This window comes from Cupressus sempervirens, chromosome 6 (genome assembly GCF_028749045.1).
Source record: "Cupressus sempervirens isolate cs-2001-9-10 chromosome 6, ASM2874904v1, whole genome shotgun sequence".
NCBI classification, from domain to species: domain Eukaryota; kingdom Viridiplantae; phylum Streptophyta; class Pinopsida; order Cupressales; family Cupressaceae; genus Cupressus; species Cupressus sempervirens.
The window spans coordinates 714,111,992-714,184,080 of NC_143123.1; the positions used below are offsets into that span (position 1 = coordinate 714,111,992).

Sequence of the window (72,089 nt, forward strand, 5' to 3'; positions counted from 1 at the left end):
AGTTTCAGCATCACCTGTGATGGCATTGCAAAATCAAAATGGAATAAGATGTCCAAAAAGTGAGAGATATTATTTTAGGTCTCCACAACATGATCCTATAGCACCTAAAATCACATCCATACCTCACACGAGCTCTAAGATATGCCCTGTCAAAGATCGCTGCCTGATGGCATTTAGTGACTCTTAGGGACATTTTAGTTCAGCATGCCTAAGAATGATTGAATGCTCAACAAGATGGAACAAGCTTGGGGCTATGGTTTACCCAACCACCCAAAGCTAATAGAATAGATAGTTTGATCCCACGACGAATGGTGAGGGAGATTTGGTAGTTGACAACTTGGTATTGGCCAACACTACAAGTTTCACCATCACTCGAGATGGTGTCACAAAATCAAAATGGAGTAAGATCTCCAAGAAGAGAGAGAGAGAGAGAGAGAGAGAGAGAGAGAGAGAGAGATTATTGTAGGTCTCTACAACATGGTACTATAGCACCTAGAATCACATCCATACCTTGCACAAGCTCTGAGATCTGCATCGTCAAAGATCGTTGCCCTATCGCATTTAGTGACTCTTAGGAACATTTCAGTTCAATGTGCTTGATAATGTTCAAGCATTCAACGGGATGGGACAAGCTTGGGGGTAGGGTTTACCTAGCCACTAGAAGCTAACAGAATAGACAGTTCAATCCCACGATGAACGGTGAGGGAGATTTGGTAGTTGGCAACTTTGTACTAGCCAACACTACAAGTTTCAACATCACACAAGATGGCGTCACAAAATCAAAACAAAATAAGATATCCAAAAAGTGAGAGATTTTATTGTAGCTCTCTACAACACATTCCTATAGCACTTAGAATTGCATCCATACCTTGCATGAGCTCCAAGATATGCCCCATCAAAGATCGCTACCCTATGGCATTTAGTGACTCTTAAGGACATTTTAGTTCAGCATTCCCAAAAATGTTTGAGTGCTCAATGGGATAGGATGATCTTGGGCCTAGGGTTTACTCAGCTACTTGGAGCTAATAGAAAAGATAGTTCAATCCCATTACTAACGATGAGGGAGATTTGGCAGTTGGCAACTTGGTACTAGCCAACACTACAAGTTTCAACATCACCTGAGATGGCATTGCAAAATCAAAATGAAGTAAGATCTCTAAAAAGTGAGAGAGGTTATTGTAGGTATCTACAATATGGTCCTATAGCACCTAGAATCACATCCATACCTAGTATGAGCTCTGAGATATGCCTCATCAAATATTGCTGGCCTATGACATTTGGTGACTCTTAGGGACGTTTTGGTTCGACGTGCCTGAGAATGTTTGAGCACTCAATGAGATGGGATGAGCTTGGAGTAAAGAGTTTACCCAACCACCTAGAGCTAATAGAATAGACAGTTTGATCCCATGACAAATGATGAGGGAGATTTGGCAGTTGGCAACTTTGTACTGGCCAACACTACAAGTTTCAGCATGACTCAAGATGGCGTCGCAAAATCCAAATAGAATAAGATCTCCAAAAAGTGAGAGAGGTTATTGTAGGTCTCCACAACATAGTTCTATAGCACTTAGAATTGCATCCATACCTTGCACAAGCTTCGAGATATGCCCTATCAAAGATCGCTGCACTATGTCATTTAGTGACTCTTAAGGATGTTTCAGTTCAACATGCTCGAGAATGTTCAAGTGCTCAATAGGACAAGACAAGCTTGAGGATAGGATTTACCCAACCACCAGAGCTAAATGGTGAGGGAGATTTGGCAATTGGCAACTTTGTACTGGCCAACACTACAAGTTTCAGCATCACCTAAGATGGCGTCGCAAAATCAAAATAGAGTAAGATCTCCAAAAAGAGAGAGAAGTTATTATAGGTCTCCACAACACAGTCCTATAGCACCCAAAATTGTATCCATATCTGACACAAGTTCTGAGATATGCCTTGTCAAAGATCACTTCCCTATGGCATTTAGTGACTATTAGGGATGTTTCGGTTTGTCAACAAGATAGGACAAGCTTGGGGCTAGGGTTTAACTAGCCACCCAAAGTTAATGGAATAGACAGTTTGATCCCATGATGAATGGTGAGGGGGATTTGGTAGTTGGCAACTTTGTACTGGCCAACACTACAAGTTTTAGCATCACCTGAGGTAGCATTGCAAAATCAAAATGGAATAAGAGCTCTAAAAAGTGAGAGAGGTTATTGTAGGTCTCCACAACATGGTCCTATAGCACCAAGAATTGCATCTATACCTTGTATGAGCTCCACGATATGCCCTGCCAAAGATCACTACCCTATGGCATTTAGTGACTCTTAGGGACATTTCAGTTTGGCATGCCTGAGAACATTTGAGCGCTCAATAGGATAGGATGAGCTTGGGGCTAGGGTTTACCTGACCATTCAGAGCTAATGGAATAGATAGTTCAATCCCATGATGAATAGTGAGGGAGATTTGGTGGTTGGCAACTTGGTACTGGCCAAGTTTCAGCATCACCCAAGATGGCATCGCAAACTCAAAATGGTGTAAGATCTCCAAAAAGTGAGAAAGGTTGTTGTAGGTCTCTACAACACTGTCCTATAGCACCTAGAATCACATCCATATCTTGCACAAGCTCTGAGATATGCCCCCATCAAAGATCAATTTCCCTATGGCATATAGTGACTCTTAGGGATGGTTTGGTTTAGCATGCCCGAGAACATTTAAGCACTCAACAGGATGGGATGAGCTTGGGGCTAGGGTTTACCTAGCCACTCAGAGCTAACATAATAGAAAGTTTGACCCCATGATGAACGGTGAGGGAGATTTGACAGTTGGCAACTTTGTATTGGCCAACACTACAAGTTTCAACATCATCCGAAATGGCATCGCAAAATCAAAAAGGAATAAGATCTCCAAAAAGAGAGAGAGCTTGTTGTAGGTCTCCATAACATAGTCCTATAGCACCAAAAATTGCATCCATACCTCGCACAATATCTTAGATATGCCCCATCAAAAATTGCTACCCTATGGCATTTAGTGACTCTTAAGGACATTTCAGTTTGTTGTGCCCAAGAACATTCAAGTGCTCAACGGGATGAAACAAGCTTGCGGATAGGGTTTACCCAACCACTTAGAGCTAACAGAATAGATGGTTTGATCCCGCAATGAATGATGAGAGAGATATGAGCAGGATATGTATGCCTAGGCCACTTTGTGCAAGATATGAGCAAAAGTTGCTAATTAGGCAAAATTGGGTCTTTTTCAGTTTTTGGTCAAGATAGCGTATGATTAGGTGTTTTTAGTTATTTTTTAATAGTTTGAAACATTTTCCAAGTCCTAGAAGTGAAATCCAGTGAACTTTGCATTAGTTGCACTTTTTGTGCAAAATTGCAAAAGTTGTAAAAGTTGCTTAAAAATGCAAATCTAACTAGAAACCTTCTAACCTTTGAAAAAATGTTTCCTATGCTCATATACCCGAGCATGTATAGTTACAAATTCCCAAAATTAAATTACAAAATTTGCTCAAGCAACTTTTTAAGCAACATTGCAACTTTTGAGCAATTTTTGCTCTTTACATATTTAGGTCAAATGGGTCCATCTAGGACTATTCTAGGACCCTAGTTAAGATTCCTAGGACCTATTAGGTAACCAAATACCTTAGTTTCCCATGAATATTGAAAGAAAATGAATAAGAAATTGGATACCAATAGTTGGCCTCACTCCCTATGCCTTCTCATTCCTATGGAGGAAAGCTTAATATACAGAGGAATTGCAGGTACATCTATTAAATATACAAAGGAAGATATAGAAAACCTACTTAATAGAGAGATTAATTTGAGAGAAAAGGACATTTCAGAAGAAAATGGTTATCTTAGTGCTATCCAAGGTATGCCAATTACTTAGGATGAAGAGACAAAACCTATAACTATTGGGAAAGAGTGCACATGTACACAAAAAAAAAAATTCTAGATAGAGAAGTAACAAGTGCTATAGAATTGTCCATGAAGCAATGTGAAGTGAAGACTCAAATTGGCTCATTAGTAGGCAAAGAATCTAGTCACACACTTCATTCCAGCACCACAGATGTTTCAATTAGAAATGCATATTCATCAATGGCCTTGCATTGACAAGACTTGGGAAGCTAGGATAACCAAGTTGGGCATGATTCCTCAAAGTTCTCATCAAAATATACTAATGATCTTAACAGAACAACAAAAAGCTCATTACCACCTTTAAATGGAGACTTCAGTTTAAATGGACACTTGTCACAAGCATCAATAATGAACTTATCATAGGTTATCACAACCCAAACAAGGCAGGAACCAAACATGAATGAAAAGAGAACAATGACCATGGAATGGAATACAAACATACCTTAGACCTATTAAGGTTTGTATACAACAGATAAAGTGATTCTATTGTGTCCAAACAACACTAATATATAGTTACAGCAGTTTGCCATTGAAAAGGCTAGTGGCCCTTCAAACTATAAATTGAATATAATATGGAAAAACCCCACATGAAGATATAGATTAAAGTGAGATTCAAACATCCTTTTAGGACATATAAAACATATGTAAACCTCACACACTAGAAGAGACTAGAAGCCACTGCTATAACAACATTTGGAAAGTGTTGATAGGCCTAATTAGGTTGTCGTTACACTATAGGTAACCTTTCACACATGCCAATCTAAAAAAAATTTATTAGAACATCTAGGGGCATGTGAAACAAGTCCAAATCCAAATTTATAGACCTTGTATCACTCTAGAGAAAGAGTTACAGTGACTATGGTGAAATGTTCAATGGTGCATGTATGGAGCCATATACCTAGGGTATGGTGGCAAAATTCATTCCTTGCTTGGCCATCTATAAAACCTGCAAAATCATGAAGTACACTAATAGGGCTTGCATTCCACTAAGGGGCATCAAATTCCCATGGTGGAAAGTGCCAAAACAACAAGGCCCTAGGTGAAACCCTTGGTTTAATTCTGATTTCTAGGCACCTTCAGCAGAACTTGAATAACTTGCAAACTACGAAGGATCAAAACATGAAACCAAGTGAAAATGAAAGGTAACTCACCCCTCTAACTCTTGGGTTCATTGGCACATGTCCCAACATCTATACCAGTCTATCCAACACTTTGAAACATAGAATTTTGTAGGAAAAATAGGTTATCTTTTGATTTCTTGCCAAAATAAGTACATCATACCTATCACCCACCTGTAAGGGATAAAATAGGTTGTCCCCAATGGTTATAAGGTTGGTTTGAACCAACACTTTTGGGGAGATTTTTTGAAAGTTTAACAACTTTTTAAGAAGTTGCTCAAAAGTTGTCAAGCAACTTTTTCAGCAACTATGAATTAAAGAAGACAATCAAACCAAACTTCCTACAAAAAAAAAGTTCTAAACAACCCAATCTACCATGGAAATTAGTACAATCTATAAAAACAATGTCAAAAACATCTTAAAACTCAGAAACTCAATAATTTTGCATTCAAATATCATGCTATAGCATGCTGATCGTACACAATGATATTAACTTCTCTCATTTTAGGGTTTGGAAAGTCTTTATATCTCCTCCTAGGTCTTTCCCCTTCATCCTTATGGTTTTCATTGGCCTCCTTCAAGTTTAAAAGGAAAATCCACAATTTCTTGCAAAATTAGCATTATGCAAAAATCACAAAATTGCAATATAGCAACTTTTGGATTTTTCTTGCTTGCTCTTCTTGACACTTCTAACTTGTTATTTAGGTTATCCCTTAGAAATTCCATGCTAGGGACCTTCCCTAAGCTAATGACTCATCCCTTAGGTTACTCATTGCCCTATGGCAATGTATGCCTTAATTTTTAGGCTAAAATAGTGACTCTTCTAAGGACATTAAATGACATCTAACACCCTAACTACCACACCTAGGTCCAATGATGCATATTCTACTTACAAGGCTTACTTGGAGCATAACACAACAAAAATGAAAAGGTGAGGGCCCTATGATTCAAGGTGTCCCTGCACCACTATGTCTCTCTCTCCCTCTCTCCTAATTCAATCTAATGAACCAACTAGATTTTCTCTACATTTTAATGTCTCAAGTATTGCCTTGTTGAACTCGCAAACCTTACAAAGAGTCTTATTATGTGGTTTTCCACCATATTTTATCAAGTGGACATTTGATGCAATAACAAGGTTCAAATAATGAAGAATCTTCCTCTCTATTTCCAATCCTCAAATAAGCACAAGTTAGGGTTCTTCATAGAATATCGTCTAAACCATGTGCCAGTTACAACCACAACACGGATATGGTACTTTAAACCTTCACAATCTATAACCGAGTGATCCAATTTTTTTGGCTTAAACACAATGACACAAATAATAATCTATCCCTTCTTCATTTTCTTCAGGTGCAATAATAGAAAAAACATGGCCTACAGTGATAAATGTACAAAATGCAATCATTAATTTAAAAAATACTTAGGTAAAAGTTATAAAGTTACATATTGAAATTACAAAGATATATAAATATATATTACTAAGTTGCACTAGATTAGACAAGCGGTCAAAGTTAATGGATGAATCCATCTCTACCATTTCCAGTGCTTGTGGGGGATGATAGGTGTCAATTGGGTCCAAAACCCATATATCTTATTTGTCCACCCATTCAGTCGACTCATAGACATTCCAATTTTCCTCTGCACATGATCGATAATAGCATGCCATTTTTCATGTATGGATACTCCATGAATTTGCATCAAAGCTTCTAAAAGAGTGCAACACACTTTATCCTATAAGTGTGCAAAAATCTTCATATGGTGCAATGTTAGTATTATCTATCAACCAAAAAAATCTACAAACTGTAGACTCACCTTTCTTACCTGGACCCATTATAGCATTACACCACTGGACGATGGATTTTGCATCTGTCAATATTGCTCCATCTTTGCACTTTAGTTCTTTATGAGTTAAGGTTGTTTTGATGCATGCATCTACACCATCATATTCTCCCTTTCCATGACCAGCCTCTATGAAATTCCACATATATTGAATTCTAGACAACCTGTGCATCCTAATCAACCAATAGAATAATTGTGCATTCTTGAATTGAGATGCACAATTTTCTGACCAAATAATGTGTTGACGATATGGTATGCCCTTATTAGCTAAATCTCTATAAAACAGTTGAAAACAACCATGTACAAACTCCATAGAATGTGATCAATCACCGTTGAAGTAAAAATGGTACTCCCTCAAAATCTTTCTGCCATCCTCTGTACTTGTAGGTGAATGCATGAGTGTTATGTGAACAAATATGGAAATGTATTTAGAAGTATAATACTTTGACTGCACCTCATTTTTTCGTTGTAGTGAGTACTTTTTTGCAAATTCTACAACTGAAACAATGGTATCTAGTAGAAACATATCCTTGCACAACTTGAATTGTAAATCCATCCATCGAGCTCTATGTGTATGTCTTGCATACTTGTAAATAATCTCTTCACAAAAAATCTTCATGAACTCATATACTGAAATTTTTCAATGACTAAATCATATCTTTTACCTTGTTTCCCATCTTTTAGAGCATATGTCAGTGTCTTATACTTTCTATAATCTACTATTTCATTTCCAATTGTATGTGTACTATCCATATGTTCACAAGATGATAAAAGTTGCAAAGAACCACAAAATAAGTATGTACCATCCAAGCATGATATCTTGTAAAATTATTGACAGTCCCCTATTTCACATAAAATTTTGGATATGAATTCCCTTGAAATCTTGGTGGCTCATTCATGTCACAATCGTGCAAAACAAACTTAGAATGCAAAAACACACATATATGCATAAAAACATCAAAATAGTTAGAAAATTCAATATGTATCCTACAAAAATAAGTTGTACATGTGTGATTTATCTTCACTTATAAAGATTTACCCATCTCAAAAAAATTTTGATTTATTCTAATTTGAGGATACATACCAATAAATTTTGCAAACAATTGTATCTGAGTTGAGTCCAAAAAATGTTTTGCATGTGAGTCACAATTTTGGCTACTAATCCTCCTTCTTGCAATATCTCTTTGATTAGGGGAAACACGTGTGTTATTTTTTCAAAAATCTTCAATCAATGATTTCAAAGCTTCACTAATTTTTTTATCCTTCCATTGTAGTCTACTGCTAAATGTCCATAGCTCATTTTTGTTGGATCGTCCAATCTCTCGCACCTTAGCATGGCTCTCCTTAGAGTACCTCTACCAATTTTCAATGTTTTGATTGTGTTTTTCATGAGTCAAGCTTTCTTCATTTGTATACTTACTATTGTCAATGTGAGTGCTCTCTCGTGATATTACTATCTTTGGTGTGTGATTTAAAACCCACTTTGTCATAAACATTCATTAGATTCTTTTGAATGCTTTTTTCATTTGAATCGTCCATCGTTCTTAGCCCAAGAATCTTCATGACTAAATTTCAAATTCCTCATCATTTCAACAAATAATTGGCATTGACCTATAATATTTAATTCTTCAAAGAATAATCTCCACATTTGATGAACTTTTCTTTGACAAGTATGATTGCTAATCTTGTTAGGCATTGATTTCAAAATGTTAATATCAATATCAATCAAATATTTTGGTCTTTTAAAAAAAATTCTAGAAGGTGTTATAATCTCTTCCATTCCCTCAACATTTTGAACATCAACATAAGGTTAAGTGTTTTGCGTACCTTGAATAGAAGATAATGTGATTTGGCAATAAGATGCAAAAGATGGAATATCATCTACTTGATATGTTGATGTTGTGCCTTCAAATGTGTACATTGTTGGATCTACAAATTAGTGTCTCTTCAACATGAGATGATGATATGACTCCAACATTCGAAGATGGTGTAGCTTCACAATCCAATTGTCTTCTTGAGCATAACTGTCTCATTTGTTCTCTTTGTATTTCCAATTCTTCCTCTTTGTTTCTTTGTATCGGTGGTTCTTGTTCCTCTTCAAAAGTCAATTCTTCATTATTGCTTTGCAATTTTCTTTGTTCATGTATTAGTTTCATTTTATCTCTTTTAATTGCCAAATCTCTCTCCCTCTCTTCTGTTGTTTGAGTTTTTGGTTTCTTCTTTGGCATGATGATGATTTCTATATGTCAAATTATTCAAACATCTAAATTACTTACAATTTTTAAATTACAAATCATTCAAATACATATAAAAATTACAATTATTTCAATGAATACACAATATATATTAAATAACTTGCCAAATTTCTAACCATTTTCAAATAACAATTTATTCAAACATACAAATTTCAATGAATTCATTATATATTAAACAACATGTCAAATTATAATCCAATTTGTCTCTATATAAAAACAAAGAATATTTAAAAAGGACCACACTAACCTTTTCTGTAGAAAGAATATTCAAAAAGCCTTCAAATAGTGTATCTAATGATTGAATTTGGTGTTTGCTAGCTTCAAATAGAATGAAAGAATGTTCAAAAAGCCTTCAAATGGTGTTTGCTAACTTCCAACAGCTTGAAACTTGTGTTTTCTATCAAAACAACAAAATACACAATAGACAAAAAGCAGAATATGGATCAGTAGGGACCCAAACTTGTGTTATGACCATTTTTTGGTGTTTTCATATAGTGCATACACATTATAGCACATATGCACTATAAAGCACGTACGCACTATTTGAAAAATAATCTTTCTCTATCCCACCATCCCCATCCCCTACTCTCTCTCCCTACTCTTTCTCTATCCCACCATCCCCATCCCCTACTCTCTCTTGCTCTCTCTCATCTCCCATCCCCTACTCTCTCTCGCTCTCTCTCTCCTCTCCCATCCCCTACTCTCTCTCTTGCTCTCCCTCTCCTTCTCCCTCTCCCACCACCTACTCTCTCTCACGCTCTTTCCCATCCCCTACTCTCTCTCACATTCTCTCCTCTCCCATCCCCTACTCTATCTCTCATTCTCTCTCTTCTCCCATCCCCTACTCTCTCTCTCGCTCTCTCCTCTCCCATCTTCTACTCTCTCTCACTCTCCCTCTCCCACCACATACTCTCTCTCCCATCCCCTACTCTCTCTCACCCTCTCTCCTCCCCCATCCCCTACTCTCTCTCTTACACACACTCCCATCCCCCCTCTTTCTCTCCCTCTCGCATCGCCTATTCTCTCTCTCCCATCCCCTACTCTCTCTCCCCTCTCCCATCCCCTACTCTCTCTCCTTTCTCTCTCCTCTCCCATCCCCTACTCTCTCGCTCTCTCTCATGTCCCATCCCCTACTCTCTCACTCTCTCTCCTCTCCCATCCCCTACTCTCTCTCTCGCTCTCTCACTCTCCCTCTCCTTCTCTCCCACCACCTCTCTCTCACTCTCTCTCTCCCATCCCCTACTCTCTCACACTCTCTCTCCTCTCCCATCCCCTACTCTCTCTCTCACTCTCTCTCCTCTCCCATCCCCTATTCTCTCACACTCTCCCTCTCCTACTCCCTCTCCCACCACCTACTCCTTTTCTCCCATCCCCTACTCTCTCTCACTCTCTCTCCTCTTTGATCCCCTACTCTCTCTTACACACACTCCCATCCCCCCTCTCTCTTACACACACTCCCATCCCCCCTCTCTCTCCCTCTCCCACCACCTACTCTCTCTCTCTCTCTCTCTCTCTCTCTCTCTCTCTCTCTCTCTCTCTCTCTCCCATCCCCTACTCTCTCTCTCTCTCTCGGGCTACTCTCTCCCCTCTCCCATCCCCTACTCTCTCTCACTCACACACTCTCATCCTCCTCTCTCTCTTTTACTCTCCCTCTCCCACTGCCTACTCTCTCTCTCCCATCCCCTACTCTCACTCTCTCTCTCTCTCTCCCATCTCGTTCTCTCTTCCACCCCCTACTCTCTCTCTCACACACTCACACTCTCTCCCATCCCCTACTCTCTCTCTCTTACACACACTCCCATCCTCCCCTCTCTCTCCCTCTCCCACTCCCTCTCCCACCACCTACTCTCTCTCCTATCCGCTACTCTCTCTCTTAGGCTACTCTCTCTCTCTCCCCTCTCCCCTCTCCCATCCCCTACTCTCTCTCTTTCACACACACACACTCCCATCCCCCCTCTCTCCTCTCCCATCCCTTACTCTCTAGATCTCTCACACACTCCCATCCCCCCTTCTCTCTCCCTCTCCCACTCCCTCTCCCACCACCTACTATCTCTCTCTCACTCTATCTCTCTCCCTCTCTACTCTTTCTCTCTCTCTCCCATCCCTTACTCTCACTCTCTCTCTCATCCCCTACTCTCTCTCTACCACCCCTACTCTCTCTCACACTCTCTCCCATCCCCTACTCTCTCTCTCTCTCTCTTACACACTCCCATCCCCCCTCTCTCTCTCTCCCTCTCCCACTGCCTCTCCCACTACCTACTCTCTCTCCCATCCCCTACTCTCTCTCTCTTAGGCTACTCTCTCTCTCCCCTCTCCCATCCCCTACTCTCTCTCTTTCACACACACTCTCCCAACCCCCCCTCTCTCTCTCTCCTCCCCCATCTCCTACTCTCTATATCTATCACACACACTCCCATCCCCCCTCTCCCACTCCCACTCCCACTCCCTCTCCCACCACCTACTATCTTTCTCTCTCTCTCTCTCCCTCTCTACTCTCTCTCTCTCCCATCCCCTACTCTCACTCTCTCTCCCATTCCCTATTCTCTCTCTACCACCCCTACTCTCTCTCGCACTCTCACAATCTCTCCCATCCCCTACTCTCTCTCTCTTACACACACTCCCACCCCCTTCTCTCTCTCCCTCTCCCACTCCCTCTCCCACCACCTACACTCTCTCCCATCTCCTACTCTCTCTTTCACACATACACACACCTATCCCCCCTCTCTTTGTCTCTCTCTCTCTCTCCTCTCCCATCCCCTACTCTCTCTCTCACTCACTCTCCCTCTCACACTCCCTCTCCCAACACATTCTCTCTCTCTCTCTCTCTCTCTATCCCTCTCTACTCTCTCTCTCTCTCCCATCCCATACTCTCACTCTTTCTCTCCCATCCTATACTCTCTCTTTGCCACCCCCTACTCTCTCTCACACTCTCAAACTCTCTCCCATCCCCTACTCTCTCTCTTAAACACTTTCCTATCCCCCCTCTCTCTCCCTCTCCCACTCCCTCTCCCACTGCCTACTCTCTCTCTCCCATCCCCTTCTCTCTCTCTCTCTCTCTCTCTCTCTCTCTCTCTCTCTCTCTCTCTCAGGCTACTCTCTCTCTCCCCTCTCCCATCCCCTACTCTCTCCCTTTTACACACACACTCTTGTTCCCCCCTCTCTCCTCTCCCATCCCCTACTCTCTCACACACTCACACACTCTCATCCTCTCCTCTCTCTCTCTCTCTCTCTCTCTCTCTCTCTCTCCCACTGCCTCCTCTCTCTCCTATCCCCTAATCTCTCTGCTACCCCCTACTCTCTCACACTCTCTCACATCCCCTACTCTTACTCTCTCTCTCTCATCCTATACTCTCTCTCTGCCACCCCCTACTCTCTCTCCCATCCCATAATCTCTCTCTTACACACACTCCATCCCCCCTCTCTCTGCCTGTCCCACTCCCTTTCTCACCACCTACTCTCTCTCTCTCACACTCTCTCTCCCATCCCCTACTCTCTCTCTCTCTCTCTCTCTCTCTCTCTCTCTCTCTCTCTCACACACACACACACACACTCCCATCCCCTACTTTATAGATCTCTCACACACACTCCCATCCCCCCCTCTCTCCCTCTCCCACTCCCTCTCCCACCACCTACTCTCTCTCTATTCTCTCTCTCTCTCTCTCCCTATCTACTTTCTCTCCCACCTCCTACTCCCACTCTCTCTCCCATTCCCTACTCTCTTTGCCACCCCTACTCTCTCACACACTCTCTCTCTTACACACACTCCCATTCCCCCCTCTCTCTCCCTCTCCTACTCCCTCTCCCATCACCTACTCTCTCTCTCCCCTCTCCCATGCCCTACTCTCTCTCTTTCACACACACACACACACACTCCCATCTCCCCTCTCTCTCCTCTTCCATCCCCTACTCTCTCTCACACATACACTCCCATCCTCCTCTCTCTCTCCCCCTCCCCCTCCCTCTCCCACTCCCTCTCCCACCACCTACTCTCTCTCTCTCTCTCTCTCTCTCTCTCTCTCTCTCTCCCACTCCCTCTCCCACCACCTACTCTCTCACTCTCTCTCCACCATCCCCTACTCTCAATCTCTCTCTCCCATCTGTACTCTCTCTTTGCCACCCCTACTCTCTCTCACACTTCCTCTCTCTCCCATCCCCTACTCTCTCTCCCCTCTCCCATCCCCTACTCTCTCTCTCTTCCACCCCTACTCTCTTTCACACTCTTACACTCTCTCCCATGCCCTACTCTCTCTCACTCACACACTCCCATTGTCCTCTCTCTCTCTTACTCCCTCTCTCTCCCTCTCTCTCTCTCTCTCTCCCACTCCCTACTCTCTCTCTCTCCCATCCCCTACTCAATCTCTCTCTCCCATCATATACTCTCTCTACCACCCCTACTCTCTCTCACACTTTCTCTCCCATCCCCTACTCTCTCTCCCCTCTCCCATGCCCTTCTCTCTCTCTCTCTCTCTCTCTCTCTCTCTCTCTCTCTCACACACACACACACACACACACACACACACACTCCCATCCTCTCTCTCTCTCTCTCTCTCTCTCTCTCTCTCTCCTTCCATCTCTATGCACTATTTAGGTCTTAATATCACATGCACACTAAAGCATGTACACACTAAAGTGCACATGCACTATTAAGACAAAAATTTTGAAAAGCTTTAAGTAGCGTGTGTGTGCTATAGTGCGCATGTGGTATAGAGCACACGTGCTATTTAAAGCTTTGCATTTTACCAAGCCAAAGGCTTGGTTTTGCCTTGGGGATCCAACCCAAAGGTTAGGAGTCTGTAAATTGATCTAAGACATGTTTTGCTACAAACATACAAAAAATGATTGATTTTTCTTCTGTGCTCTGCTTCAAGTTTCCTTGTGGTTAAGCATTGATAAAATTAGGTTACATGACATAGTAGGTCTCTATGTTAGCTATATAACCATATAATTTATTTTTTATTAGAAATATTTCAAGCCTTTCAACTATAATTTCTTTTGAATGTATGTCCATTTTTTGTCAAAAACCAACATGTACTAATTGGGCTATAGATTTTAGTTCATTCATCGAATGTTGCAACAACTTAGTTTTTTAGAAACTAGACTCCATTCTACACATGTTGAAAAAAAGAAAATTTGATTTTAGATTAGTTTTCAATCATTTCTAGGGGGAGCACAAAGATATTTCACATTTTTGGGATGTGTCTAATTAAAAAATTCATTAAAAAAAGTACACATTATAAAATTACTTGAAAATTTTGGGATAAACTACATAGTGTCAGGTAACTTTTGACCAGAGCGATTAAAGAATTTCAAAAAAAAAAGTTAAAATTTTAGGCGGCCACACTTTTTACTATGTTATGTTTTTTTTGGAATAAACAATACCACTTTCTATGGCCCCTTTTTTTGAGGACCTAAAACTAAACCACTTTGAAAAATATTAGTAGTTTAGAAACTAGATTAAAAGAACTGCTACTTTTTTTTTTGTCATATCTTAAAATTTTGAGTGTAGCTATCTTCAAATTCTTGTTGAAGTTCAAAAATTGCTGATTTTAGAAAAAAAAAGTGTCCACTTATACCCCCCTTTTAGCACCACAACTTGGTGCACTTACCCTTTTAAAATGGTTTAAATTATGGTGTCCGTCAAAATTTGGCCCAAAGAATCATGATGGTCATCAATGTGTTTGGTAAAATATGGCCCAAAGAACAATGATAACATATTTCAACACTTTTGGTGTTAGAAGATAGATCAACTATAAATAAGGTCATCACCTTTCATAACACAAGTTTACAAACATCTAATTTTATTCATGAATATAACAATTTACAATTGCATTTATAAATTTTTCATACCAAGTTTACCTCTGAAGTACACTATTTTCAACTTTGTAAGAGGCTTGGTGAAAATGTTAGGATTTTGCTCATTTGTGCTAATATAAATTAGCTTGATAACATTTCTTTCAACCATGTCTCTTATGTAATAACAAGGAGTCTCAATGTGCTTCAATTGATTGTGGAAAACAGGATTTGCAGAAAGTTTGATGCAGCTCTGTTTATCACAATGAATCATTGTAGGACTTGGTTGTTTTCCAAAGAGTCCAAATAATAGCTTTCTCAGCCATACTACTTCATGTGCTCCCATGGAGTCTGCCATGTATTCAGCTTTGGTGGAACTCAAGGCAACTATAGGTTGTTTTCTACTAAAGCAACACCTTGTAGTACTTTTTTGGTTTATAGAACAACCAGCCCAATCAGAATCAATGTATCCTTCAAGTTTGATCTCTACATTTTTGTACTTCAAACCAAGACCAATAGTGCCATGTAGATATCTCAAGATGTGTTTGGAAGCCATCAAATGAATCCTTTTTGGTTTGCACATAAAATGACTTAAAACATTTTTGGCATAGCATATATTAGGCCTAGTCTTTACAAGATATATAAGAGATCCAATGATCTTCTTGTAAAGAGTGGGAACAATAGCTTTGTAATTCATTACATTTTTTTTTGTGTAAATTAGTTTCTATTGAAGTTGTTAGAGGTTTGCTTTCCATCATTCCAAATCTAGTCAAGATGTCTTGAGTGTACTTCCCTTGATTGAGAAAAATATGATCTTTCTTTTGACAATATTCTAGGCCCAAGAAATAGTGTAGTAGGCCTAAATCCTTCATTTCAAATTCAACTATGAGATCTTGTTTGCATCTTTCAATCAAGTCATCATTACATATTATCAATAGATCATCAACATATAAAACAAGTATTAACATGTCATCATTAAAAAATTTGAAGTATACATTTGATCAAATTCATTCTTTGAGTATCCTAGTTTGGTGAGGCATCTATCTATCCTTTCGTACCAAGCTCAAGGTGCTTGTTTGAGGCCATAGAGAGATTTTTTGTGTTTATATACATATTTATCCTTATCTTTTATAGAAAAACCTTCAAGTTGTACACAATATACTTCTTCATTTATGACACTATTTAGTAATGCAGTCTTGACATCTATTTGATGTATCTTCCAGCCTTTGGATGCTACAATTACAATAATTGTTCTTATGGAAGTGTAGCAAGCAACTGGAGAAAAAGTTTACTCATAATTAGTAGCTGCCTTCTGAGAGAATCGTCAAGTAACAAACCTTGCTTTATACTTTTCAATACTTTTGTTAGGAGCATATTTGATTTTGCATAACCATTTTGATGAAACAACTAATTTGTCTTTAGGTCTAGGTACAATATCCAAAACATCATTTTGTAATATGGATTGATATTCCTCAACCATTACATCTTTCCAAGCTTGAAAAGTTAGGGCTTCTTCAACAATTAACAGTTTAGATTTAGTAAGGTCAACTACTAAAGCAGTGTAACAAGATTTGTTTCTAGTTTTCTTACTTTCCCTGGAAATTTCATCTGGCTCAACATTATTTTCTTCAATCATTTTCCTTGTCCATAATGGCATTTTCTTGATGTTTGTGATGTCTCTATTCTCTATATCTGGTGATGATTCATTTTCTTCTAATATGGTCTCCCTCTAAATTTCAGTTTGTAGATTTTCGTCTAAGTCTTTGATGGGCTCATTTTCTGTACTTGTAGATAGTTTTAAAACAATGCATTCTTCAAATATGACATCTCTGCTTACTTCAACTGATATTTTTCCAAGTACATAGACTATATACTTTTTGAAGTTTTCATTGTATCCAACAAATATCTCCTTCTTCCTAGATGGTTCTAACTTGGCTCTTTTTTCTTTAGGTATTGAATATAAACAATGCAACCAAAAATTCTGAGATGACTTAAGTTAGCCTTAGTTCCTATAAAAACTTCTTCAGGTGTTATGTTTTCTAGTATTTAGTGTCAACATCTATTTTGAATATATACAATAGTATTGGTAGCCTCTGCCCAATAAGAGAAGTGTAGGTTTTGATCATGGAGCATGGCTTTTGCTATTTAATGATAGTTCTATTTTCTCTTTCTACTACCCCATTTTGTTGAGATTATAAGGTACTCTATACTCCCTCTTAATCCCAATGGATGTGAAAAAGGCATTGAAATTTTTAGAAGTATATTCTCCCCATTGTTTGATCTTAGGGTTTTAATTCTTTTTGAAGTTTGGTTTTTCACAATTTCTTTGAATTCTTTAAATTTTGATAGAACCTCATTTGATTCTTTAAAAGAAAAATCCAAGTTTTCCTAGAGAAATTATCAATGAATATTATGTAGTAAGAGTAATCTCCTATAGGAATTTTGGAAGAAATTACTCATCCAACTACCAATATCCTCTAACTTTGTCAGCTTTTAGTTATGGTCATCGGCCACAGAGTCAATCATACTTCTCTTTTTATGATTAGAGGTTGACCTACGGAAGAATGTCATATTATTATCCCCCCAACTTCAGCCAAAGGACTCTTGCCCTTTGTTTCCGATAAATTTCCTCCTTGGCTAGGGTATCCTTACATAATCCCCTTCAATTTTCTTCTTCTATTATCATATCACACGAGGCTGATCCATCCCCCATCACTTTATGGAGTTTTTCCACTTTCCCTTTAACCTCATTTTTTATTTTAAAGATATCTCCAAATGTCTTCTTACTTGAGGGGCAAACATTTCTTATAACATTATCCAGTTTATCAATAAGCCTGAACATAGTTGTACCCTCATTCCTTATAATCCACCACTCCTCCACACATTTTTTAAAGTTTGGGTGGGAATGCCACATTATTTCATATTTAAATGGCCCTGGCCCCCCTAAAACCCACCTCCTTCTAGTTGAAAAGGATGAGGGTGTGATCTGAGATAGTCCTAGGAATACCCATGAGAGTAGAAGAAGCCAACCCCTTCCAGCTAGCTGGGACAAGGAGTCTATCCAGCTTGATTTGAATAAGGTCATCCCCTTTCCTATTATTTGACCATGTTAGCTTGACCCCCCTCAACTCCAAATCCATCAAGTCATTATTATTTATAAAATCTAACAAATGATTCATATTATCTATAAATTCAATTGCATCCTCAAACTTCTTCGAGAGTACAAGGGAGTATAGAAGTTACCCATACAAAAGGAGTTCCTAGTTTGCTTTAGGAAGTCTTCCAATGCCTCCTAGAGCTAACATTATCCATGTGTCAAATTTAGAGCATAAAATATAATGGCATTCCATACCTCCTCTTCTACCTTATACTTTGTAATGAGGTAGCACTTAGAATTGTGAATGAATCTACCTTTAACAACACCAGGGTTCCAAAAGGTGGCCACTCCTCTTGAAGCATCCTCTACTTTACTATAACAAAAATTGGCCCCCGATCAAATGGAACCAACAATCTTATCCATATTTTCCAAGGACATTTTAACTTCATGAATCATTAGGATATCTACCCTGGTATTAGATAATAACTATTTAAGTGCAAACTTCTTTTGAGGGCTATTTAACCCCCTCATATTCTAGGAGAGGGAAATCATTTCCTACCTTTGGTCATAGCCTCCAAGGTTGATTGCCTACCATTAGCCAACTCCCTTGTGATCTGCTTTGTCCTCCTATTTTGCTTCATCACCATCCCCACATCCAATTTTGTTGCCTTCCCCATATCTGGTTTCTTTGACACTTTGGTTTGTCTTCTTTATATTTGCCATATCCCTTTGTCCATGCCCAGGGCGGAGGTAGAAGCTAAGGTTTACACTCTAGCCATTCCCTCCAACTAGGAACTAAAGGGGGTTCTAACACTAGAACCCCAGTTAAGCATTTAGACACCTCTTTAATTATCATATCCATCCCATTATCTTTCTTGATCTCCTTACATACCTTCTCTAGTTCAACATTAACTTCCCCTTTCTCCATGGTCCTAAGGGTTCTTAGAAGATCTTCAAATGCCTTATAGGAAGGGAAAGGGGTACCCCTCATCTGCCTTGAAAATCTCTCTTTCGTCCACCTTACTAGTAGATCCTTCCACTTTGAGGGCCTTCACCTACAACACCAAGTCAGAGAATGCCTCCTCCAATGACCCATCCCTTTGAGTGCTTCCCAACATCCTACCAACCTCATCATTAGATATTACTATGACCTCCTAGTGAGTAGAACTCACCATTACCATCCCAAGAGCCCTCAGTTCTTCGTTATCATTAGGTGTGTCAACATCATCTTTCTCCCATATTTTCTCTTCACAATTATGAAGGTCTTCCCTTTTTTACAATCCACAATCACCTGTCCAAACATCAAGTAGTTCTGGCAGAAAAGGACAATATTTTCATATATTATAGGTTGGAGCTTCTTACCCCACTTGGAGCTCAACCTGATGGACGTAGGCAAAGTAGATCTGATCAACACATTCACATCAAATCTGGAGAACACCAGTCTAGACTTTTGTAAAGTGACCAAATCAGCAACAACACAATGACCAAAGGAATTCCCAATTGATTTGTGGATCCTTTCATCCCAAAACTTCAAGGTAAGGCCTACCAACCTAACCCACAAAGGGGCCAACCAACTCAATTCCTTTGTTGAATCAAACCTAGGATGCCATTTTACCATAGTAAGACCATGTTTCCCATAGTATCATGACCCCACTAGAACCATGGTCATATCTTCTACTATTGTAAACTTGAAGCAAAAGAGTCCACTAGGCATTGCTGAAACAACTACACTGCCCTTCACCTTCCACTTCTAGTTCACCCACTTCTGAACCATCTTAATCGATACGCGAAAAGCCACGGAAAGTCCCAACAAGCACAACCTAAGGCTTGTTGAAACACTATCAACCAAACTATTTGGGAAAATTATCCCTAGCCCCTCTTCTTGTCGAAGAAATTTTGGGGCTTCTTGAAGGTTTTATGTCAATTTATCCCCAAGGACCACATCCTTCCAACAAGAGACCACTAGGGACAGGCTTGCCCCAAACTTTCCCTTATGGTCCTTAAAGAATAGGCCTAGCACCAACGGGTCAACTCCACATAGAAAGGTCTATTGAGGTCAAGATCATTTGCAGGTCAAGAAAAATCACAAGGACCTAACCGACTAGAGGGGGCCCATCCTGACATACCAATTCAAAAAAAAAAGAGTGGGAAAGTTGTAGAGTCAAAATGTTGCCCTATTCGATGTTTCTATGGTATGTAGTTTGAAAGAAAATATTAATCATGTTAATGACAACCATCAACATCACTTTCTAACATAAGTTTCATGAACTTTTTGGCAGTTTTGATCAATTTAAGGAACTTTAGTTTGAGGTAGAGTTCATCTCTTTGAGACCTATTTTTTTCATCTATTAAAGATTTATTGATTGCATTCAAATTAATGGGATTTTTATTATAGGGTTGTGGTAAGAACAAAACAAATACTAAGGGTATATGTGTAGTGCCTGCCCCTAGTTCACATTTCTGTTATCATTGTCAAATTCTTTTAAGCTGATTTTATGCATTGATTAGTTTAGAGATACTGGATTTACAATATTATGATATTATTTCATGACTTGAATTAGTGATATAACAGTGATGATTACTTAGTTGATTTCATTTCACGTGTTGTTAATGATGTTTTGATGATTCCTAATTAGTAAATGCGATTTCTTTCATAAAAATGTTAACGTGATGTCTTTAATGATGATTATGTTTGTATTGATAGAGATGCATTATTATATGTACGCATTTGATCTTAGATTTGTGATTTTTATACTTAGCCCATACTTGCATGTGTATGGTGCGCGTGTTTGTTTTATCTTTCTATCTGACGTGTTTGATGTGGTTAAGGGAGGGAGTCGTAGTCACCTGCTAGTCAGGATCTACACGATGCACCACTCCTTGCCATTGCTTGTTTAGTTTAGATATATTATATACATATACATGCTCATCTTTTATGCAGGATGCAGGTACCGGGCATCAACTTCCCTAAATTGTCAAGATGAGTGTGCCCTATTACAAATACTCAAATGGTGAGAATGGGAAGATAATGATCAGGTCCTAGCCATAAGCCTATAATACTTGTCCTGCAAGGAGGACTTGTAACAGATTGTCTACCCTTTTTAAAACCCGTGAGTATTTTGTGTGTATGTTGTTTTATGAGTCTTTGATGAATTTCTATTAATTAAGTCTAATTAAAAGATTAAATTAATGATTTAATTTAATGAAAAATTATTATGACATTTTGAATATTTAATTAATTGAGAAATTAATTAAATAAAAAGAACGAAATTCGAAGATAAAAGTTTTAAGAATAAATTTAGAACGTGATAATATTTATTTAATTTAATAATAATATATTTAGAGTTTATTTTTAAGTAAATGCTAAATATTATTGTTATTTAAGTTAATAAATATTTATCAAATTAAACGTTCAAAAAATATATATTAAGAATTTAAAAGATATTTAATTATGAAAATGTTTTAAGTTCGCATGAATGAGTTTAAAATATAGGAAATTAATTAAAAGATAAAATATGTGAACTTAATAAAGATATTTTAAAGTGCACATGAGATTTAAAAAGTTAATAAATTAATTTAAAAGCAAAGTCAAGTGGAAAATTAAATAAAGTAATTTAATAATTCACTTAACGTACATGAAAGAAATAATAAAATAATATCTTAATTAAAAAGAAAATTAATTGTGCATGAAAGAGTTAATTAAATTAGATAATTATAATTTTAGATTGGTGGAGACAAAATCCCTAAAAGGTAATTAGATTCTATATTAGAGGGTTTTCAGGTCATTATTGCACACACAGGTTTGTAGAGAAAATCAGAGGGTTTGGAAAAAAAGGGAAGTTTTTCGTAGCTTGAAGGATTTCGCTTGCAGTAGGAATTTTTATCTAGCTACCAGAGTTTAGCATCAGATCCAGGTAGGATCTCGTAGTTTAAATGTATAGTAGTTTTCGCTTTTCAAACTTCTATCTGCTCCATGTCTTTTGCATGTGTTGTTTTTCTGGTATGCAAATATTTGTTTTTGATTGAGAAATATCTGTACATAGACTTAGATGGATACTTCGTTGAATATATTTTAGAAGATTGTATTTTAATATGAATAAGATTGAATAAGAAATCAAACAAATACGATAATCTATTGGATAATTGAAATCAGGCTTGAGATTTAAAAGATAATCGTTATCCTTTTTCAATAGATTTTAAGAACAAAAAAAATTAATTTGGGGAAAAGTTTGAAATAAAAAGAAAATTTTTAATTAGAAAATTGAATGGTTAAATTTGGTTTTCCTATCAATGTAATAATGTACATGTTATTAAAAAATATATGCATATATTTAAAAAGATTTTGGAAAGAAAAGTTTTATTAGTTTTGTTAAACTTTATATAAATTAAAATTTATAACACATAATTATAAAATTTTAAAAAGTATATATTATAAGTAAGTTTCTTTATAAAAAATATATATATAAAAATTAAATTTGTATGGGGTTTGTTCCCCCCCACCTGCGACGTACAGCCATCGGCAGTCTTTGCTGGCGCAAGTACTGCGCAGACGAGCTGCCACTAGTACATTTCAGACCATTTTTCGACCATTATTGGTTGAAAATTCGACCCAATTTTCAACCAAACTTCGACCAACTTCGACCAACCCATTGGTCGGAATTTTTCCGATCAAAATTTCGACCAACCCATTGGTCGGAATTTTTTCGGTCGAAATTTCGACCAACCTTCTGGTTCGTTGAAATTTCAACCAATACGTTGGTCGAAAAACCTCCATAGCCATGGTGCAAGTTCTGCCAGGAATTGGTTGAAATTTTGACCAATGAAGGTCAAAAATTTCGACCAATAAAGGTAGAAATTTTGACCAATGAAGGTCAAAAATTTCGACCAATGAAGGTCAAAAATTTCGACCAATAAAGGTAGAAATTTTGAACAATGAAGGTCAAAAATTTTGACCAATGAAGGTAGAAATTTCGACCAATGAAGGTCAAAAATTTTGAACAATGAAGGTAGAAATTTCGACCAATGAAGGTAGAAATTTCGACCAATGAAGGTAGAAATTTCTACCAACAGGTAGGTGTAAAATTTTTTTCAGGCATTCTATAAAACAGTCACATGCCTTGCATATGATATGACATTTTGCATGCATCTTGCAATCTCTCATCCCGCTGATGATGGATTATGGAGAGTGATCTGAAACCATGATGCTAAAAAACACACACAATCAAATCCAAAATGAACTTGCATTACAAATGGATTGTGGAAATCTGATATTGTTAATTTTGCATGCATGTCTACTAGGACAAATATATGTTTAAGTTGTGATTGTCCTGGTAGACATGCATGCAATTTTACCAATATCAAATTTCCACAATCCATTTGTAGTGCAAGTTCATTTTGGATTTGATTGTGTGTTTTTTAGCATCATGGTTTCAGATCACTCTACGTAATCCATCATTAGCCGGATGAGAGAGATTGCAGGATGCATGCAAAATGTCATATCATACGCAAGGCATGTGAACTGTTTTATAGAATGCCTGAAAAACACTGACAGTAACTAATATGAAAAATATATAATTAGTTATATGATTGAGACAAATCATGTACCAGTGAGTTGGTCAAAATTTCGACTAGATAAATTTTGACCAATGGGTTGGTCAAATTTGGTCTAAAATTTAATCAATGAAGGTCAAAAAATGAACCCAAATGCACTAGTGCAAGTATGCTCGCCAAGTTGACTCTTTGAGTTCGATCATCAAGTCACCCCACCAAAGTGCCTCATCAAGGTCAGTCTTTAGGTCCGCTCATCGAGCTTGCTCACCAAGTCAGCTCGCCATGTCATGTCTCTAAGTGGCCTCGCTAAGTCGGCTCGCCAACTTGCCCCACCAAGTTGCCACTTTAAGCCCACTCACCATGTTAGATCGCCAGGCCGACTCCCCAAGTCAGCTCGCCAAGCTAACAATTGAAGTACGCTCACCAAGTCTGCCCCCTAGGCCAACTCTCCAGGTCAGCTCACCAAGTCACCCCCACCCAGTCACCTCAACGAGTTGACTCATTAAGTCAGCTCACGAAGTCGACTCACCCTGTGGTTTTACCACCTTGCCCCACTCTGCTCCAATATGGTAGAAGCAGAATTATTTTCCTTGCTTTTGGTTCAAAAGTCATCTTTATATTGGATCATAGCAGGCCAAATCAAAATCTTGCATCAACAAAATATTTGTCTATTTAATCTATCTTCCCTTTAGGTTTTTCTTTATTTTATTTTGAGTTTTTGATTCTTGATTCCAAACCAAGGAGCTCGCCATCTCATTTCCAAAAAAAGGGTCTGCTAATGGCCAAGGCTCAAAATGTTTCAGTCGAGCTTTTCCTTTCAGTTTCCACATTTAAGACCTTGTAGCCTGAAGATACAAACTAGATTTCAGATCCAATGGAATTCAAAACTAGATTTTATAATAAAAAATTAGCTCCATTAGGTTTTCAAAACCAAAGCGTCACTTATTCAACCTCTGGGCTTCAAAGCATCCAAGACTCCCAAAAGTCAAGCTGAATATCCAAATTTACCTCATTTTTTTCTCTAAATTTGGATGGTATAAATAGCTCACTTAGAGTTGAGCTTCATGTTCTTCTTGAGTCCATTTTCATCATACAATTAGCTTATATTCTCCTCTAGGTTTCAAATTTTTCAATTGGGTCCAAATTTCCAATATGAATTAGATTCTAAGGAAGTCCACATCACTAGGATCACTTTATGTTCTTAATTAGACTCCAAGTTTCTGGCAACACAAAGCTAAGTTGAATAGCATTATAACATTCATTAGATTATCATGTTAACAATGCCACTTTAAGTGTTTTAAGATTCCAATCACTCAAATAATACCCATTTAAGTGTCTCAAGATTCTAATCACTCAAATGTTGTAATAAAGCTTGATTGAATAAACTGATTTCCTCCATCATCTCAAAATTTTTAAAAAACTAAATCCTTCAATAAAGCAACCTAAACCAAATTAAAAAATTTGCTCAGATATCTAACACAATGATCCATTACCAATGATGCTTGGTATGATATCTAACACAATGATGCCACAATTTCTCTGTAGAAGCATCTTGAAATATTCAGGACCAGGACCTAAACAATACAATGTTCAAATAAAAATATCTATTACATATCTTTATGCTGCAGAAAAAAGACATGAAAATAATTTTGGAAATATAAAATAAACTCTTACCTATTGCAGTTGCAACTAAAGCTTAATATATTTTGAAGAGGAATATGGAGATCCATTACCAATGATTCTTGGTATGATATCTAACACACTGATGCCACAATTGCTCTGCAGAAGCATCCTGAAATATTCAGGACCAAGACATAAACAATACAACATCGAAACAAAAATATCTATTACATAGCTTTATGCAGCATAAAAAAGACACGAAAATACTTTTGGCAATAGAAAATAACCTCTTACCTATTGCAGTTGCAACTAAAGCTTGATTCACGACATTGTGAAGAACTACAAGTATTGACTGGTCTTTGTGGCTTAGAATTTTTGTCAAGCAGGTTTTTTCCTCTCCCCACAGTTCTATTACAGGATAATGCCCATCAACAACAAAATTTGCAGCATCCTTCTGCCATTGACTATATGCCTCTCCATATCTTTTTTCCCCTTCAAGATTTAATAACCCCTGTGACACAATGAAAGACATGAAAGATTATGCATATATGCTTAAAATATAATCCTTAAAAGATAGTTCCATTATTTATTCAACCTTTCTGATATTCATAATGTTCATTTTCTACTACATAATTAATCTATATATTGTCAATGCTTATACTTACAACAAAATTTGTCAAACCTGTTATCATATAACAAAACAAATGTTCTAATCTGCTACACTGATTGAAAATATTTAAAAAATTTGTAAAGCATGTTCATCCAATACCCACAAATTCTTGCAAGGCCTCTGGAAGTGTGTTTTTGGTTGAAAACATTGTGTTTGACTTTAAGATTTTATATTATAAATATTCATCAAATTGCTATCCTACAAAAATATGGATGTTTCCTCGACATAATTCAACCACCAGACTGCTTTGCATTTGATGAGGAGCAAAGAACATCTACAAACCTGAAATGAATAAAGGTCAATTTCTCTCATGTCATATTCTGGCCATTTTCCAAGAGTCACAAATGATTTTCGTTATTCGCTTTGATTTGGCTAAAGGACTGACGTAAACATCAAGAAAACTTTTTGTGTCAATATTGTTTTAGTTCAGTTTCTAAACCATCGAATGATATATATAAGCTGCACTTATAAAGAAACAACAAGTGACAAAAACCCAGTGACAAAATTTGAAATTCACAACGTGTTGAATCTATCCACACATAAACATGTAATTTGTTTCTTACAGAATGTGAAAGATCAGAAAAGGAAGTTAAAAATTAGAAGAAGAAAAATAAGTAGCAATCTTTGAAACCCCTTGAAGACTTGATGATAGGCAACAATAATAATAAATAATAAAGCATAGTGAATTATAAGAAAATGATACATTGCTGCAGTCTATTGTAAGGAAGGTATAACGTCATGAGTTTGAGCACAATACAAATGTTTTCCTTGTATTGTAATTTTGAACTTTCTAGGGGTGGGTGTGAGAAGTGACTGCGATTGAGATGATGGAAGATACATTGCTTGAAGTTGTAATAGTTGAAGAGAAATTTCCATTAGCATCTATAAATACTAATGGTGAACACATGGACGAAGGAAAACTAAGTAGTGACTGCTATTGAGATGATGGAAGATGTTGCAAAGCACCATCAACATTTGGAATTTGAAAAGACTAATAGCACTATTGTTGCTCAGACAAAGATTGATGTTGATCATTAAATGAATGTTGCATCTTGTGCTGCAAAATTTGTTGTGGAGATGAGCTTTGTTGTAACTGTTGCTACAAAAGATGGCTTTGAGGTAATTGTTCTTGTAAATTCTGAGCCTGCTACTGAAGGATATTTTTTTGATGTTGAAAACCAACCTTGCTATTTGGGGACTTGCTCTACACTGAAACTGCTGAGACGGTTGTTGCTGCTGCTGAAACTGCAATAGGTGTTTTGAGGGATCAACACTCCTCATTTCCTGAATTGTTGCAGCAACCATTGCTTGGTAAACATTTAATTGCACCTCCAGTACAGAAGAATCAAATCTCTATTGCATCCAAGGATTCACACTCATTCCTAGAAAATTTAATGCCTGAAGAGTGTTCTCTCAGTTAGCTTTGGCATTGTTAGCAGGATGAACAAATTCATTGATCTTCAGTATAATTGCGGGCTATTCACCAGCTTCATGCATTAACTGCAAGTATATAAGGATAATGGTGGACAATAATTTCTGATTCTAGCAGATTCCAATCAATTGTTTGAAGCCCTGGGTCATTTTTCATGGAAATTATCATATGTGCAAATGTTAGGTTATAAACAAATTAAGAAAAATATCTCATCTAATGGGAAAAATCTAAGATCAGGTGACTTGAACATGTTCAAACTGATAGTTGGAACTGTACACAACATGAAATTGATTCGGTAGAAGAATCCTCCTCTGCATGGACAATGGTGGCATCATATAATATATATTCATTAGGTTTTATCTTTCTAGTGATATAAATTCATGGAAAATGTGGCGCCATTTGTACATAGTTAATATTGCTTTTATAGTTGGAACATTTGATTTTTGAATAAAACTGTCTAGCTTTTTTGAAAGATTTAAAACTGTATTATTCCTTGAGATCAGTTGTCTAAAATATAAAGAAGCCTGAATCACACACTAGGTCATTTTTACTGTAATAAAATTGTTTATTTCTTAGAGGTTTAATGTGTATTATTTCTTGGGGTCAGTTTCCTAAAATACAAAGAAGCGTGGATCACATGCAAATATGGGCATATTTTGGAGAATCTTGCGACTAAGAAAATCTGTGAGCTTGTGAATATGTTAAAAAGAAAAAGAAAACTACACAAAAGATTCAACTTATTCTCAAGATTTATTAGCAGGAACCTCCTTGTATGATTTTTGGTAACGTCTATCCATGTTTAGAAATGTGTGGTGCCATTGATAAATTTAAATATGAATATTGGGGTACTGTTTACTGGCCTGATGTGGAAGATTTATCAAGCCATGATTCACCTAATGTGAGCATGTAGAAAATATCTAGGTTGATGGTCCAATTTAATTGCATCGCTGTGAACAATGTGAGGATTAATAGGACTGTTTGAGAGATTAATCATAGCTTGGATGCTTCAACTGTAAAAAAAATTTAGGTTGTGGTCAAATTTAATTACATTTCTCTGAATAATGTGAGGATTGATAGGTTTTATCTGAGAGATGTATCATATCTTGGAAGCTCCAATCTTTAAAAGTTCCAAGAAATATGTAAAGAATGTGAAAATGAGAGTGTATGTGGCAAAATTGTGTGTTGGAGACAAATTAAATTATCCTATTGTGAAAAGAAGATGAAACTGGTACACATTTCAAGAAGACAGAGCAGTATGGCTTTACATAATATGTTTTCATAGAATACTAGTTGTTTAGGAAATAGTGCAATTTTTACCTGGAACAACCAAATCATCTAAATCCAAATTATCAGAATAGTCTAGCTCAAGGCCATCCGTGAGAGGATAAGAGCCATCAGAATCATTTCCATCTTGCTCAACAAGCTGGACTTGACCAGGGGGGGTGCACAAGGTGTTGAGAGGGAGAGACCACAGGAAAAACATTATTGGGGTTAGATGGCTGCTCAGAAGGATTGGAAATAACTGCAGGGGTTCTAGGAGAAGGCTCTGGATCCTCCTAAGCAGCAAATAATTGCTGGACTTCTTAAACCTAAAATTCCTTCTGGTGCCTAGTCTGGGAGCATTACAATCTACAATCTTGTTTCCTATCTTGTTGCAACAGAAGCACCTAAATGGGAGGCCTTCATAGTTGAGATATTGAGTCCAAGTACCTCAAGAAGAGTGGATCAAAACAAATGTTGAGCTGGCTTAGAAATGTTAAAAATAGCAACAAATCTAGTGTATATATTTTTGGGAGTTGCAGAAGAAGGATCCAGTTACAGGAAGGACCCTGTGATGAGCTCTACTGGCTCAACCTTATCCCTTGCTAAAAAGTGATCTTGTTAATTCTGGACTCAAGGAATATCATCAAACACTTTTCAGATGATCTTTAATATTGTAGGGTGCATGTTTCAGTCTCATTGTTCTTGCTTGGACTGATATCGAATATGCTTTAAGTACTTGCAAGTGATTAGTAAGATGTCTAAGCAACTAACTAATTTGCAAAAGCAATTCAGTTTTTATTTTCAGATGCATATATAGGACCTACACATGAAAATCTATGTTACCAATTCTGGTTCTGGTTCTGATGCTGGTGCGAGGTTCTGATGCGTGGATGCATGATTTTTTATTTATTTACAGATTTTGGATGTGTTTGGATATATTTATTTTTATTTTTTTAAAATATATATGGTCAGTAGCTGGACTAGCATGCCTACCTGGCTTTAATATGGGTGAGAATTCAGATTCCATAGCAATATTGAAAGCATCTGGACTAAGTTATTAGCTCATTTATATGTGAAGTGCTTAATGTTAGTTCCTCTAATATACCTAGAATTTTGCCTGTGATCAAAAGTGTTAAAGCATCCTGTATAAGTAGAATTTTTACATCTTTACTCAAGATCCAAGAAGGAAACCATTTCCTGCAAAAGAATTAGTTTTTCATATTATAGATATTATGATTTATCTTATTTTTGTAACCTCAATATGACAACACATAAACCCAACTATAACTTGTTAAATATGTTGGTAACTTGTTAAATCGGAACTCTTATTGGATCAAGATATTGTTTTTTAATGCTTATTGGATCAAGAGGGCATCAGTGCAAATGTGTGCCTACAGTAGCTAGACAATATCACAAACACTTGCCATGCAACTCTTAAGAGCTGGAAAAAATTTAATTTCATATACAAAATATATGCAAGTTCTTTTATGCACAAACATACTTGAAAGACAAGGTGTTCTTTTTTTTTGAAATTTGGAAATGCACATTTACCCAAGAATATGACAGCTGAAAGTGATCAATCAGCTCATCACTGGTTGCTCCACAACTAATCCCTACACCATTACAGCCGTATGTAGTGGTTATAAGAAAGAAATCAAATGCCAGATGATTTGGCCTATACACCCAACGCCAAAGCTGTAGCTGTTCACATGAAGCTTCAGATTGATAATATCTTAAAATCAGTCTTCAATAATGCTGCAAATTGCTGCTACTAGTCAGTCATTGCTAGAACTGCAATCACCACTTCTTTTGAAGCTCAAACCCTCTGGAAACTCTTTGATTCTTCACCAAATAACACAACTCGGACCTCTGTCTGAAGCCCACAAGCAAGCAATAATTCAACTGATCTTATAGTCTCAAAATTGTATGAGTACAGGAAAATTAATGTACTCCAATGCTAGAATTCACAGAAACCCTAGATTTCATGGTTCAAAGCCAATTGTCAATAGCATAATCTATTCAATTTCCTTCCTTTGGCTTTTATGGTTCCTCAATATGGTTTGTTCAGAAAGCTTCCACAATTAGTCACATTAATGACTTTATAAAATTTCTTTAAATTAACTTGATAAAAGAATTCTTACTTTGCCCACTAATTTCAATTAATCATTGAACATTGCAAATGTAGCCTATTTTGAGAGATTTTTAATTTGGTGTCTTTTTTGTGTTCTAAAATATGAATAACACGACATGAGTATTATTTTAGGGATAGTTTTACTAAGTGTGTTTGTATTCTTCCACAATCTGCCTATGATATAAATCTTCCAAAATTTATATGAGATGAACCATCTAAACTAGTCAAAGTTTGTAGCGTAAGCTTTCGGGTTTAAATCATACTTAAACCACATTTATATGTTGAAAAAACTCATTTAACACAAAAGTAAATGACTTTGACCTCAAGCATCAGGACTTTTTATACTTATGAATTGGAAGTAAACATCAAGATTTTTAAAATTTATCAAATGAAGTGTACATTATTTTGGGATTAAATTTTGTGCTAGACTTTAGTATCAATAATTTAAATTGTGCTTTGTGATCATTAGGATGAAAAGAGATAGTGAAATAATGTGATCTACTGAATCTTTTCATTTAGTGGCTTTAGGCTGAAAAGAGCTAGTAAAATAATGTGATCTATTGACTCATTTTATTTAGTGGATCTTTTAATCCTAGATCAAGAAGTATAATCTAAAATATTGATGCTAAAATCTCACAAACAATTGAATTCAGAAACAACATTCACTTCAACAAACATAATGTTTAAATTGAATTTGAATGTTTAGAATCTAACATGGATTGTGATCAATTCATCAATGTTGTTTATAGGTTGTAATGTAGGTGTGGAGAATACGGGAGTGTAGTTGTAAGGCCAATAGAAGGGCACGAGGAAGATGCTTGCATAGTTATGGCCCTTATCCGCTTGCCATGCATAGATATGAGCATTAGCCCAATAATGGAGGCTCTGTATTTTGATAAGAGTTTTCTTGTATATAGCTCCACTGATTTTCAGGAATATTTCTCTTGGGTGATTCACCAAAGGTTTACATTTGTTAGATCCTCTTCAATGCTATAACATTGATTAAGCTCAATTATTATCTTCTCTTTTGGATGGTAAAAAGTTGTGCATGGTGGAAGGATCAATGATGAGACATGATTTGATTGCTTTTATCTTTTATAGCCAATACATTTCATAAGTAAAAGTTTTTGCTTCATATCTAGAAGATAGGATGCAAGACTAAAGAGCTCTTCATCAATGAGGTAAAATTCCACCTATCCTAAAACAATATAGGCTTCAATTCTAGAAGGTCAAAGGCCAGAACACCTTCAGTGAAGAGAATGCATTGCTAAATGAAGGAAATGAAAAGATACCTTGTCAGATTTATCTAGAAACTAATCCCATATTAGAAAACGCTCAGTCAAGGCCATAGCATCTTTAAAAAGTCACTACAAACTTAACCTAAAAAGTCCAACTTTTTCCGCGAGAAATTTCTGGTTCTGACCTTTGATTTGTTGCATGAGATATAGGTTTTTCGAAAGAGTCCACCATTCAAGAGCTCTATTGTATATCTCATTTTTCAAGAGCCACTTTTGTTTCAATAGGATCTAATGACAATCGAAGGTAGTCGTGGAATCATGGTGGAAGTTAGCAGGGGAAAAAAGGTAGTCGACAATCAGATATGTCCAGTTTAATTTCAAAATGGTGATGGAACATATATTGGATTCATGTGGTTCATGATTATTAATACTTCTTTGACATTTTCAATGCTTCCACCCCATGAAGTAGTCAGGAATGATGGAATTAGGCCTACCCTGAATAAGTATTTAATTGAATTATAGTAGAAGCAATTTTATCTCTATCATAAACAAACCCTAATAACCCACTTTGATAAAATGAAAGCAATAAGCACAAACTATACATTACCTTATAATTCTTGATTATTCTGAGTTCATTTCTCACTGTCATGGGTGAATGGAAAATCTGAGCAATAAACACCATCACTAAATAAGAAATCCTTATCACCATTGCTATCGTTGATTCGCCTTTTATGACTTTCACAATTCTCCCTAGTGCAAAAATTGATCTCTTATAAAATGTGTACATTGATATGCCAATCTTCTATTTGGTTATGCAATTGATATTTGTGCCCGCATAAAACATGTAAAATAGGGATGAAAGATTGATATATTAATCATTCTATCATTTTTAACTCTAAAGATCATTCAACCTAGTATACAATATGTATATCAAAGGGGTGTATAAAATGTATTTTAAAAAAAAAAAAATTAGAATTAACGTTTTTAATTAGCTTATTTAAAGAAATCTATGGATTTGATTCTATCATATGATTTATGAATTATAATTTATAGATATATTCAACTTTTAACATTAAAAATTTATTAATGATTATCTATATTATTTTTATGATCTTATTAGAATATTAGAATGATATATACTAAATGATACCAAGCATTTTAACTCTCTTAGCATTAGATCTTTAAAATGTATTTACAATATCATTTTTATTAAATTTTTGCATCACCATCGACCAAACAAGGAGGGGTTGTCAAACTATTCGTGCAGCTCATCTACTTTGCATTGTGTGGGCTATAGCTCCAATTCTACCTCACATGGCCAAGGATGCATGGCAGCATATGCCATTTACACATTTCAAGGAAGATGGCTCAGCATCATAGTTTATTTTTGAAGCACAATGGCCAAGGATTAATGATGAATGGCTAATGCTGATGAAACCTAATGTTGAGTACTGGGAAAAAGTCCTTGAGATGAGAACAGAAGTAAACAAAGTCTTGGAGATGGCCAGAGGTGCAAGGCTAATAGGTGCAAGTTTAGATGCTAAGGTTTATTTATGTAGCTCTAATGTAAACCTACTTCGAAGATTCCATGAGATGTCTATGCGAGGTGATGACACAGACAAGTTACATAGGATTTTTATAACTTCTCAGGTTGAAGTTCTAGCTTCAATGGAACACGCATCTAGTACTGGTGTAGCTTACACTAGAATCTATTCTTCACCAAGAGTTGGTGAATTGTGGATTGGGGTATCTCATGCAGATGGTGCCAAATGCAAAAGATGTTGGATCTACTCTCAAGTAGTTGGCTCATTTGTGGATCATCCCACACTTTGTGAGCGATGTTACAAAGTGATCTCAATTATTGATTCAGCAAGTCCTAAAGTAGCTATGGTAGCCTAACAGTAATTTTATTATCTCAATCATTCATCTTTTGAAAATCTAAATCTTGCAACCATTAGTTTTAATAGCTCTATTTTCATTTTTAGATGTACTAGCTTTTTATAACATTCATTTTTTCTATACAATCTGCAGCGCCTTGCAACCTTCATGTGCTAATCTTGTAGTCTTTTGGCCTTTTTTCTTCTTCAAAAAGGTCTAAAAGACTCCACTCTATTGTTGACTAGGTGGATTCAAATTGATTGGGTTTCTTGATATAGAGAATCCAGAGGGAGGAGCTCAAATTCACCACTTTTGGTTGATACCCACATGCTGATCTGATCTATTCAAAGTGTACAGAGTTGAGAAAACTAAAACTTTGTAGGTAGTCATCAAGATTTATAAGTAGATTTCATGTTTTGTAGAGTTGAGATGTTTGTATTTGTAGGGGTTGGGTTCGGGTTTAAGTGTTGATTAGATATGAGCCTGACTTTGGGGTTAGTGGAATTGGTTTTGATATTAATTTGTAGGATCAGAAACATGGGCATGGAATTATGTAGAAGAAAGATTCAAACTTGTATAATTTTGTGTTTGGGAATTGATTTTAGTTTTTCATCTTTAGGCCACATGGTTGTGTTTCTTTCAAGCATCTAGTGCCTATGAGCAGCCAATTTTTGTATAACACATGTTCTAGGGTCTTCATGTTGGCTTGGAAGAGGCTTGTCCTTCTGGGGACTGCTTTAGAACTATAAGCTTATCATGCAATCAAGCTATGTTTGCTTGATGTATCATTCTTTTGTCTTTCTAAAAAGATTGTAGTAGTTTCTTTCCTCTTCCAAGAAGAAAACGTATAGCAGAGTGTAGAGTTTGCTATTGCTATATATATGTATTATGTTACAACATCCTGGTGTGTCTGGTGGTCTACTAGTATGTGAGCTACCTAACTCTTGTAGTAGAGCTGGGTGTAGGCACCACCAAACATAGTAGACCCTAATATGACATTTTTACTATCCATGATAACTTCAATTGGTATATATATTTAGATAATTCCTCAAAATATTGAGGATTTTGGATCATATTTCATGATATTTAGAATATATTTCAATATCTTTTGGATTATATTTCATGATACTTTTGATATCTTGAATTATATTTCAGGATATTTTGTATCATGCTCCATCAGACCAAGATAAGCAAGATGAATTTATATTGTTCATTTCAAAATAGTTCTGAGAAAAGAAAAAAAATTCATTGTAGGACTTTTGAAAAAAGAACACTAAGTAGTTTGAGAAGATGATATATATATGTTCTTCTGCCGTTTGAATGGACTTATTGATTCTTCTCTTTTCCTTCTTGGTATTGCTAATTGTTATGACTCTTGGAGGAAAAATAAAGTGTATGATTGATGCACATATGTATGTTTTCTTGTGCTACAAGGATGGGTTTATCAACAATGGGCAATCTTCATGCGTACCACTAGGGTTCAGGTTTCATCCAATGAATGAAGAACTTTTACACTATTATTTGAAGAAAAATGTGTCCTATGAGATCATTGACCTTGATGTTGATCTTAACAAGCTTGAACCTTGGGACCTCCATGGTATGGATTGATTTCTTCTTAATAGAATTTTCTTTAAGACTTGTTATCTTTGTGACTTTTTCCCCTAATTGTTATTTTGAAATGAACCAGAGAGATGCAAGATAGGTTCTTCTCCACAAAATGAGTGGTACTTTTTCAGTCATAAAGACAAGAAGTACCCAACAGGCACCTGCACAAATAGAGCAACAACTATAGGGTTTTGGAAGGCAACTGGCCATGATAAGGCCATTTATATGAACTTCAAGAGGATTGGAATGAGAAAGACCTTAGTCTTCTACACTAGGAGAGCCCCTCATGGCCAGAAAGCAGAATGGATTATGCATGAATATCGCCTTGAAGATAATGAGAATACCCAAATAAATGTATGTTCTACTGTTCTCTTCCCTTCATTTATGAAGCTTCTCTAGCTACATACTAAAAAAGATATCGTTTTCTGAAGTAGCTTAGCATAGTATGATCTACACTCGGTTATCACTTCAATCAACACTTTTCTTATGATTATAGATTCACATTGACTCAAAATTTATGAGGAAGAATTTACACTATGTCTTCTTGATTATTGATTCTTATCAGGAATGATTTACATGCACTACCTCACTTCTCATTGATTATTCATTTACATTAATATCTGATAAGAAATGATTTACATTATCTAACTTCTATCATTATCATTATTGATTCACCATACACAATTCTTATGAGGAATTATTTATACTATTTCTTCTTGATTAATGATTCATATCTTATTGGGAAAGATTTCTTATGGCCATTCTAGTAGCTTATATGATTTATGATATCTTATATTTTATGAGAGATATGATTTAGATTACATTTCTTATGGTTACTATTGATTCGTATTAATGATTTAACATATTTTATGAGAAATGATTTGCATTTTTTCATGACTATTGATTCATAAAATGTATTTTTTTAAACTAATTTACCCCAGCTTGTTATTGATCATTTTGTATGAAAAATGGTTTACATCACCTCATTTCTTATTGTTATTGATTCACACTGACTCATTCTATGAGAAGTGATTTAAGCTATAATGATTTCCATTTATCATATTTTGTGAGAATCATAGTTTACATTATTTCGTATTACTTATGATTATTAATATACACGAACTGAATGATTTACACTTTATTTGTTATGATTATTGATTGGTACTCATAAGAAATGATTTAGTCAATACTAACTCGTGTCTTATGATTTTCCAAAAATGCAATACGTAAAACAGATTTCAATGGAATCAAAATGAAAAATTGGAGCAGCCTTTAAACCCTCTAAAACCCCCATTAAAACTCGGGCATATCATTGAACCAACAACCCTTCTGAAGTCCAAATTTTCCTGGGGTATGAAATAACTCCAACAATTTTAGAAGCCAAATGTCCATTCAATCAATCTTGATCAAACCTTTAAACACCCATTCCCTCCACAAATCACAACAAGAACAATTTACTAAGAGGCATTTCTTTGCAAAGTCAAAAGCATTTATACAAATGGAAAACCTTAACCCCCATCGATTTCAAGCCCCATAATCAAAAATCCAAATCCCCAACCCAAAATGAAAAGAAGAAGGAAGAAAACACCTAAAAAATTTCCTAAACTAGTAACATAACTAAAAGATTAGAATCAGCAAAGTTTCCCAGTTAAAAGGTTCACCAAAATGTATAACAGAACTCACCTGAAGCAAACCATTAAGAGCCAATTCAAGAGCACGTGAACCAAAAATAGAGAAGTTGTGGGATGAGAAATAGTTGCAAACAAGAACACGGGGGATATTTTTACTCTTCACGATGGTCTCGCCTTATGCCGATGGAGATTTGCATATTGGGCATGCCTTGAACAAGATATTGAAAGATTTTATCAAAAAAATGCTCCCGCTCCTGCTCCTTGATGCCTATGCTCCTGCACGCTCCATGAAAATGAAACCCTTTTACTTGCACGCACAATGAAACAATGAAGAAACCTTTTAATTTTTTTCATATGTTAAGCTCGTGTTGGTCGAAATTTCAACCAACACGGGCATGGGTTTTTTAAAAAAATATTTTTCATTGCATATTCCGACCAATTTGACCCCATTTTAATAGATGGTCAAAAATTTTGGTCTTAAAATGGGGTCAAATGTACTAGTGTGATTTTGAAATGATGATATCAAAAATTGAGAGCTTACATTCTGATAATAAATCCATAGTGTGGGATTTGAAATGTCATGGGATCTTAAAATGAGAATGATAGACTTAGATATTGTAAAGATTTGGTAAGTAATTTAATCACTAGATTCATATTGGAATGTTTTGTGAAACAAAAATTGTTGGTAGCCTCAGAATGCTATGGGAATGATGAAAAGCAGTTTTCAGCTGGAAATCTGTTTGTAGCAGTGAGTGATGCAATTTGGGACAATGAAGCAGCTTGTGGGAGACAGTACAATGTCAGATGTCTCAGTGGTACAAATCAAATCTCACAAAATCCATGCTTAGACAACACCAATTCCACTGTTGTCAAGATACTCCATTACTGCTCTTCTAACTGCAATGGAACACTCCAACTCTCTGCTGATGCCTTCAGAGATATTGCTACTTCCACAATAGGGACAATCAATATTGAATATGATCAGTAAGTTTATATTTAACTTTTAATTTGGTCATTCTTCTTTAAAATAAGATGTGGGCCTATTTATTATTGACTAGTCTCCTCCCAATTCACCCAAATTAGAGTTGGGGGTTGGGTTATAGACATTTCAAACCTATAAAACAATAAAAGAAAACACTAATCTCCGACCTAGAATTCTCTCAAGTTGTTAAAATTGGTAGCTTTCAATGATTATTGACTTTGATGTGTTCTATTGTAGAGTATAATAACATCAAGTTCTATTACACAAGTGTTAGGAAACTCTTCTGTTTAAGGTTGCCATGAATTGGGGAATTAAAGGTCAGAAACATTGTGTAAAGAGAATTATTGTATAAGCATCTTATTTATTCCATTTTATGTATCACACAACTTCTGTAATAACATTAATATTGATTGTAGCCCATTCCAACATTATCACATTCATTGTGATTGTCTATTGTAAATGTTCCTTATCATTATATGTGGAATAGTGTAAACTGATTGTTGATATATATTTGATTAATCTTAATTTCCTCTAAAAAAATTATTTTGGAAGATGAAATAATAAAAGAATGGAAGATCCCATAGGTGTGATAGTGGAATCAAATTTAAAATCCTACAAAGAGGGAGTGGAGATACAAATTCCCATCTCCAAATAATTTGTCAGAACCAAACCCAATTGTGTGGAATTGATAATTTGTTCTTGGGAATTCCTAGTTCAAGTGATAAGTCATGGCCTTCTATAGATAGTTTTCTTTGTTAGATCCAAAACAATTTGGGTAACATCGTCAAGTTTATGGTATTCCTGACTGTTTTAAGAAGGATACAACTAGTAGAAATTATTGAGGGTTGCCATGGATGATGGATGGCACTGGAATTTATCTAAGAGATTGGGAACCAAATATCTAATAAAACATACAATTTTCAACCTCGATATGGATATTCGAATTGAAATTAGCCCCATCTAGATGCATGAAGTCAGCAATATAATACCACAGTGTAGTAAGGGGAACATTGATGTAGAGAAATCTCAAGGAAAAATAATGGAGATGCTTACAGAAATTTTCATGGGAGGGTAAACTTTATAATGTTACATCATTAGTCATAATCTTGACAATTAGTGACAATTAGTGATATAGTGAAAGGAATAATTGGATGATGGAACATAAAGTGACCTTTCAGATGAACGATCTATTCAAATGGATGACCTTTGTCTAAATTGATAAGAAATGAATGGCCTATTATAAATTGATAAGGAGCATGTAATGTCTTGACTTTTATACCACTCAATTACTGAATAATAAATGAAGGTAAACTGTTTTTCCATTTCACAAATATGATAAGCACGTCACTGTTCATATTTGCACATAATGTATTGAAACTAAGCAACACTATGATCCAGCTATTGTGACACCTCTCTCAGGCAGCCGACAAAAATTAATCTATTAAGTTATAACTATTTTTTTCCTTAAAAGTTTATACAACGCTATGGTACACAATGCGGAAGCAATATGAAAGATACACATTAAGCAATGCAAATATAGTTTTGATTACTGAAAGCTTCCTTACTGTTCTGGCGGAGGTTGCATTGAAGTTGTCAAAGATTGTTGGCACTGGCAGTAAAACGATGTTGGCACATAATATTCAAACCCTTCCTCTGCTAGCACCACAAAATGCAGTAAACGATAAATATTAACCGCACATCCACAACCTTTCTTCCGGTCACACGACAAGATTGAAATTAGGGCACGACAAAGAGCTTTTTTTGGATTTTGACATAGTGTAAGTTCATGTTGGTCGAAATTTTGACCAACACGGGCTTCTAGTTTAAAAAATTATATACGTTGCCTTGCATAAAACGACCAATTTGACCCCATTCTATTAGATGGTCGAAAATTTTGGTCTAAAAATGGGATCAAATGTACTAGTGTGCCGTAGGCCCTGTGTCAGCAGGCCTGCCGCATGGCAACGAAGCCTATAAAGGCTTGCGCTTGCTTTATAGCAATGCGCCTTTTTTTGCATATAGAAAATTAAAAAGGTATTTAAATTTATTTTTTTTTTAAAAAGTTTTTATTAAGTTTTAAAATTAAATTAAATTTATATTATTAATTATTAATAATTTATATTTTTAATTATCAATAATTTTATTAATAATTTTATATTATTATTTATTAAAATTTATTATTAAATTAATAATTATATAAATTCTTAATAATTGAAATATGGTTTAATAAAATTAATAATTGACTTAATTAAATTTGATTTAATTAAGAATTATTAATATCGAGAGTTATTTAATGAATGTGTAAACTTATCTATTGTTGTTAATGATCATGATTCGATTAAAATTAGTTAAGTGTTACTTTTATAACTTGAAGAAATAAATGAGTATACTCAGACTATTCTTTTAGGAAAAGTGATCATAACTTTATATATATTTGAGTCGAATAATCGAATGGGTTATTGGGTGGAATAAACTGAGAATCTTATAACTTGAAACAAACGTTGAACTGAAACTATAATCTTACATTTAACTCAACTATATGTTTTCGAAACAAACCAAATTATGAAAGTGTGATGTTTCTTGTACTATCTATGCTTTTGGATTTTAGAGTCGATTAGGTGTTGATCAGTTTAGGATGTACACTAGGGGTTTTTGTGAGATTTATTTTATACCATTTATGTGGTTGGATGTCATGATGTGTTTCATGATTCAAATTGAGATTATATTTATGAGATTTACTTGTGGAGCATTTATGTGTTCTTGGATGGAAGAACCATCTTATTATCAGGTTGCCTGTTAAGGAACCGAGTTTGATCTTTATGAGTATTGTGGTATGGGACACAACTCTGTTTTTATGTGCTTAGGAGAGGTTGTTTAGGTACACGACTTTGGGAGTGGCTTGTAGTAGGGGTCCGAGACCCAAAGTGGTCAGTGCTAGGGTAACCTAATGCAAGTTATGTAATAAGTGATAATCTAGTAATTAAAACTTTTGTGGGGGAAACCCACTTAAAAGATAAGTTAGAGATATTTGAACCAAACATGCCTTGAGTGCTTGTATAGACTAAGGATGGAAATGGGATGATTGCCTCATCTTCTTGAGAGGGCTTTCTGGTTTCCACATGTGTGATGTTGAGGGTCCGGGGTTCAGAGTAACCAATCCAGGGTAACTCAACGCTTGAGGGTCTGAGGTCTATTTAGAGACCAGTCTAGGGTAACTCAAGCAGCCATGTGATGACACTCCCTAGTATGTAGCTTGAGTCTCCTCTGTAGATTTTTGTGTACCTTTGGTGTTGTACTTATTGTTGGATGTGGTGTACTTATTGTCGATGTGTTTATTATGTTTATTTACTTTCATTGATGATGATTGACGATTCATGGATGATGTAATTTTGACATGTGGTTTTTGACTTGAGGTGATTATCTTTCATTGACTTTATCTTATGATCTTGGTATTTGGTTTATACTTGGTTCATGTATGATGGTTGGTTATGTGGAGTTGGTATTGGAATCAGTATTCTTTCTCTTTGGATTATTTTATCTTCTTGAGTAGCGTGTGTTACCTTTGAGATAGTTGTGGCTATTAGGAATTCCTTGCCTAGGAATGTTTTATGTTTGATTAGCCGTATGTGGATTGTTCATTATCTTCCCTGCATGGTGGGAGTGGAAGCCTGACTAGGTAACCACGTGGTCAGGAGGTAGTGTCTTCTTATCATTTGGGTTCCCCTCACATTGTCAGCTGTTGGATGTTCGTTGCAGAAGATGTACCTTTATCATTCTTATTTCTTATCTTAGAGACTTCTTTTCAGATGATGTATATATGTTATCATGTATTCTGATGTATTGTATCTATTTTCACATACCTTGTGACATGTGCAGTGGATGTTTTTTAGTGGATGTACTTTCATTGTATTAGATATACTTATGCTTTGCTTATGCGATTATGTATTTGTTATTTCTTTATGATCATGAGACATTGTACTTGAGACTTAAACTAATTAATTTAAAATTATTAAATGTGACCCAACGTAAAGGAACCCTTGAGGAATTGAAATTGTATCTATAATTGCTAATGTGTATTTGATGTGTATGTTCATGTTGCTTCCACATTAATGTTATCTTGATGTTGTTTAAACTTAAAAAAAAAAAAATAGTTCAATAAACATTGTATCATGTTAGGTTTATTTCTCTTGGGTTCCCGAGCGGGGCGTTACATCAAACCTAACATGTTACAATATTTACTGAACTATTTTTTTTTTAAAGTTTAAAAAACATCAAGATAACATTAATACGGAAGCAACATGAACATACACATCAAACACACATAATCAATTATAGATATAGTTTCAATTCCTCAAGGGTTCCTTTACATTGAGTCACATTTAATAATTTTAAATTAATTAATTTAAGTTTCAAGTACATTGTCTCATGATCATAATAAATAACATATACATAATCTCATAAGCGAAGCATAAGTATAACTAATACAATGAAAGTACATCCACTGCACATGTCGCAGGGTATGTGAAAATAGATACAATACATTAGAATACATGATAACATATATACATCATCTGAAAAGAAGTCTCTGAGATAAGAAATAAGAATGATAAAGGTACATCTCCTGCAATGAACATCCAACATCTGGCAATGTGAGGGGAAAACCCAAATGGTAAGAAGACACTACCTCCTGACTGCATGGTTACCTAGTCAGGCTTCCACTACCACCATGCAGGGAAGATAATGAACGATCCACATACATCTATCAAACATAAAACATTCCTAGGCATGGAATTCCTAATAGCCAAAACTACCTCAAAGGTAACACAGGCTACTCAAGAAGATAAAATAATCCAAAAGTAAGAACACTCCATCCAATACCGACACCACATAACCAAACATCATACACGAACCAAGTATAAACCAAATATCAAGATCATAAGATAAAGCCAACGAAAGATATCCTCCTCAACTCAAGAATCACATATTAAAAGTACAACATCCATGAATCACCAATCATCATCAATGAAAGTAAATATCTACAATAAACACATCGAACAATATGTACACCACCAGAGGTACACAAAATCTACAGAGAAGACTCAGGCTATATACTAGGGAGTGTCATCACATGGCTGCTTGAGTTACCCTAGACTGATCTCTTAATAGACCCCAGACCCTCAAGCGTTGAGTTACCCTAGACTAGTTACTCTGAACCCTGGACCCTCAACGTGACACATGTGGAAACCAAAAAGCCCTCTCAAGAAGACGAGGCACTCATCTCGTTCCCATCCTTAGTCTATACAAGCACTCAAGGCATGGGTACTAGATCAAATATCTCTAACTTATCTTTTTAGTGTGTTCCCCCCCCATAAATTTTAATTACTAGATTATCACTTATTACATAACTTGCATTAGGTTACCCTGACACTGACCACTTTGGGTCTCGGACCCCTATGCAAGCCACTCCCAAATTCATGTACGTAGACAACCTCTCCTAAGCACATAAATCCACAGTTGTGTCCCATACCACAACACTCATAAAGATCAAACTTGATTCCTTGATAGGCAACCTGATAATAAGATGGTTCTCCCATCCAAGAACACATAAAAGCTCCACAAGATAAACCTCATAAATATAATCTCCAATATGAATCACAAAACACATCATAACATCCAGCCACAAAATAGTATCAAGAAACTCCATAAAACGTCTGGTGTACGTCCTAGACTGGTTAAGATCTAAACAACCCCAAAATCCAAAAAAGCATAGACAGTACAAGCAAACAGTACAGTTCATAGTTTGGATTTTATTTTGAAAATACACAATAGAGTTACAAACAAAGTTTCAGTTTACATTTTCATGTATGATTTAAGTGTAGAAGATTCTCAGTTTATTCCATCCAATAACCCGTTTGTTTATTTGACTCTAAAATATAACATTATTCTCATGATAAAAGTCACTTTTCCTAAAAGAATAGTCAGAGTATATCCATTTATTTCTTTAAGTTATAAACATAACACTTTACTAATTTTAATTGAATCATTATAATTTCATCGATATTAATGATCTTTAACAACAATAGATAAATTTACATATTCATTAAATAACTCTTGTTATTAATAATTCTTAGTTAAATCCAATCTAAATAAGTTAATTAATAATCTTTTTAAAACATATTTCATTCTTTAATAATTAATTTAGCTATTAATAAAAATTAATAATAATATAATTTTAAAATTTAATAGTTAAAGTTTCATATAATTTAAATTTAATAATTTAAAAGTTTAATACTATTAAAATTTAATAAAACTAAATTATAATAAAATACAATTTAAAATAAAAATTATATATATATATATATATTAAAAATGTTTTAAGCCCGCTGGCTTTTAAAACTGGCTACGGCCCTTTAAAACCTGCGGCAACTCTGTCGTAGCAAGCTGCTACCGCAGCAGTAGTACTATGTACTGTTGTTGTTGCAGTAGTCACTGCTGTGACAATGGTTGACTACCGTATGAGGAGGACAAGGGGGTAGGGGGTGGGTAAAACCCACCCCTCCCCATTTTAATATAATTTTTTTTTTGAAAAATGTTATACCATAAATCCCCACTTTTCAATTAGATTTAATTTTTAAAAAGAACTTATTTATTATGTAATTTTTTAAAACAACTTTTCAACAATGTATAAAATAATTTTTTTTAAAAATAATTTAAATTTTACATAATTTTTAAATAAACAAGACCTTAAACAATATTTTTAGATATATATATATATATATATATATATATATATATAAATGATTGAAATTTTTGTCTAATAGGAAAAATAAGTTGAACTAATCGGATTTTCAATCTAGGATTTCATTTCCAAAAAAATTAAACCCTTCCAAATTTAAATTTCTCAATTCCATTTTAATGTAAACCCAAATCTCGATTTAATACTAATTCTTTCAAATGTAGAACGAGGTTTTCTAAATAATTGTTTTATTTTGGATTCACAGATGAAATCGAATAGCAAAAGATCTAGAATGAAGGGTGGCAAGATTCATACAACAAAATTTGATAAACAATTTTCAACAAGCACGAAGAAGACAGAGATCCAAAAGTATTTCTACAATGGTTCACAAACCCTACCTTGATTTGATGCTAACAATCTGGTGAAACCCTTGCTAATCCAAGCCCTTCCAAGCTTCCAAAGATCTCTTTGTTCCCTTTCCAAAAGTGTGTTCCCTGAAACCTGTGTGTACAATAATGACCTGAAAACCCTCTAATATAAAATCTAATTACCTTTTAGGGTTTCTATCACCACCATTTCTAAATAATTATTTAATTTAATTAATTCTTTCATACAAAATTAATTTTCTTTTTAATTAAGATATTATTTTATTATTCCCTTCATGCACGTTAAGTCAATTATTAAATTACTTTATTTATTTTTTCACTTGACTTCGCTTTTAAATTAATTTATTATAGGGTTGTGGTAAGAACAAAACAAATACTAAGGGTATATGCCTAATACTCTCTAAGATTTGAGGTCAATTTCATCCATTTTATCCTACATTCTACTCCACCATGGATGATTTGGCTCTTTTAGAAGTATTCAACCACATAGACGTTATCAAAAGTAAAAACCCAAAATTTTCCACATTCTAGGTGTTTTTTATTTTTGTATGTATATGACTACAATGTACCACATGAATGTCCATGCATCATGTAAATGTCCACAATCTTGAAGGCTCTTTGTCATCAAGTCTTTCTACTTTCACAACTAAAATATTTCTTCTCCTTATCTATAATATGATATTTCCATTGGGTTAACTAGTTGGAGATATATGAATGTGATGTAGGAACATCTTGGATGTAAGGGCAATCTTGCATCACTCAAAAATATTTATATTTATATTTTTGTCTTTTAAATAAGTGTTATTTCAGCGAAAAGTTTATGATTGTGGAAGCTTGATATTTTTAGTAAGTTGGTCATGTGAGCTCAGGGTATTCTAATTTCATAGGTGGAGGTTCATCTTAGATATATCAACCTCCTAGACGAGTTCCGTTATCATTTCATAAATAATAGTGAAGTTATTGTAGATTTTTGGTATATTAAAAATTTTAGGCTCAATGATGAAGGCCTAAATGGCTCCAAAATGAGGTCAAACCTTAGCTAAAGGATGCTTGCTCCATTAATTATTGTAGAATATGAGATGAACTTTTTGTAAAAGGGTTATAAAAGCCAATTGAGTAACAATTTATGAGTTATGGTCTCTAGAGGTTGGGCAATTCGAAAATGTAATGTGTAATTTTTCTTGAGTTGATTCTATTTAATAAAGTGTAATAAAATAAAATAATGTGAGCTTGCTCTACGTTAAGAGATAGGGCTAAGTGTCTAGAACCTTCCTAGGTGGTGGAAGATGCCATATGAGGAAGACTTGTAGGTTGTCTAGGGTAATTTTGGGTGGTGGTTTACAACTGTCTTGCTAAATATTGTAAGGAAGGCACCCATGTGGTTTTACATATTGTATTTTTGAATTATGTAATTCTACACTTGCAAAGATAATAAGAAGCCCATATTTTGTTCTCACAAATTATCGTTATTCTCTATTTTTTGTTGTGTGTTTGTGGTATTAAGGGGCACACCCTTCATCAGCATGTATATTGTGAACTTGGCTCTTGAGGGAACACAATATTTCTTTGATACGGTCAAACTTACACTATTATAGGAAGTTCTCCCCAATCAAGCCAACCCCCAATCTAGTGCTAACACAAATTTCAAATTGGTTTGGTGTTGTGATTTATGTGAAAATGTTAATCATGATTCAATAATGTGTAGAATTCAATATTTCTTACTGTTAGGAATGTTGTTAATTAGGTTTAGGATCAAATAAAGCTATTGTTTAATTATTTTATGGTTATGGATCAATTGGAGTTATTATTCATTTATATAAATGTAATTTTATCAAGGAAAATAGAAGGCATTATTATTTTAAATTCGTGAACCTTTTGAACTCTAATATAATTTTAATGTAATTTTTTTAAAATAATAGATTTATATTATAGTAGATTTCTTAAGTATTGTAATTGCCACAAATATATTTTTTTCTACTTCATTTAAAAAACATAATCAATACATGTTACAAAATAGATTTTACACCACATATAGAAAAACATATATGTGTTTTGGATTGAAATAAGTGGAGATAACACCAACACATTACAATTTAAATCATAAATAATAATAAATGAATTATAATTCAAAAAAAAAATTTGAAAGCAGAGCGAAAAAAGATTTTTTTCAAAAAATGCAATTTTTTGATACGCAGGTAGGCAAGCAAGGAAAAGAAATGCTTATGGTAAAAGGCTAAGGGCTACCCATGCAAACCATCCATTCTGGCAAAATCCAAAGAGCCCAATCATGTAGAAATGGTTGATCGATTCAAAGTTTGCAGGAAAGTCTTTGGTCTAAACAATGAATTTTTTCACCCCATTAGCTCAGCCACACACTGAGAGTTCTGAAAAATCCTACATTAAGTTGCCCTAAGAAAAACTCATCTTTAGAGTCATTAGCATCTAAAAAAACTGGATTAGAGGTTTAGTTAATAGTATTAAATCTAATATCTAGTTTATTCTTTCTAATGTTTATGGACCAGTAAATAACATAGACAAAAAATCTGTTTGGAAAGAAATTAGTCAATATATGGGAAACTTTTAGAACATCCCAATAATTCTAGGAGGAGATTTTAACACAATCCTAAAGATGAATGAAAAAATTGGAGGTGTTGCTTGGGTCTCCCAATCCATGAAGGATTTCAATGAATGGTACTTAGATAATAACTTTGTTAATATCCCTTGTTGCAATGGGATATATACTTGGAACAACAAGCGAAAGGATTTTGCATACATTGCCAAAAAATTAGATAGATTTCTTATCAAAAGGGATCTGGAAATAAATAATCTTAAAATTAAGACCTCTATATTGCCAATTGTTGGTTCATATCACTTCCCTATTAGACTAGAACTTATTGAACCCCACAAACGCACCAGAGGTGCTTTTAAGTGTGAAAAAATGTGGTTTTTGGATTCTAATTTCTTAGACAATATTAAAATGTGGTGGGCTCAAGGGGACTTTGAAGGATCTAAAATGTTTATCTTTGTCTCAAAAATGAAGATGCTCAAAGAAAAGATCCTCAAATGGAACAAAGAGCATTTTAAGAATATCTTCAAAGAAAAATTAAAAATTGAAGACGGATTAAAGGAACTAAATTTAGAAATCATCAAACACGGTATGAATAATGATAGTTATGAGTTAAAAAGGAGCTATTGGCTATACAAGAAGATATTCTATCCAAGGAAGAAATCTTCTGGAGACAAAAGTCTAGAGAAAGGTGGCTCAAAGAGGGGGACTAGAATACAAAATATTTTCATAATGCAACACTTCACAATGGGTTAAGAATTCCATTATTAGGATTAGAAATCATGAAGGAATAGTAACTGACGAACCTTCAAAAATTGCAAAAATCTTTGTCAAGCACTTTTAACATCTTTTAAACAAGAAGGAAGGGTCAAATAGAATAGAACAAGATAAACTGCTTGGGGTAATACCCAAATTGGTTTCTCTAGAAGATAATAAAGCCTTAAATGAACCAATCACTTTTGAAGAAGTAAAAAGTGTAGTATTTAATATGAATCTAGAGAAATCCCTGGGCCCAAATGGTTTTCAGGCCTTTTTTTACGAAAAATGTTGGGACATTCTGGGTAGAGATCTCTAGGAGGCAATAGAAGCCTTGAGGAAGGGTGGTTCCCTTTTGCCAAAAATTAATCATTCTTTCTTCACTTTAATTCCTAAAAAACCAGAACTAGAAAGTCCAAGTGATTTTAGGCCCATTGCATTATGTAATACCATTTATAAAATCTTCTCCAAAATTCTAGTCAATAGATTGAAATTAGTTCTACCCAAGATTATCTCTGAAGAGAAAATGGGCTTTGTGTCAGGTAGATCCATTTTAGATGGAATTCTCATCATATAGGAGGCTATACATTCAGCTCTTAAGAATAAGGAAGCTTGTATGTTCATGAATCTAGACATTCAAAAAGCTTATGATATGGTAGATTGGTGTTTCCTCTGCAAAACATTAGAAGCTTTCAACTTTTCATGGCAATGGATTAATCTTATTTATAAAAGCATATCCACTACTAAGATCTTCATCCTCATCAATGGGTCACCTGAAGGTTTTTTCAAAATTTCTAGAGGAATAAGACAAGGGGACCCATTATCCCCTTTTCTCTTCATTATTATGGTTGAAGCATTTGGTAGAGCCATTTCAAAAACTCACTTGAATAATGAGATTAAAGGGGTAACAGTTACTAGGAATATCCCTAAAATCACTTACCAACAATACGTAGATGATACAATCTTACTAGGCGAAAGTTCTATAAAGGAGGCAACCAACTTTAAACTAATCATTGACAGTTATATGAAAGCATCTAGGCAAAAAGCTAATGAAGCCAAATTGGAAATATATTTTATCAACACAGATGCAAAAATGGAAAACCAAATTTGTCATCTTATGGGGTATAAAAAAGGCTCATTTTCATGCAAGTACCTTAGCATAGAATTAGAAACATGCATGAAATTGGGGAAGGTTTGGCATAGCACTTTGGAAAAAATGGAATCCAGAATTGGTAGCTGGAAAGACAAATGGCTTACAAAATCATGAAAGAGTATCAAGATTAGATTGGTCTTATCTATAATCCTGACCTATCCACTATCCTGTCTACCCCTTCCAAAAAAGTGTTTTCACAAATTCGAAGCCAAACTTAGAGATTTCTTATGGAATGACTATGAGGAGTCTAAAAAATTGGCACTCATTAAATGAGATAATGTTTGTAAATGGAAGGAGCTTGGGGGTTTAGGTATCAAGAACCTTTCATGGAAGAATGAGGCATTAGGGGCTAAGTTGGTTTGGCATCTATACTCAGAGAGAGATCATAAGTGGGCCAAAATCTTATTCAATAAGTATCTTAGGATAGAAGATCCCAGCTTGATATTTAGAATGAAGTCCCTCCTAAAGGGTTTAGAATTTTGGAATTTCATGGCTAAGTGTTGTCACTTAGTTAGTAGATATCTAACCTAGGAGGTTGGTATGGTAACAAAGCCCTTTTTTGGGAAGACTCATGGTATAAATTCCCACCTATAGATAGTAGCTCCTTTCCCATTGGCCTTAAAGTCAAACTCACTAATTGTTGGGGTAGGAAAGTTATCGACTAAAATACTAAGTCATCTTTGGACAATCAGTCTTCATGGGATTGGAAATCTCCAGAGGGTGTAGGCTTGAACCCTGAAGAGGTCAAGGCTTATTATTAGATCATCTCTTCCAAAACTATCAAACAATTGGAGAGGTAATATAAGTTGATTTGGGCTGCATCTAATGACCGTAAATATAGTGTTAAAAAGGGATATAAAGCTATCATTAACTCTAAAAGTTGGGAGGAAGTGGAGTTTCCACTTCATCTATGTTGGGATGCATCTTGCTTACCTAAAGCAAGCTTTTTCTTATGGTTAGCTTTTCAAAAAAGGATTCTGATGATGGACAGGCTCAAGAGAATTGGTGTAGAAGGCCTATCAAAATGATGGTGAAGATGTAGACCACCTCCTTTTTAATTGTCCTTATTCACATAAATGTTGGGAATGTCTTGTTCATAAACTCGGTTGGCATTCTCCATTTCCCAATAATCTCAAAGACTTCCTTATTGGATGGCCAAATCACATCTGCAATGGAGTCTACAACAAAATATGGAACAGTAGTCCTTCCATCATCATGTGGGAAATTTGGAAAGAAATAAATAGGAGGATCTTCCATGACATTGAGATGGAGGTAGAAGAGTTGTTTCTCAAAATAGAAGTGAGCCTTGTGGAAAATGTCAACTCCTATCTTAGGAAAGTGAGTATGGAAGAAGGATCTTTTTCCTCTTGGAATGGTGCAATTAAGAAGCTCTAGCCCAATTGATCCATACCCCACTTGTCTATCAGAAGAAGAATAAGGAGGCTAGGAGAAATTGTAAATGGACTTATCCTCCAGAGGGCTGGGCAAAGCTTAATTTTGACAAAGTTGCGAGAGGCAATCCATGGGTGGCTAGAATTGGATGTATCATTAATGACAATTTGAGTAAATGGCTAGCTAAAAGGGCCAAGTCTATTAAACCTACAAAAAATAATCTACTTGAATTTGTAGCCCTAGAAGGTGGTCTAAAAATATATCTTTAGTTAGGCATAACTAAGCTTGTTATAGTGGGGGACTCACAGATTGTTTTAAATGCAATTAGGAAGCAATCTACACCTAATTGGATCCTCAATTCTAGAATTCAAGAAGTAATCCTATTTCTTGAAAAATTTGAAGACTTAAGGATCAGTCATATTTATAGAGAGGGTAACTCTAAGGTAGACTCATTAGCCAATGTTAGGGCTGATGGTGATAATATTTACAATATTAGACCCTAAGTCCCTTTTATTCTTCATCACTCTTATTTTTGTATATTATTAAGTGTGGTTAGGAGGGTTCTTAGTATTCATTGTTTCTCCCTTGGCATCAGGTATCCTTAGGTACTCTTCCCTCTATCTTATTCATTTGTGTGGCATAGATAAGTTGGCAGGCTCATAGGTTTCCTTAGAGAGCAAGTTAATCTTCCATCATTAGGGGTTCATTAGTACTATCATGGATTTCAAATGTGAACAAGGAATCATGTTTAATTTAGTACTTATTAGATCATGTGTTATTAACTCTTGAGTTGTTGTCAGTATGGCGTCACATGATGAGGTGGTAAGAGTTTGGCCTTATCATGGTTTTTATATGTTTGAGTGTATCTGTTTTTGGTTCATGGTCTTTTTTCCTTTTGCATCCTCTCTCAAGGTAGGGTTTGTTTCAAAGCCACATGGATACAAATATTTGTGTGTTCCACACTTCCGAAGTGAAAACTATGGCTTTCATTGGGAATGTAAAGCCTAAAAGGTGGAACAACATCCTCAGAGTAGTGGATGGGATGACAAACATCGTTGTCAATCGAGCTATAGGAGAAGGTGTGTTCAAATACAACTACTCGTGGAGAACAAATAGTGATGTTATTGGAATTTTCATAGGCTACATGGCTAGAATTAGTTTCAAAAAGTGGGATATGATCTGGTTGTGCCTGAATCTCTTCCAACCAACCTAGTGCAAAGGAATTAAGGAGGCCATTATGGGCCTTGATGAGGATTTATACCTTCCTCTCCTAGAAATGTACATGAAATACTCTTCGGGGAGCTTGATTATTGCCAATATCCCTAGGTGCCTAGTCCTAATCATTAGAGACAGGGAGGCTTTCAACTTGGCCTGGACCAAAATGGAGTCCTACTTCCATTTCTTAATGGGTTGGAGGAAGATTGTGTTGGCGATAAGGTAGGGGTGGCTTGTTAACTACCTCAGAATTCATAAGGCATATGTTCACCCTGGAGTATTGTTTGAGAATCTTGACAACTTAGACTTCTATACCCCCACTTTAGAGAAGACTTTCAAGGAGAAAATTACTTTCAAATTCCCTCCTTTCTTCAAGGTGGACAACCCGAATGATGTAGCTGAAGTGATCATGGTCTATCAGAAGAAGTAAAGGCTTGTTCAGGAGGTTGGCTTCACGTGTTTTTTTGCTTTTTTTGTCATCTTAGTCCTTTTAGATTATTCAGTGGGGTAGAAAGTTTTTTTGTATGGGCTCTCTCTAATATTTACTTAGTTAAAACTGGGGTTGGTTTAATATAGGTAACGGTTAGGTACTTCCCTTTTAAAGGCTATGCATCCTGGATATAATGTTTTGTATCTGATGTACTGTAAGTTCAAGATGGTTGTTTGAAAACTCTAGATTGGTATTTTTGTACTCTGTATATATTAAAACAATATTAAAGTTAAATATAATCTGATTAGGTCCTTGGTTCAACTTTGTAGCTTGCTAATGCTCTTTTTTTTGCTACTTCTCAATTTATTGATTATGGTTGGGGCTACGAGTCCTACCATAAGCATGACAATTTCAATTACCTTTGACATAGTAGTTAAGAAGTTTTAAATTTTGCAATTTCTACATTAAATTGGGGTTTTATAGGTAATTATCTTAAAAATTTCATTTTCCATTGGGTGCATGCTGTATCCTCACATATAAATTTGCATTTAGTCTCTATCTATTTTCTCAGGTTTGGCTTCCATATTATCTGTGGTTAACAATAACATGCTTTAAAATGGTGATGTAATTTTTTTCTTGGAAATCTGGTTCGAGATTAGACTCTAAGTGTTGCTTGTCACTTTTTTGAGGATTAATAATGCTTTCAAATAATTTGAAGGTTCTATTCTGGAATGGTAAGGACTTACAGACTATTAGAGAGTGTCTCTGCCCTACCTAGTTTTGTCCAGAATCATTAAGTAATTCAGAGATTAGATCATGGTTTTCGCATCCATTTTTATCATTCTTTAAGGATGGTTCCTTGTGATGGAGTTTGAAATTTTCTTTCAACTTCACTTTTTGTATTCATTTGAGGACCTTGTGGAAAAATCTTTAATAGATAGTTGACGATTTGTGGATTGATGTTCACAACCCTTTTGTAGATTTCCAAGATTTCTAACTATCTAGGTTTATTAACATGTTAATTACTTGTATCAATTTCTTAATATATTATTACTTAGATAGTAATCTAGTTCCTCATGGAAACTATGGATGGCTAACATTTATTACATTGGTTTTAATGTTCTCTAACATTGTTGATTATTAAGTCTAGTAGGAGGATTTATAAATTGATGCAGGAGGTGGTGGCTCTTTGGCAATTGTCTACCTTGGACTAGGCATATTCTGATAAGAGTATTTTGAAATGTATCTAATCCTATTATTATGACAAGGGGTATGCCCCCTCATGTGTTGTAATCTCCAATGTGTTCATTGGATTTGATCTGACTGGGGTATGCCCCTTTTAAGTTGTAAGAATAGGACTTTTGGTCTCGAGCTAGACTGGAGGTTTTCTTCTTCATTCTTTCCTACCAGTACCCGTTTGAACAGAGTAAAGTAATTTATTTATTTAATAAAATTTATCAAGGCCTTGGCCTTTTATCGATAAAAAAAAAAAATTATAATTCACCCATAAACCAGAACAAAGTGGTGTGGATCAAACCATAGAGTGCATCAAAATATGAAAGTTTACAAATGATTAACTCTATAACCATTCAAATAGTTTTGATGTTTGTTATTTGTTTTTTCCTTTTGTCACTATAAGAACCAAATTATCAAACATTTTCATGTACACAAAACAACCAAAAAATTCCAAAAAATCTAAAGTTTGAAAAGTCGAGACAAATGATGAATTGCAAATTTATTCCATTTACATTAAAGTTGGAAAAATACACATAATGACATTTAGTTGAATTGAATCTAATATCACAAATAATCATTACATAAGTACCATAAATTCTCCATTTAACTGATATTACATTTTTGACCACATGTAAGTATCAAAATAAATAATTTTATAAAGTCAACACATCAAACAGGTGTCAACAGTATGCCAACCTGCACATTGAACATAAAGAATCGCATGTACGTCAAATGAGATAAACATGTATGATAAGATTAAAAAAACATAAAATAATATGCCATCAAACCTGTGAGCCCATCCACATGTAGTTGTGTCTCCAAGCCATCAGAACATTATCCATCTGCTATCATGAGATAGAAGAGTGGTCCAGGTGCTTTTACCACCCAACCATGGAGTGGTTAGCTCCCTGAGGTTCTCCAATTAAGAAGAACTACCGAAACCTGCCATGAGAAGGGTAGCAACTTGTTGAAGTGTGCTCCTCTTAATACCATAAACACATAATAGAAATAAAGAAACAATAATAAATACGAGAACAAAATATGGACTTCTTATTTGCACTACAAATTAGGAATTATAGAATTCACAAGTACAATATGCTAACCCACATGGGTGCCTTCATTACAGCAATCTACAAGACTAAGTTGCAAACTACCACCTAGAGCTGTCATAGACAATGTTCAAGCCTTTCTTAAATAGGCCATTTTATGCTGCCTAGGAAGGTTCTAGACATTGAAACTTGATGCCTAGGGCCAAAAGACCCTAACAATACATATATAGTCAGCTAAATACATCTTTGACAATTATTTTAGATATTTTGGGTAGCCCAACTTTGAAAGGCCATAACTCATGAATCGTTGCTTTGATTGGCTATTATAACCACTTTTTGGAAACACCAACTCCTGATCTACAAAATCAAAATGACACAAGCACCCTTTTGTTGAGTTTTCCAACCTCATCCAGGCACTCTAAGGCCTCTAACGGTGAGCCTGAAGATGTTTCTACAAATATTTCCACCAAAAATCTGCAATAGCTATTGAAGTTGATGAAAGATCAACCTCATAGCTCCCAAGAATCACCTGCATGCAAACACTTGTTACAGAAGAAAGAAGCAAAAAGCTATAGATGTAGGAATTGCTAGATCCATAGATGAGACATTCTTGATGAGCAAAAAAGAGATTACTATAATAAAAATTAAATTATTTTATAATGAGAGATCATCCTTATAAAGGAGATTGAAACCCTAAAAAGGTCTAACCTAGGTTGCATCAAAATAATTAATAAAATAAATTAATCATTATATGCCTAAAGTTTAGCTTAAGAAACTAGAGTTAATTAGGAAATATCTAATTACTCTAACATCCCCCCTTAAGATAAACTTAAGGAGTAGCTAAAAACTTAGAAACTACTATTGAAAGTAGATATGGGTTCTAACAAACAATGCCTGATGAGGTACCCAAGCATAACCAAATCTCTAAAAAGAGGAGAAATAGAGAAAACCACATGGGAAAAACCCTACTCCAAAAAGAGATGGAAAACATGCTGAAAGAAACAAGTGAACAACTAAAGAAGCCTCCAAACTAGGGAATGTCCCAGAAGATAGGAACAAAGACAATCATGTATAACACCACTAAAGGATGTAGAAGTTACAAAGCTTTATCAAAACTAACCTCTGATCTATAGAACCTCCATTGAAATAGAACCTAACCATGTAGAGAAGACTCTAATCTACATCAAATCAAGAGGCACATAAAGGCAAACAACTAAACTCAAAGATACATATGGCATGAAACACCAAACCCTGAAGAGCTAATCAATCAAACCAAGGAAGCATGAGAAACAATAGAAGAACCCCCTCTAATGTAGACAAGGGTGAGGTGACAGGCAATTGGAAAAGTGGGCCAAAAGAACTACATGTCAAGGAACCATGATCAAGATGCCAAAAAGAGTACATATGTGTGTACTGAGGTGACCAATCTTAGACACGTCATGAGGCTAATGTCATAGAAGGGACACTCACTAGACAAAGGAAGATAACAAACAAAGGCAAAACATCAACACCCCCATGGCACTTTATTAGAGTAGTACATGTACAATAAGGTACAAGATATGGTGAATCCCAAGAATATAGTAATTTGCATGAGTGTCCTCAGATGACACTACTTGAATCAAGAGGCAAAACAAGGCAAACAACTAAAACAAAAATACAGACGCAATATGGCACTTTATCTCAGTGTGTTTGCAAGAGTTCTTACAAATGATGTCTAAATAGACCAGAAGAGACATAAGAATAATATAAAAGATAGTAGAAGTCATGAAAAATCATCTGAAGCAACAAAATTGATCCCCAGACCTGAAACAACCAAGATATCTACCAAAATGCAAAAATGTAGAATACTGAATAGAATGTGCCTAGAGCATAATCTGGAAAAACAACTAGCATCATTGGAAAGAGCTCAAAAAGAGATTTCTAATGATATAAAGAATTCCCAAATTGGAGATTAGATGCTCAGGTTATGTCCCCTAGAGTGCAAAATAGAAATCCAAAGTTTGATAGAAAAAAAGTCATTAAAATAGCATCAAAACTAAAAACTAATTGTACCACTATGAGGGGCTCAAAACCAACTTTGTGGCAATATCTTGTTTGCAAAAAATGGAGTCTATATACCTGAGATATGAGAAAAAAAAGTGAAGGTAGGTCGAAACAGAGGCTGAGGAGGTGACAGGAAGTGGTGATGCAATGCTGATGTGGCACTGATGTCAGTAAGTGATGAGCCCAAATTTGATGGTCAAACAACCATTAGGGCAAAAGAAAAATTGAAAATGGCCCTTGTTGAAGAAAAAGTCCAACCACTAGAAATAAGAGCTTGAAAAAGAGTTCTAGTGGCCATTAAATCACACGATGAGTCTAAACCACCATAAAAAGCCAATCATAGAATGATGGAAAAACAAAGCCCCAGCACAGTCAACTCCAATAACAAAGCATCAAGAAAGTAAAAAACAAAGGTGTAGGATTCTTACTTCAACATAGAAACTCCTCAAAATCTCTAGCACCATAATGCGATGCCATAGTGGCAATTCAAAAACTTGTAATTTTAACTAGAATGTTGTAGCCTGTAGTGAAGTCATCAACGAAAATGCTTGGTCAATTTCTTCATGGACATGAACCACATGCTGATGGAGACACCATTCATAAACTTGTAGAGATCTTAGCCACTCCTCAAACAAGAAGCCCCCCATTCCATTTGATCTCCAAGGTGGGCCAGAAATCATGTTATCGATGGGAAGGAGAGGGGTCATGACCATGGGGTTTTGGACGATGACAGCTTGGAGAGGCCACATGGAAGCAAAAATTTCAAAATTAATGACACACAAAGAGCCACAAAAAGCATGGAAACTTGTGAAGACTCCAAAAAACTATAGGATTAACCCAAAAATGTAGTTGGAACCAAACACATGGAACTTCATGAACACAAAGGTTGGGGAAAACAAACATCCCACAAAATCCACATGGGATCCCACTAAAAACAAATCTGAATGTGTGCTTCTCAATGTGTAAATCATGCCATTCAAGAGAAATTTCCACCAAAACATGATCCATTAGCCATGAGTGAATGCTTGCAAGCCCAAAAAACTCCACACCATAGTCCCAATCAGCCAAATCATAGGTACATTGGTTGAAACTTCCAATAAACTCCACTAGAAAAAACATTGAGAGTCCAAGAACGTGCATCACACACCCAAAAGAATGATGTGCGCCAATGTAGGGAGAGTGAGCACCAATAAAAAAGGCATGCAGATCCCAATGAGAAGCAAACTTTTGATTTTAATAAAAATCAAATAGTCCTATGAAATTGTAAGTGTTAATGAGGCACTTCAAAACCCAAGGCGGGTGCCTAAATTGAAGCACAAGCCATTGAAAATCATGGTAGGGCCAGTAGTGCTAGTGGACTTAAAACGTGGGTTCCAAGCAAAAAACAATTAGCTTCCAAATTTCCTATTGGTCAAAAAGTCAATCATGAATCAAATGCACTACTAATCGTGGGGCACAATTTTTGCAAAGAACTAAAAAATTGTTGCCTCAATTTACGTGTTGGGCAAAAAGTCGTGCGTACAAAATTTTTTTGCCTCAAATTTCAATAGCATTCAAATTGGACTATTTGATATGGAAATAGAGGTTTTTGGGCATTCTGAGCTCAACGGTGATGACTGTTTTTGCTCAAAGTGCTTTAAAAATTAGTGACCCCACAAATCCAATAAAAAATCTACTTAAAGCTCAAATCTAAAAATCGATGCCAAATCTCTTATGAATAGAATAGGGGCATGAAGATCTGGAGCTCTGCTACCATGTTGAAGTTGATGAAAGATCAACCTCACAGCTCCCAAGAATCTCTTACATGCAAACACCTATTATAGAAGAGAGAAGCAAAAAGCTATGGAGGCAGTAATTGCTAGATCCATAGATGAGACATTCTTGATGAGCAAAAAGGAGATTGTTATAATCAAAACTGAATTATTTTACAATGAGAGATCATCCTTATAAAGGAGATTGAAACCCTAAAAAGGTCTAACCTAGGTTGCATCAAAATAATTAATAAAAGAAATTAATTATTGTATGCCTAAAGTTTAGCTTGAGCAACTAGAGTTAATTAGGAAATATCAAATTACTCTAACAATAACTTCTTTGATACTTAAGTTGGAGCAATGGGATTTTTATGGTAGGCTTATAAGTCTAAAATGAACTTTTATATAGAAAATGAGAACATTTTGAGTTTGTATGACAAACTTACTAAAAATAGCAAGTTCCCATAAATAGTAACCACACTGTCTACTAGTCCTTATTAAAATAGAAAAGATTAAAAATAAAATATTTTTGGGTGATGTAGAATTGCTCTTACACCCAGGATGCTCCTGCATCACAACTCGATACAATTGGATCAGAAAGATTTGGTGTAGCCAAGTGCCTAATTCTTCTTTACACATATTCCTAGTAGAAAATATACACACGGATGTGGAAGAGGGAAAACAAATAATTTATCCATGCATTTCAAACATATGCATTTTTTTTCCTAAACTTGGCCAAGCTTTAAGAACCATCATAATCATAAAATAATGGTAGGCAATTTATAAGGAATAACAATGCAAATTTTCCTTTAATTACCCTCCTCTTTGATTCCACATTCAACACCCTTCCCAAGAGTAAAATTTTTTACTTCCAAATACAAATTTATAAGAAAATAGGTAAACAAGTATACAAGATCATTAAGAGAGAGAGTTAAAAATTGACTATTTTAAAATTTACTAAAATTTTAACACTAAAAAAAATAAATAAAAATTCAAACTCATGATCACATTAGAGGAAAACAATTTTTCCTAGGATGTCAAAAATTTGGGTAAAACCACAAATTATATTTTTATGCTTTCCACTCTAGGTTAATGGAAAATATTGAAAAGTTTTCTAATTTAAGTGAAGTAATTATTTTAATGATGATCCTAAATCATGATTTACAGTCAGAACAACTACTACTATCAACACATGAAGACAATTTCAAACAAAATTTACTTCACACTAATTGATTTCATTAAAAAAATTCTCAAAAAAATATAAAATAGATAATAATATATACATATCCATCTTTGCACAATGTTCTCCAACAAGACCAATTTTCCTAAACTGATTACCTAGAGTTGTAGCTTATTATCTTTGAACCTCTATGCTTTTAAAAGAAATGCATGAGAGAATTATAACTAATTTTTTAAATTATTATTATTATTATTTTTTACTCTTTTAATGCGCTGGGTAAACTTTTTAACGTGACCGGTAGCGCTGGCGCGACACACCCACCGATACCACAGGGACAGGGGAGACTAGAACCCGTGACCAACCCCCTGCAACAGGGAAGATTTAGCCAACTGAGCTAGAACCCCTGCCCTAATTTTTTTAATTATTAATTCCCCTGCTAATACAAAATAGTAACTATAAACCCAGAGATGTGAATGGCAAAATTCAGAATCTCCACTAACAAAAGAAGGTCAACTATAAATAAAAAAACATTTTTAATTTCTTATTCTTTCAACCACAAATCGATAAGTCCATATTTCTGTTAAACAACATGTAGAAAAAATGCTAAGTTCGGATTTGGTAGAGAAGTCTCCATATTTGTATGGTGACATCGATTTCTCAGAATGAATTGATGGATGTTTCCAACTCGTTCCCAATGGATGCATTTTGCAAGGATGACACATTTTAAAAATAATAAAATAAAGATTTCCAATAGAACTTGGCACTGTGAAAAATCACAGATAAGTGAGAGTAAGAAAGGTAGATATAAGATTCATTTGTTAAATTTGCAATAACCTATGATCTTGAGGCATGATTTTCATCTCATAACTAAAGCCTTGAAACAATATGTAGTTAAATAGTGATGGAATCTATTTATCCTTACTTCCCAACTCCCATACCATATTAAAAAAAAATGTTTCAAAGAGATTGATTAACATGTTTTTTCTTATAAAATTTTCTAACCCCATGCAAAAATGATTCAACAACACTATAAAAAACTAAACAAAAATACATAACTTCTACATAAGATAATTATCGATAGCTCTGAAAGAAAACCTGATTTGTGAATCTGTGTTGTAGAAGTTCTCCTGTGTGGCTTCCCTCTATTCAAATGTCTTGAAAATTGGAAATTTTTTACAACCACATAGGGGTCTCTTCTTGTTGACTCTCCTCCTCCTATCAATACTACTACCCTTCTTCCTGCCTTTGAACAACCCTTTCTCCCCCAATTCTAGTTGCCACCTCTTTCAAAATGAACTAAGAAATTCCAACCTACCAAATTTTCTCCCAACTTAAATCGCTCTCTTTTTTATCATTTTCAAAAAAAAATTGTTTTCCTCTTTGTTTATTCCCTCCCTTTTCATGTGTTTCTTTTCCTCTTTCCATTACGTGGTTCTCTCTCTTTAGCACTTTCATTATGAAGATTTAATGAAAGTCTCTTGCATTAATTTCCACTACCCATTGAATAAGGAATTTGACTTCTAGTTGGCATAAAGAAGTTGTAAAAACTTTGAGTTCAATTCATTTCAACATTATCTAATTCATGACTACTTCAAGATTTCAAATTTTAAAACACCTTTATTCATGACACTTTTATCCATCCTTTTTTTTTATTCTTAAAATAATTACTAAATGTAACTAACTTTGAAATAAAAAAAGAATAGATTTAATACAAAATAAAATAATTGCATCTGTGTGTGTGCCTGCATAACTACACTATACCATTCAAACACACCCTAACAAGGAGCTAAACTCCTCTACCTCAACCACCCTTCCACCTTTTAGTATTTGCACACTCACAACCTAAAACATGCCAACACATCAATACTATCAACCATATTAATAAGATTACATCATAGAACAAAACAAGACATCTCAAGTTGTAATTCATGATTTCCTCAACATTTATATAATATGAATTTTAAGCATTCAACTACCATATACAAATGAATTCAAAGCATAATCTTAAATCATCCACTTTACATAATTAAATAAAAACATAACAACTTGTAAATATAACCATACACTATCTATCACTAAATCAATACTACACATTATCAAGAAAATGTTAAGCTTAGTTTTAAACATCATAATTATTCCAAACATGTATAATAGCTAGAATAATGTCATCATAGTCAATCAACACTCATAATCAAACAAGGTCTTCATCATATAAAATAAAGAAACCAAAACTACAAGTTATATTGTTAGAACACATATGAACCAAGAACATATCAACTATAGTTTTAAGTCAAACACATGATAATGACTTAATGTCTGCAAAGGTAAAATTCTCCAGTTGAGGTCAACCAACCTAATCGACTAAGTCAAAAACTATCAACATCATCCTACATAGTAGGAGTCACACAAAGTGGGTCATGACAGTCACTTAAGTTTTTTAATTTTTATTTAATTTCTATAAAGACTAAATCTAAGTTTAACAATTTACTATTTATTTTTCTAGAAAACAAATATTTTTTAATTACATTATAAAAAATATGTGATACTCTTAAATTTAAAAGAAATTTCTTCCAAGAGATCATTCAATTATAAAGGGAGAGTTAATATTCATTTGTCATCATGAGATTCAAAGTTAAGAAAGTCTATTTTTACATTTAATTATTTCATTTACATGTATTAATTATTAATAATCTCAATTACTACACCTTAAAAATAAATTGTAATGAAACTTATTTAATTTTATTACAATTGCAAAAGAACTCAAATAACATAAATATATTCTTGTATATTTCTTAGTAAACACCTTTTTAATACTTATTCCATATTAAAAAAATGAAAATGAAAATAAACATTGTGAAAAGGAATGAAAGTAACTAGAAATTACTAAGAATGGCATAACTCTACATCTCTTTCCCTTTATTTTAAAAAAAAAAATGTTTTATCTTTATTATACTGATTCTCTTAATTAGAGAAAACTTTCTAAAGACAATTTGAAATAGCTATTTAAAATTAAATATTCATGAAGTACAAACTCGACAAGTTACTACTCTAGCCTAAGGAAACTAACAAGTTGCATAAGGCCATGCTTGCCTCTACATTCACAATTTTGTTGCATATAAAATTAAAAAAAGTTGGAGAAGTGGCAGATATGTGTAATTAGAATAAGTAGTCTTTGTTGATTTGCCTCCTTTTATTTGATAACTATGTTCTCCAATTCTAGTCCGTACACATCTGGATACCCATTTTGAATAGGATGCGGCTATCCTCTCTACAAATTGCATTATTGACTAAATTTCAAAAAAATGCAAACACAATGATTGTTTTTGAAATTTTCAGCATTCTATCTTCGTAATTTGTATATTTTGTGAACGAAAACAATAATTTTTTTTAGAAAATTTCTGTGTTTTCATGAATCTAAAAAAGAATTATGTTTGACTTTTTTTTTTGTCTTTGGTACATTTTGTTTGGAGATTAGCCAACGCCTTTTGAATATAGCACGAACTGACTGTTTAATCTTACAAACCTTACACACATTGCCACTGGGATCACAAGATTCCAATGATCCACTCTAATTTCTCACTAGGCACTCAACAAATATCCTTAGTTGCGTGTACTTATCCTCCTCACAATCCAATCAAAAAAAGTCTTTAGGAAAAACCATATATTTTTAATGTATGGTGACTTTTCTTTCATTTGCATCAAATCTTAATTCCACCTGCAATGGATTGTCCCCTTCATTACGAAACAACTCATTACTAGTAGTGGGACAAACCAAAGATGTAGTCTCTGAGTAGGCTTTTTCTCCTCTACTGATCACTATAGTCTTAACTCCAGTCACTGCTCGCCACTCAATGTCATTAGATGACCTCATGTTTTCTACCCAGTCAAACATACTATAAATACAACACCTCCCCCATAGAGGAAGATAATCACACAAGTGATGCATTGCTAGAACAACTTAAACATCACACACTAAGATTAATTCCTAGACCAAAAGTGTTAAATAGTCAAAGTTGACTTTTTTTTCCAAACTTAATTCTTCCCTTAGTGTGTGATGTTTAAGGGTGGCCTTGCATTGCCCAACAAAAAGTGTGATTGACATTGTTGTAAATCCAGAGCCTCAATGGTGTAGATAAATCCAATACTATGGATATACAACTGAATAATGTTGGAATAAGCTAGTATACTTGTTTTTTTGTTTGGAAGAATAATCCTATTAAATTTAAACCTTTCAAATTTTTTCTTTCAAAATTAATAAATTAATAGGAATAAAAGCATCTTTTCCACCATATGATAATGACTTAATAACATGATTTTTTAGTACTAAACAATCTAATACTTTAAAATAATCCATCACACATCCTACAAGACTTTTACTACATTTAAGAAACACAATTTTATCATGCACTAGTTTCAAGCCGAGTAAGAGTGCCAAATCAAACCAATAATATTATACATCATTTTACCATCAACAAACAACTTGTGTCTTTCCTTTCACTCTAGATTAAACTTCTACCCCAAATAGTTTACTTAAATTATTGTTTCATCATGTACATGCACTTGCACCAAGCTAGATTCATAGGATCTTCATGATATGTATATTTTGTGATTGAAAACAACAAAATTTTGTAGAAAATTTGGCTGCATTTTCATGAATCTAAAAAAGAATCGCGTTTGACTTTGTTTTCTTTTTTTTGTCTTTGGTGCATTTTATCTAGAGATTAGCCATCGCCAGCTTCATATGCTTCTGTCATCACAAGGCATTGACCAAACTTCCAACTGAACAAGTCATGATTCTCGAATCCGTTAAGTCTAGAATATATTGTGAAGAGGAGGGAGCAAGGTAGCATGCTTATACATATGTTCACAAAAGCTTTTATACTAATTGCCACTACCATGATCTTCATAGCCTGCCAAAATGAAAGACACAACTATAATGAAATAACAAGCTTACTAGATATTGATCATATTTCTGCCATACTTCCTTAAAACCAAATCTTACTATACAACACTACACCCTCTCCGCCCATCTTAACAAGCACACGAGAACCTTTGACTTCTATGTCCTTCCCCTGTGGGCCCATTTTTAAACCCAACCCACCCTTCCTTTTAACCCAACTCTATTTGTCATTTCCATTTGCAAAAGAGTGTTGGAATTCTTTAGAATAACTAAGAGCATGGGGGGGGGGGGGGCGGGGGGGTGAAAAAAATATTCAAGGTCCCGATGTACACATAAAACTTTTCTCCCAGCTTAGTGAACCCATGAAACATTCATACACATGCATGCATCTATAGGATAATATAGTCACTAAAAACTTGTAGCTTATTGTCTAATCAAATTATAGAAATCTAAAGCATAAAACATAACAGATTCATCAACACACTTTGAAACAATGATTTATGTGGAAACCCAATTTGGGAAAAACCACCAGTAACATGCTACTATTTTCACTCTTCTTAAGTGATGCCCTATGAAAGACCAACACTATTAAAGGTTACAATGCACACTATTAGGTGTGACCCAATTAAAAAATTTCAATCACCCTATTAGGAGTGAGTCTTATTAGAGGACTTTAGGACATTCACTTGGAATGCCACCAGGTTAAAGGATTTTCAAATGACTGTTAGGTCAGCCTTAATCCAAAGGATTTACCCTAAATTGATACAATTGTTAGAGAGTAATAGTAGAGCTTTGATCTTATACAACTTACAACTTCTCTTGTAGATTAAAAATCATAGTTTAGTCCTCAATTTTGCTCGGCCTTTATATAATTCAATTCTGATAGCTTGTTCACCTTCAAGCATATATCTTCTTAAGCCTTCTTGAATAGCATGCTAATGCAGTCACCTTTTAGGTCACTTGATGAAGTAGAGTCCTTGAATTCCTATCTTCCTTGGATTTTCACATCCAATTCTCCTCTCTTCTCTTCAACTCCAACTATTTGCTTCATGAACAAATATACCTTTAAATAGGAAACTAAGATATTTTTCTACTCATTTTCCATCATCCATTTTTAGGGTTTGGACAGATTAGGTAGGATACAGGGTGAAAGTACAAAGTTGTGTCACCTTTCAGGTTGACTAATCTGAATGACTAAATTTGAGTATTTCTATCTAATTTTTTTTTTTCAAACATATGATCTTGTTAAATCTATTCTAGCTAAGTTATATACGGTCTCACACTTTTCCAATTGGAAATGTCTATTAAATGTATGTTTTACAGTAGTTAGTATCAAATTACCAAAGAAATTAAATTATTTCAGAAAACTAACATTTCAATAACTTTTACTTTTTTAATGATATTTTTTAAATAACACATAGACACAATTTTATAGAGCTCATAGTCAAGAATATTCTCATACATAGTTCATTGTGTTTTAATTAGATATAATATATTGTAATTAAAAAATTCTACAAGTACACATTTTAACACTCAAGAAGATGTTGAGTTTGAGAAAAATAAAAATAAAAAATCACATTAAAAAACTTTAAAAATTATATGACGTTCTAGAGGAGAGAGTCTTCTTCAACAATCTGTAATTTTTCTTTTGGTTGGAATAGATTTATTTTCAAAAATGTGGTGGGAGATGAAAACTATTGATTTAAATAAGTTGAAATTTGAATCGTTATAAAAGAGAAAATATAGGTCTAAAGTCAATTTTTGTTTTTGATTGTTCTAGCTACATATATTATCTATAGCATAATCTATGATCACAAGGAAATAAGTTTATTTCCTTGTAGTTTTGTGGTGGGAACTAGACCCTTAATTTCCAATGTTTTTCAGCAACTAAAAAATTATATTTAAAAAATAGAAAAATCTATCATTTCTTTTTGCAAATAATTATTAAAATTTATATTCCCAAACTTTCTCCATTTACACACATTTCATTAGTTTACTTCATTTTCGAATTCTAAATAATAATACAAGATTTATGTTTTTGAAGTTAAAGAGTTATACTTTTGTTAGCCTTTTCCTTTGTAAAAGGGTGACACAGGTTTGTACTTTTACCCTGTAACAATGTATCTACCCCATATTCCATCTTTATTCTAGAAACTTCTCTTAGAATTCTCTTTGAATTTTCCTAGAAATGATTTATCTTAAATTTTGTGCCACCAACTCATCAATCTTATCTTTCTCCTGGCTCAAAAACTTAAAGAAAACAAACTTGTCAATTTGGTCTCATCAAATTCATGATCTTTCAAATAATGTAGGAGCTCGACATTATCAATCTTCTAATGCTTGGCGCATACTGCGTTGCTCGACATCCACTATAATTTCACTTGGCATCAATTAAAGTTTACTGGCACTCGACATCCATTAAACTTTAAACTTTACTCGGCATCCACTGTTTTACTCGACATACACTAGAATTTTCTTTTACTTGGTTCCAACTAACTTTTTGTTCATCTTGTACTAACTTTTCTCAACACTTACTAACCATTTGATCAAGCTTAGGAGACAAACTTTTGTGTAACTTGTTCTTCTAAAATTTACAAGTGTAACTAGCCTTTGTAACCTTAAGTAGATTATCAATACATCATGTCATCACTATCTTAACTGATCCTTGCTACTTCATTACATAATCATAACTCAACATTTCCTCTAGGTGCTATTGTTACATCTTATTGATCAAATCCTCTTCATCAATCAACTAAGTGATAGTACTTGAATCTTATAAGAAATTTTCTTACCAGCAAATAGTAGGTTTGACATCAGTGACAAAACAATGATTGAAACACATAGTCTTCCTCAACAATCTTCCTCTTTCGATAATTTCTTTCAGCAATGGTCTTTTCAATCTGGTCTTAACAATCTCTCTCTTTGGCATTGATGGCAAACCAAACTGATCAACCAAGTCACCTAAATGGTAAAACACTTTGTTCAACCAAACTAACTAGGTTAAAGAAGTAAGACAATACCAAAAAGAAAAGTTGTATCAAAATTTCTCCCTCTATCAACAACTTCCATCTTCTAATTAGATTACAAAATTCCTTCTTATAAGCCCCTCTGATTTCCTCCTTGTATCTCCTTGTGTCTCCCTCTGACTAGGTAGATTAAGATTTCTCCATGGTTCTCTTCCTTACATTGTTCTCTCTTCATCAACAACATCGGTAATCAACTCCCTCTAAGATACTTATTCCTTTGATATCTTTTTCTAATCATATTAACTCTTTCTCCTTGTGATGATTAGTTTACAATATTTCTCCCTCTTTGAAAATAATTCCAAAGACATATTATCTTTGCATCTTAAGCATGCAAATATAGGCTTTTGCAATTTCTTCAATTTCTCCCTTTGTCACTTTCCTGTGTTTGTTTTGGAGTTCTTAGCCATTTAAAAAAAAAAAAAAATTACAGGACTTTGATTACTTCAGGTAGCTCCTAAAGTATGATCCTCTGAATCAATTTGTAACATTTGACAATCAACTTGTTTGATGCAGGGCACTCATATTTCTTAGTTAGTTTTTGATAGGGGTATCACCCCTAATTTACCTCTTAGATAATTATGAGCATCTTTGGGTAATGGTTTTGTGAAGATATTAGGAATTTGCTCCTTTGAGTTAACATGTTCCATCTTCACCTCTTTATCTTGAACTAATTATCTCAAGTAATGATACTTGATTGCAATGTGCTTTGTCTTTGTGTGCATTACTGCATTTTTTGATATATTGATAGCACTTGTATTATCACAATAAAGTATCACTAGTTCTATGATTTCTTCCTTCATTCCTTCGTTGCTTGTTCCATATAATGTTTGCGCAATTGATAGTAGCAGCAACATATTCTACTTCAATAGTAGATCGTGAGGTGCAGTTTTATTTCTTGCTAGTCCATGTTACGAGTCTTCTACCTAAGAAAAATGCTCCTCCACTGGTGTTCTTTCTGTCATCTATGTTTCTAGCCTAGTTTGCATTAGTGTAGGCTTTTAATTCAAATCTCTCATTCTTCTTGTAGACCAATCTCTTCTATTCCTTTCAAATATCTCATTATTCTTTTCACAACCATTAAATGATCTTCCCTAGGATTTGCAAAGAATCTTGCAACTATCCCTACAGATAATACAATATCAAGTCTGCTATGTACTACATATTGCAACTTGCCAATCATAGACTTGTAAAATGTTTGATTTATCTCAGCTAAATCACCATTCTTGGACAGTTTGTGTCCTATCACCATAGGTGTACTTACTAATTTTAAATCCTCCAATCCAAATGTTTTAAATATTTCCTTGATGTACTTTGACTGAGTGATGTATATACCATATTTCATCTGATATACTTGCAAACCCACAAAGAACTTGATCCTTTCCAAACATAGACATTTCAAATTATAGCTTCATTTGATTTGCAAAATCCTTACATAAAGCATCTTGACCTCCAAATATGATATCATCAACAAAAATTTTAGATAATAGGATACCTTTTTCTTTCTCTATCTTTATGTATAGATTTGTGTTATCATCAATCCTTTCAAATCCAATCTTCACAAGATACTTATGAGGTCTCTCATGCTCTCGGTTCTTGTTTCAATCCATATAGAGCCTTATGTAGTCTACATACCATATTCTTATTGTTAATATCAACAAATCCTTCTAGTTGTTCTATGTAAAATTCTTCCTCTAATATGCCATTCAGAAATGCAAATTTAACATCCATTTGATAAACTTTGATTCCTTTGTATGCAGCATAAGCAAGTAGAGTTCTTACTCCTTCTGATCTTGCAACAGGGGCAAATGTCTCTCCATATTCAATTCCTTCTTCTTGTGCATATCCCTTTCAAACTAATCTTACTTTGTTCCTGGTGACTCACCATTTTCATCTAGCTTGTTTCTAAATACCCACTTGATGCCAATCACATTTTTGTCTTTTGGTCTAGGAACTAGACTCCATGTTTTGTTCTACTCAATTTGTTCAATCTCTTCTTCTATGGCTTTATACCATTCAACATCTTCTAATGCATCTTTTTCTAATTTGGGATCCTTCATGCTAAGTAAACATGATACATTTCTCAATTTTTTTCTTGTCATTGGTCTTGCATCTTTATCTCCAATGATTTGAGTAGCAAGATGTTGTCTTTCGACATATTTGGACAATCTTGGCTTAGGTCTTATTCCTTCATTTTGTCCTTCATCTTTGGAATCACTATGTACATCTTTGTCAACATCTCTTTCATGTACACTAACTTCAAAATCAAATGTGCATCTATTTTATTCTGTAACTCGGTATTTGAATGCAGTTCGATTTCTAAATGCAACTCGATATTCAAAGGATGTGACTCGGCAGTCACTGAAATTTGCTGTTGATTTAGAACTTGATTTGCAACATATTCTTTGACAGTCATTCCTTCATAAAAGTATAAAAATGATTTGTATTCTTTTGGATTTTTCATGATTTCATCCTCGTGTACTTCTATATATTCATCAAAGTTCACATTTACACTTTCCACAATTTTGTTAGCATTAGTATTCAAACACTTATAAGCTTTACTTCTTGTGGAGTAGCCAAGGAATATACCTTCTTCACTTTTTGCATCAAGCTTACCATTTCTAACATATCTAACAATGTAACATTTTCTTCCAAATACCTTAAAGTATTTTACATTGGGTGAATATCCATACCATAGTTCAAAAAGTGTAAAATGTGTGCCTTTCCTAAGTTGCACACAGTTAAAGGTATAGACAGCTATACTTATAGCTTCTGTCAAATATTTCAAAGCAACATTCTTTTCCACCATGAGTGTTCTAGTGTAGCCCATTAAAGACCTATTTATTCTTTCAACAATTTTAATTTCTAGAGGGGTTCTTGGTGTAGATGTTCATCTTTTGAGTCCTTTGTCACTACAAAACATCTCAAATTTTTTTGATGTGAATTCTCCTCCTCTGTCTATTCTCAAACATTTTAGAGTTGTACCTATTTCCTTTTCAACTCTTGCTAAGAACCACTTAAACATTTGAAAAGCATCAGATTTCTATTTCAGAAACATGAGTATCATCATTCTACAATAATCATCAACAAATAACATTATGTATTTATCTCCCTTGTAGCTTTGCACTTCAATTGGTCCACACAAGTCAGTATGAACAATCTCTAGTATTTCTTTGGAGGTATTAGTTTTACTCTTAAAACTTGACTTTGTCATTTTGCCTAGCTGACATTGTTTGCACATTACATTATCAAGTTTCTTCAACTTACGCAAACCTCTAACTTTCTTCATGTTACTAATACTAACCAAGTTATCAAAATTAACTTCAAATAGCCTTTTGTGCCATAGCCATACATCATCAAAATTTACAACAAGACAAGTAGCATCCTCTATATCAAGATAGAATATATTACTTCTAGTGTGATCACCTTTTCCAATCAATTCCCATTTGGGTCATATATCTTAGCAGTTTTGTTTTCAAATTCAACTTTGCATTGCAAATTGTTCAGTTGTGATACACTCAATAGATTTTAGTTTAGTCCTTCAACATAGTAAGCATTTTCACATGAAATATTTTCTATCTATTGGATAGAACCATTTTCCTTTTATCAAACATGGTGCATCATTAACAAATCTTACACTATTTCCATCATAACAATTTAAGGTAATGAACTTACTTTTGTCTCCATTCATGTGATGTGTGTATCCACTGTAAATGATCCATCTATCATTTTTTTTCACACAAGTCACAAGTGTTGTTGCCTCATCTTCATCAGATTCATCCTTCATTGCAACATATACCACTTCATCATCATGTTCATCAGAATCATCCTCTTCAACAATGTAGAATTTCTTGCCTTTGTCTTTTTAGTCCTTGTTGTCTTCATTTCTTCAACCTTTATATTTTTCACTACCTCTATGGTTCTTATTTTGTGGACATCTAGCAGCAATATGACCAATCTCATTGTAATTGAAACAAATGATACATAACTTACCTTTGAACTTGCCTTTACCTTTCTAGAATCTTCTTGCCAGTAGTGCTTCGAGTTGTTTAATATCTTCTTCATCTATATCATTGTCATTACACAAATTTTTTATCTTTCTATTCTTCTTTTGCTTCTTCTCATCAGAATCCTTCAATAAAAACTTAGCCTTGAAAGTAGATTATAGACTCTCTGGTTTGTAATTGTCATAGTGAGACAACTCAAAAGTAGTGAATCTACCTACTAGACCTTCAAGAGTTAGATTATTTCCTAGAATGCATCTCA

The 72,089-nt window shown here is 34.6% G+C and overlaps 2 protein-coding genes across 4 annotated transcripts; one reads left to right on the top strand and one right to left on the bottom strand.

Annotated features, from left to right (window-relative positions):
* Positions 1-24,792: 24,792 nt before the first annotated feature.
* Positions 24,793-32,703, bottom strand: LOC149554279 (putative 2-carboxy-D-arabinitol-1-phosphatase). Of its 3 annotated transcripts, none has more exons than XR_016353442.1 (4): positions 30,094-30,620; positions 25,472-25,688; positions 25,232-25,349; positions 24,793-25,131 (listed from the first exon to the last, which is right to left on the bottom strand). XR_016353442.1 is itself a non-coding variant. In XM_089789986.1 (4 exons), exons 1-3 carry the CDS (start codon positions 32,696-32,698, stop codon positions 25,287-25,289), a joined length of 447 nt encoding a protein of 148 aa, XP_089646112.1. In that variant the 5' UTR covers positions 32,699-32,703; the 3' UTR covers positions 24,793-25,131; positions 25,232-25,286. The 3 variants fall into 3 exon arrangements, 2 of the variants coding, with proteins under 2 accessions (XP_089646112.1, XP_089646113.1); XM_089789986.1 differs by lacking the exon at positions 30,094-30,620 and adding an exon at positions 32,519-32,703 and having other exon boundaries at positions 25,232-25,336; XM_089789987.1 differs by lacking the exon at positions 30,094-30,620 and adding an exon at positions 32,519-32,703.
* A 633-nt stretch (positions 32,704-33,336) lies between these two features.
* LOC149554280 (putative EG45-like domain containing protein 1) lies at positions 33,337-38,013 on the top strand. Its single transcript, XM_089790497.1, has 2 exons — positions 33,337-33,421; positions 37,715-38,013. The coding sequence occupies exons 1-2, from the start codon at positions 33,337-33,339 to the stop codon at positions 38,011-38,013; spliced, it is 384 nt and encodes a 127-aa protein (XP_089646623.1).
* The last annotated feature ends 34,076 nt before the right edge of the window (positions 38,014-72,089 follow it).

Bases quoted from the DNA above. Each gene is read 5' to 3' on its own strand.
- LOC149554279 (XM_089789986.1), bottom strand. From the start codon at position 32,698: ATGTACACATTTTATAAGAGATCAATTTTTGCACTAGGGAGAATTGTG. The intron at 25,689-32,518 runs GTAATGTATAGT...ATTGTGTCACAG, and splicing joins GAATAATCAAGAATTATAAG to GGGTTATTAAATCTTGAAGG. The intron at 25,337-25,471 runs GTAAGAGGTTAT...ATGCTTCTGCAG, and splicing joins TTTAGTTGCAACTGCAATAG to AGCAATTGTGGCATCAGTGT.
- LOC149554280 (XM_089790497.1), top strand. From the start codon at position 33,337: ATGCTGATGAAACCTAATGTTGAGTACTGGGAAAAAGTCCTTGAGATG. The intron at 33,422-37,714 runs GTGCAAGGCTAA...AATTGTTGGTAG, and splicing joins AGTCTTGGAGATGGCCAGAG to CCTCAGAATGCTATGGGAAT.